We start from the raw sequence: 72,089 nt of genomic DNA on the forward strand, positions 1-72,089 counted from the left end.
TGAGTCAAGTTCCTTAGGGAAAAAAATGATGGGGGTTGGAGGGTCCAGGGGGTTTTTCGAGGAAGTTGGAAGTCTGAATCAGCTGGTGCGGGCAATGGACAGTGAGCTCAGGAGTCGATAAGGATGGAGAATTATCACCGCTGGGTGGAGAGGGCCCTGTTAAAGCAGGTGAGGATGAACTTGAGATGGGCAAAGTCAACTTAGTGACTGGATTTCCACCAGTAGTAGTTCACAGCTCCAACACAAGATTGGAAGAAGCATTCTGTGAAGGTGATTCATGACTGTGGATCAATGGGAAGAGAGAGGGAGAGGGGAGCCAAGGAATTGAATTCAGTGGATAAGGCCCCCTGAGGAGTAAGTAGCCTCCCCTGAATCCTCCACTTAACCTTGCTGCCTTCTCTACAGCTTGTTTGATGTGCAGAGTATTAAAGGACAGGGAGTACAAGTTTTCTTAGAGGGCATTACTGTCGGAGTAGTATGCATTCATAACTCCATTACTAGGAAAGTGCCTGAAGCAGCATGGCATAGTGGATAGAGCACATGCAGTGGATGGTGAAGGGTTCTAATTCCAGCTTTGCCCTGCCTTCTGTGTGACCCTGGGCGAGTCACTTAATTTCTCTGGGCTTCAGTTACCTCATCTGTAAAATGGGGAGTGAGAGCTCCATGTGGGACAGGGACTGTGTCTAACCCAATTTGCTTGTATCCACCCCAGCACTTATGACAGCGCCCGGCACACGGTAAAAGTGCTTAACAAATACCATTATTATTATTCAGGGGCTAAACACATTGAGAATACATTTTATAAAAATAAAATCCCAAGATTCTATTTAAAAAAGTTTTTATTACAACTTATTGGAAATTATGGTTCTCTCTCACACACCTTCCATATATATATATACACACACACACACACACACACACATACAAACGCACATCAAATTAGAAAAACAACAACTGAAATATAACATGACTGGTTAAAGAGAGCAGTGTCATAAGGCACATGTTCAAGTATTAGTGTAACAACTATCCGTGAAACAAATCTTGAAAAATACAATTCTCTATCACAGGTTTGGAGGATGCCTTCAAACTGTAAAAATACAAGGTGTTTCGGAACTAAGAGTTTCCTGGCTGGTGAGCACTGTTCTTTTCAGTCAGTAACTTACAAAGATTTAATTCTAAAGGAATATGAACAACTTTCACATAGTAAATACTGACTACATGGAAGAAAGTCCAACATGCACCCAGTTGCCAGAAGCCAAAAAACTTTCAAGCAGCAACTGTGGCATATAAACAACTACCAAGGGCCTGCTGCCAAGTTGCACTGTGACTGCTCGAGGGGCTCACAGAGACATTTTAAATTAAACCAATTCTCTTTGATCTAATGAACAATGGCTTCTCTCCTCACCCCCTCCTGTTTTAAAAAACAAGTGAAACTAACCTGGGGCTTGGGATACAGTCTGAAACAACACAAGCCACTCCGCTGCGGCCACCACCACTGTCAGCAATGGGCTGAAGGCCTTAAAGTAAGTGGTTTATCTAATTCTTGGCAAGTGTGAGGCACATATGAAATTCATATTTAAAACACAGCAGACCACACCAAAGTGAATTGAAACCATTTCAAAAGTTGACAGAATTTAAGACCCCAGATCATTGAGCCGTGTTTCTTTTCCCTTCCGTGACCCGGAAGACGATGAGGGTCTCAGTTCCGGTGGATTCTCAAATGTTTTCTTGGTGTGGTCGAGACAAACCCGCAGTAGCTCTAGCTCCATCTGAAGCCATATTTTTCTACACCGGATAGATACAGGGCACCCGGTTGCACAAGCAACCGGAACGCACGATTAGACTTGTCCCTGAATATTTTACCTCACCACTGCTATCGAAAACAATTCATGCTTTTCCTGAGGCCTTTGAGAAGACGTGCTAAAGGCCTCCATCTGAGAATCATTACAGTGTCTGTATTAAAAAAAAGTCACTTCTATTCAGTGCTGTTACCCTTATTACAAGTTAATTTATATAAAAAACTGTGAATAAACAGAATTGAGCATCCAGGTTAATTTGCTGACTTTGCACCACAGGTTGAAGTCAATTTTAGAGATCAAAAACTAGATAAACTATATCAAAACCAAAAGCTTCAAAATAAGCCGATTTCATTCGGCCTCCATTTACTGTCGACTTTTGACGCATCACACGAGATTGATTTCAGTGAAGGAAGGTTATATACACATGACCAGCATCTGCAAGAAGCCACTTCCTTTTCCATTCCCCTCCCAAGTATACAGAGGCCATGATTTGAAGGCAAAAATCTACACAAAACTAACTCTACACATTTGAGGCAGAAGAGCTTCAAAGAAGGCAAAGGCTAACACTCTGTTTCTTTACTGTCGACCCGATTCTGGCGCTGTAATTTGAAGGAGGCTGCCTTCTCGCTTCTAGTTACAGGATGGTCTGTGAGATCCTCAAAAGATTTTGCAGCCGAACTGCTATTTGGGAAAGGGTCCTTCTCAAAAGCATCTTCGTCGACGTGAGAGTCAGTACTGGGGTCTTCCTGAATGGTGTCCATCCTCTGGTGGTCTCCCCTGGGCGCCGCGGCCCCTGCCGAGGACACGGCTGGAGTGGATGGCAGAGACTGAGGCCTCCCGGGGGGCTGAGGGGCAGGAAATGGCTTGACGATGCGAACCGACGCCGAATCCATGCTGCTCAGCATCTCGACGTTCTGCGAACCGGTGAGAGGAGGAGAGAGAACTTAAGCTTCAGTTTGGCTTCATGGTTACAACAAAAGGCTTCCATATTCTAAGTCACCCGTACAATATTTCAACTGGAGACAGAAGCCGGCAGACTCTATGTGCTAAGACCTCAACTAATCCGGACTCTTACTGTTCCCTCTTTTTTAGAAAACCCAGGCCGCTGCCAGGAAGACCTCTTCTTAATAGTGTAACTGGAGGCATCCAGCCCGGCATTATCTCCTGACTCATCTTGACATCCAGAACAAGGCGATTTCAATTCCAGGTATACTGGACTGATTTTCAGGTCAAAACACTATCCTCACCACATCCCAGCCACTATGACTTTTCCCAATGGGGTGTTCTACACAATTTTGACAATCCGCCCTTTTTCCTTGTATGCAGCATACTTACACTAGGGTGGAACAAAGATAAAGATTTTGTGTTCTCCTCATATTGTTTATCCAATTTCTTGTCCTAGAAAGTAAAACAAAGCCAAAAGACCTTTATTTTCTCTCATCCTACTACACAAAATTAAGACACCCTTCATATCCTTGATCAATTTTCCTGTTTCTCACATTGAAAAGATAATTTCTAACATAGTCATGAAAATCAGTGTTAAGTTTGGGGGTGAGGGAATTTCAAGGTCAAGCGTGAACAACATCTGTTCCCAGTGGTATGGCATGAGATGTTTGTCCTCTAACAAAGCAGCTTTTGTGAGCCTAGCACAGTCCCCTGCAAGTGGTGCCAAGTGTACCCACAGGAAAGGGGGGGAGGAAATGACCTAATCACGTTTCTTATTTCATGGGCAGAAAAATAACAGTGGCATCTTTTTCTGTCCTTTAACTGATCACGACAAAAGGGCAAAGAGAAACTAGGCAGCCGAATTGGGGGGGGGGGGGGGGCGGGGGGGAAAGGTCTACAGTGAACTCCGTAAAAATTTTCTTCTCACAAATGAGTTTCTCCTGAGACCAAAGGGATGTGGAGGAGAAGGCATCACTATCGCCTGAGGGAAGAGGTGACAGAGTCCTCAGTCGGCTCACTCGCTCCTCAGAGGATGAGGAGGGTGGTTCCACAGCAGGAGGGTGGATCCAGAGCAGCATGCGGCTGCTGACAGATTCTCTGCCACCAGCAAATCAACCCCGCTCCTTAGGACTCCTCCTACTTGCGGCAACTCGAGGGCAAACAGCATAGTGACAGTACAGGGGTCAAGTGGGCAAATGGTCCAAAAGAACGTGGCACAATTTTAATCAAATTTGTTTTCTACTGCCTCAGTGACATAGCTTTAAACCTGGTGACTTTTTTTCTACATGGTATTTAAGCACTAATTAATTAATGATGGCATTTGTTAAGCACTTACTATGTCCCAGGCACTGTTCTAAGTGCTGGGATAGATACAAGGTTAGCGCGTTGTCCCACTTGGAGCTCACAGTCTTAATCCCCATTTTACAGATGAGGTAACTGAGGCACAGAGAAGTTAAGTGACTTGCCCAAAATCACACAGTTGACAGGTGGCAGAGTCGGGATTATAACTATGTTACTATCTGCCAAGGTCTGTACTAAGTGCTGGGGTAGATATAAGATAATCGGGTTAGTCACAGTCCACGTCCCACATGATATGGCTCACACTCTTAATCCTGATTTTAAAGGTGAGGTCACTGAGGCTCAGAGATGTTAAGTAACTTGCCCACACTACTGTAACTTGGTCACACAGTAGACAAGTGGCAGAGATAGGATTAGAACCCAGGTCCTTCTGACTCCTGGGCCCGTGCTCTTTCCACTAGGCACTGTTCTGCTGGGCAGGTATTCTGTACACTAAGCTCTCAATCAATATGACTGTTTAAGGGAGAAAAATACGTATTAAAGTTTCCCACAAAACTACAATGATGGAGTTTAGTACACGTCCACCACAATGCCAGCATCACAGAAGAAGGTGGAAGCAGTAGTTAACAAAGCAAAGCAAACTCTTTAGTTTTGGCACTAAAATACTCATTTGGGTGTATATGAATGTATGGTAGGAGAAAAATGCAAAGCAAAACAACCATCTCTAGATGTTAATTTTCTAGAGAAGAGCTTGTTCAGCAAGGGGAGCTGTCAGACAGTCCACCTTCTGACTCCAGGACCCCAGCGAAGCTTCCACAAACAACATTAATTCTGTAATCATTTATTGTGGAAGTTCAGTAGGGGTGCTGGAGTCAGAAGGAGGACTGACAGCTCCCCTTGCTGAACTCTTTTCCCTTGAAAATAACCACCTAGAAATTTTATTGCTTAACTTTTTTCCCCCTCAAACATTTGTTAAAAATGTTTTTGAATGTGCATTATAGTCTTTCAAAATAAGGTGCTCGAAAGTAAACTATTTAAAATTCTTACAGAAAACTGGATTCACTCAACATTGCTTTTCTTCAAGCTGTGCTTTTCACAAAGAAAACAGAATCATTTAAGGAAGGCAGACCACAGGGTAAACCTGGGCTGGTCGGTCTGCATTGCACCGAGTGACTCTGCCACGGGGAAGTCAGAAGTTCGCCATCTCACGCCTGCGGCAACGTGCAGAGTGAGTAACCTGGAACGTCTTGAGAACCAGCGTGGCTTAGTGAGAAGAGCACGGCCCTGAGAGTTAGGGGACCGCTGTTTTAATCCCACTTCTGACATTTACTTGCTGGTTGGCCTTGGGCAAGTCACTAAACTCCTCTATGCCCCAGTTTCCTCACCAGTAAAACTGGGATTCAATAAAGAGGCCCCTCCCTTTAAATTTTGAGCTACGTATGGGACAGGGATTGGGTATAGCCTGATTTTCTTGCCTCTACCCTACTGCTTGGCCCAAAGTCAGCGCTTAATGAAGACCATTATTATTATTATTATTATTATTCTATCTACCCTGTGCTTAGCAAAGTTCTTGGCACATTTAAATGCTTAACAAATACCACATATTACTATTGCTATTATCAGTGACATGTGTATATCCAATGTGTTCTAAGCAGAGACAACTCTACATGACCCAAAAAGTCTCACTTGAAGCCAAATATTTCAATCCTCTCTCGCCACGCCTTTTATTCATTCATTCATTCAATAGTATTTATTGAGCGCTTACTATGTGCAGAGCACTGTACTAAGCGCTTGGGATGAACAAGTCGGCAACAGATAGAGACAGTCCCTGCCGTTTGACGGGCTTACAGTCTAATCGGGGGAGACAGACAGACAAGAACAATGGCACTAAACAGCGTCAAGGGGAAGAACATCTCGTAAAAACAATGGCAACTAAATAGAATCAAGGCGATGTACAATTCATTAACAAAATAAATAGGGTAACGAAAATATATACAGTTGAGCGGACGGGTACAGTGCTGTGGGGATGGGAAGGGAGAGGTGGAGGAGCAGAGGGAAAAGGGGAAAATGAGGCTTTAGCTGCGGAGAGGTAAAGGGGGGATGGCAGAGGGAGTAGAGGGGGAAGAGGAGCTCAGTCTGGGAAGGCCTCTTGGAGGAGGTGATTTTTAAGTAAGGTTTTGAAGAGGGAAAGAGAATCAGTTTGGCGGAGGTGAGGAGGGAGGGCGTTCCAGGACCGCGGGAGGACGTGACCCAGGGGTCGACGGCGGGATAGGCGAGACCGAGGGATGGCGAGGAGGTGGGCGGCAGAGGAGCGGAGCGTGCGGGGTGGGCGGTAGAAAGAGAGAAGGGAGGAGAGGTAGGAAGGGGCAAGGTGATGGAGAGCCTCGAAGCCTAGAGTGAGGAGTTTTTGTTTGGAGCGGAGGTCGATAGGCAACCACTGGAGTTGTTTAAGAAGGGGAGTGACATGCCCAGATCGTTTCTGCAGGAAGATGAGCCGGGCAGCGGAGTGAAGAATAGACCGGAGCGGGGCGAGAGAGGAGGAAGGGAGGTCAGAGAGAAGGCTGACACAGTAGTCTAGCCGGGATATAACGAGACCTGTGGATCGCTACGGTCCCCTCCTTTACCTTCTCTAAGGATCAGTGAAAGATGAGCAAAACAGGAAGGAACAGAGATCAAGGGCTTGAAAAATTCACTCCTGACTGAATATTTTATGTGCCAAATCAAAGTCATTACATTTTATCAAAAAACTTCCGACATGTGGAAGATTAACTGTACTTACCACACAGTGGACAAGGATACTGAAGGGAATCCAAAATATCAAGGAGAAAACCAGTACCGAACCAACTATGTTGTCCGCTAAGAACTTCCCTGTAAAACAGCCAAACTGATTACCTCGAGCATGCAGATTTTTATCTTAAAGATAGCAGCAACAATATTTATCAGTGATAGCCTTTATTTCTCATGCACTTATTCTGCACAGTGGTCTGCACTATAAACCCGAAACAAACGATGTTGGTTGCATTCCATCCCCGTGGCCATGCTGGAACTAGAGCTTCCCCAAAACCAACAGGACACCCGATCACCTCTCACTTGCCCTTAGAAACAACCATCCTCAAAGCACGTTGTCAACGTGGCTTAGTGGAAAGAGCATGGGCTCGGGAGTCAGAGGACACAGATTCTAATCCTGGCTCTGCCACTTGTCTGCTGTGTGTTCTTGAGCAAGCCCCTTAACTTGTCTGTGCCTCAGTGACCTCATCTGTAAAATGGGGATAAAGACTTTGAGTCCCATGTGGGACAACCTGATTTGTATCTACCCCAGCTCTTAGAACAGTGCTTGGCACATGGTAAGTGCCATAATTATTATTATTATTACTACTGTTAATGCAGCAAAGCGGCCTATCTTCAGGGTGGCCCCAGGAGGCCTGGAGCCAGAGGGTCCGAAGAATCACACTGCCTGGGTTGCTGCAAGCCTAGGGATTGCTTAAGGAAGCCGAGGCTCACCTCCTTCCTGGATGATGGCAGGAATCCTGTCTTCTAATCCTAATGTACTCTTTCCCAAGAGGGTAGTAGTACAGAGCCCTGTCACCAGTGGGCACTCAATAAATATCAATATATAACAAATAACACAACAAAATGATCGCTGGGAACTCCTCTACACGAGTTGCTTGGAAAAAAAAAATCTCCTGACTTATCTTTGTAGTCATCAAACCCACTCTGCCCTGGACCTAATCAGATCCTGGAATCCCAAGTACTTATGATATCACAATCCAGTTTTATACCATTCTCTTCCCTTTCAAAAGAGGAAGCCAGAATTTTAACCTTAAAAGAAACTTTGGATGTACCTTATGAATTTGGAAATCTGGGACTGCAGAAGACTGCTTGCAATACAAAGAATATGTGGTCTATCTGAAGCAACGCACATCCACTTTTAAGAGAAAAGTTTTCCAAGATACAAATTCTTCAACCCCAGAATTCATTTATATAATTGAAAAGCCCAACTTTGACTGAATTATACAGCAAGGGTGCCAGCATTCTATTTGAATTGTGAGAATTATGATATTTGTTAAGCGCTTACTATGTGGCAGGCACTTTACTAAGTGCTGGGGTGGATCCAAGCAAATCGAGTTGGAGACAGTCCCTGTCCCACATGGGGCTCACAGTCTAAATCCCCATTTTACAGATGTGGTAACTGAGGCACAGAGAAGTAAAGTGACTTGCCCAAGGTCACACAGCAGACACGTGGCAGCGCAGGGATTAGAACCCATGATCTTCTGACTCTCAGACCCGTGCTCTATCCATTACGCCAAGCTGCTTCTCAAAAGCAGGGTGAACACAGGGTTAACTTGGGGTAGAATATTTGGGGGCTAGGGTGTTGGGGTGGCGGGGCTTTGCAGGAGACAAGGAAAAGGTGGGAGACGGGAGACAGTAGGGTGACAATATATAATAATAATAATAATGACATTAATAATAATGATGGTATTTGTTAAGCAGCTTACTATGTGCCAAGCACTGTTCTAAGCGCTGGTGAAGATACAAGTTAATCAGGTTGTCCCACATGGGGCCCAGTCTTCATTCCCGTTGAGCTAACTGAGGCACAGAGAATTTAAGTGACTTGCCCAGAGTCACACAGCTGATAAGTGGCAGTGCCAAGATTAGAACCCACAACGTCTGACTCCCAAGTACACGCTCTTTCCACTAAACCACACTGCTGAAGAGATAGGTCAGGAGAGGGATAGATGGGGAATGGGATAGGGAGGGACAGTAAGGCAAAACAATCAACAAAGCCTAGAGGAAAGAGCATGGACTTGGGAGAAACAGAACCCGGCCTGCTGGGCAACCTTAAACAAGTCATTTACCTTCTGCTCTCCCTTCCCATTGAACTGTGATCCCTATCCAGGTAAGGAACTTTGTCTAATCTGAGAAGCAGCGTGGCGCAGTGGAAAGAGCACGGGCTTTGGAGTCAGGGCTCATGAGTTCGAATCCCAGCTCTGCCACTTGTCAGCTGTGTGACTGTGGGCAAGTCACTTAACTTCTCTGTGCCTCAGTTCCTTCATCTGTAAAATGGGGATTAAGACTGTGAGCCCCACGTGGGACAACCTGATTCCCCTGTGTCTACCCCAGCGCTTAGAACAGTGCTCGGCACATAGTAAGCGCTTAACAAATACCAACATTATTATTATTATTAATCGGATTGTATTGTATCTACCCCAACGCTTAGCGGGGGACCTGGCACATAGTAAGAGCTTAGTACATATTACATTTAATACTATTAATGCAAAAAGTCTATTTGCTCTCCCTACGAGGCAGAGACCTCACCCTCTTAAGCTCCAGCCACCACTGCTGCGGCTAGGGCTACCAGCCGAAGCAGGACCATACCGTCACAAGGGTGGTGCAGACTAGTGCCAAGCAGTTTACTTAAATTCTGAATATTTGTCGAGGGCCTTCTCTGCACAGAGCGCCACACAGGAGAGTTTAATAGAGTGAGCAGGCGTGATCCCAGTCCTCGAGGCTTACACAGCTCCTAGAGTAGCTCTGAAGCCCTGACACCTTAATAATGTTAATAATAATGTTGGTATTTGTTAAGCGCTTACTATGTGTAGAGCACTGTTCTAAGCGCTGGGGTAGACACAGGGGAATCAGGTTGTCCCACGTGGGGCTCAAAGTCTTAATCCCCATTTTACAGACAAGGTAACTGAGGCACAGAGAAGTGAAGTGACTTGCCCACAGTCACAGAGCTGACAAGTGGCAGAGCTGGGATTGACCCCAAGTGTGTTCCAGGATGTCTTTGAGGGCTGAAGGAGGTGAAAAAATAGATGGCTCATCCTCACTGGGCTTCAGGGCTGGAGGCTAAGGAGGAGATTTGCTTCCCTCCTGCCCCCGACCCCTCGGTCCGGCCAGTGAGGGTTACAGAAACCCCACAAGGCTCACGGAATTGTGATATTTCTGTAATTTTACATATTAGTATTGATGTCTGTCTCCCCCTCCTCTAGACTGTGAGCTCGTTGTGGGCAGGGAATGCCACCGCTTATTGTTATATTGTATTCCCAAGCGCTTAGCATAGTGCTCTGCACACAGTAATTGCTTAATAAATATGGCTGGCTGACTGAACAAATGAATGTTCCAAATGGGCGGAAGATGTTGGGGCAGTTACCTTGCCTCTACTCTGGGCTTTTCTCTGGCTCCACAGGGTGGTCAGGATAGCTACTGCTGCCCATCTGGCCCAAAAAATTATGGGGACAAAGTGCACGGCATCACTCTTTCGGAGCCAATCCCAAAGGAAAAACGCCCGCTCTGCCACCCAACTTACGTCTTGAGACGAGAAAGGAGCCACTCAAAATAGAGCTAGAAATTCAGCATGCATGGAATACTTTCAAAATCCTTTAAAGAGGCAAAGCACTGATGCAAATGCGGCTGCTTTGAAAAAAACCCGTTAAGAATGCATCTGGGGAAACCACCGTGATTTAGTAAGGTGGCAAAGTTGGCTAATTAGAGTAATATTCTCTCTTCAAACTTTTAAAAAGAGGAAATTCAGCCACCAAAGGTCTGATTCGAGGAAATACCTACCAAATGTATTGATGCTAAGTTGGTCAATAAAATCCCAGAATCGCTCAATCACATCCTGGATTCGCTTCTCACATTTACCCTGCAAGGTAAAAGTTATATTTACTTATAATTTCAATCGATCACATTTATCGAGTACTTACAGGGTGCACAGCATTGTACTGAGCTATCGGGAGAATATAACTGGCAGGCCCGTTCCATGCCCCCTCCGAGCTCACAGTCTCGAGGGTGTGACAGACATTAAAATGAATTATGGCTCGTTAAACAAGTGCTGTGGGACTGAGGGTGGGGTGAACAGAAGGTACAAATCCAAGTGCAAGGGTGACACAGAAGGGAGAGGGAGAAGTGGAAATGAGGGCTTTGTCGCGGAAGGCCTCTAGGAGGAGATGGAATTTTAATAAGGCTTTGAAGATGGGGAGAGTGATGGATGTTGGATTTGAAGGGGAAGGGAGTTCCAGCCAGAGGCAGGATATGGGTGAGCAGCGAGACATTAGATCGAGGTACGGTGAATCAGCTGGTGTTATAGAGAAGCAGTTTGGCTCAGTAGAAAGAGCATAGGCTTGGGAGTGAGAGGTCAAGGGTTCGAATCCCAGCTCTGCCACTTGTCAGCTGTGTGACTGGGCAAGTCACAACTTCTCTGTGCCTCAGTTATCTCATCTATAAAATGGGGATTAAGACTGTGAGCCTCACGTGGGACAACCTGATTACTCTATCTACCCCAGGGCTTAGAACAGCTCTGCACATAGTAGGAGCTTAACAAATACCAATATTATTATTATTATTCATTCATTCAATAGTATCTATTGAGCGCTTACTATGTGCAGAGCATTCTACTAAGCACTTGGAATGTACAATTAGGCAACAGATGGAGACCATCCCTGCCTGATGACGGGCTCACAGTCTAAATGGGGGCATTAGAAGAGCAAAGTGAGAATGCTGGGTTGTAGTTGAAATTAGCAAGGTAGGGTAGGAGAGGGCAAGGTGATTAAGTGTTTTAAAGCCAAGGGTGAGGAGTTTCTGTTTGTGGAGGTGGTGCATGGGCAATCTCTAGAGGTTCCTGAGGAGTGGGGGTAACACAGTTCAACAGGTCTTTAGAGAAATGATCCGATGGGCAGAGTGAAGTATGGACTGGAGTGGGGCGAGAGAGGAGTCGGGGAGGTCAGCAAGGAGGCTGATGCAGTCATCAAGGAGGGATAGGCTAAGTGCTTGAATCAGGGTGGTAGGAGTTTGGAGGGTGGTAGGAGTTTGGATGGAGAGGAAGGAGCAGACGTTAGTGTTGTGAAGGTAGAAATGGCAGGATCTGGTGACAGATTCAATATTTGAGTCGAATGACAGAAAGGAGTCAAGGATAACCCCCAGGTAACTGCAGACCTATGGGACAGGGAGGATAGTGGTGCTGTCTTCAGTGATGGGAAAAGTCAGAGAAGACAGGGTTTGGGTGGAAAGATGAGTATTTCTGTTTTGGACATGTTCATTTTGAGATGTAGGCAGGACATCCAAGTAGAGATGTTCTGAAGGCAAGAGGAAACAAGAGACTGTAGAGAAGGAGAGAGATCAGGGCTGCAGGTGTAGATTTTGGGCTCATCTCCAGAAGGATGGTAATGGCCCTTGGATCTGTGGCCTTTGGGCATTTGGTATTTACCCCACCCTCAGCCCCACAGCACTTATGTACAAGTCTCTAAATTATAAATTATTTACTGATACTACTGTCATCCCTTCTAAGCTCGTTATGGGCAGGGAATGTGTCTACCAACTGTCATACTGTATTCTTCCAAGTGCTTAGAACAGTGCTGGGCACACAGTAAGTCCTGAATATGACTGATACTCTCCCAAGCGCTTAGTACAGTGTTCGGCACATAGTAAGTGCTCAATGAATATTATTAAATGATTGACCGAAGCCATGGGAGGCTTCTTGAGTTCCACAAGGGAGTGGGGGTAGGTAGAGGAAAGGAGACCCAGAACTGAGACTTGAGGGATTTCCAGTTGGGGGTGGGAGGAAGAGCCCACAAAAAAGACTGAAACTGGGCAGCCAAAGAGAGAGGGGGAGAACCAGGAGAGGCCAGTGTCAGTGAAGCCAAGGTTGGATAACTTTTCCTTGAGAAAGGGGTGGTCCACAATGTCAAAGGCAGCTGAGTGGTCTAGGAGGATTAGAATGGCAGACAGACTGTTATTTCTGCCTAAACTTCAAATGAAGATATCAGCATAAACAGCAACCAGCACATAAAGTCCTTACAGGGAAGTGTGAAAGTTGTCTCAAAATCTTTTAAAAGTGCTCATAATCAATCTTGTAGAGCAACCACTCAGTGGACTCTAGTGAATCTGCATAGGAAGCAAGATAAACCCAAACCACCACTTTTAGGCAGAGGCAGGTTTCTTTCTCTTTTGGAAGCAACAACAGCTTTGAGGAAAATACCAATATTCCAGTTTCCCCAAGCAATAGGCTGTTTCAGTAGCTAGACTTTAGGTTCATGTGTGCAGGGAACCTGTCTACCAACTCTGTTATATTGTACTCTCCCACGTGCTTACTAGTGCTCTGCACACAGTAAGCACTCAAAAAATACCATCGCCTGAAGAATGCCGTGGCTTCTGCAGGTTACTTATTGGCAGCTTCGTTCAGCACCTCTGTGTCATCCCCGCTGCACGAGCTCCAGAACGCAAGAGTTTACGGCTCAATGCTCCATCGGCCTGCCCCAAGTCCACCAGTTTCAAAACAATCCACTTTGAAAGTAGAAGAGAACCAATTTCTTCCCTATCCAATCTTGGCTTAGTCCCCTACAGGAGGTCTATGCTTCTGCTCTCTGATAGTCGTTGTTCTTTGTAGTCAAAAAAGAAATCTCAATAAGGTTTCAAAAAAAAAAATCAAAAATCAAAACTTTAGTGCTATTTTTTTCCTCTCCTTGCTGTAGTCTAGTTAACATTCAGAAATAAAAATACCCAAGATGCTTGCCAGGAGAATTGAAGGGATCAATACTTACATTCATGTCACAGAATCCTACAGTACAGGGTTTCCCTTTCCTCAAAAATAGGTTCTTCTGGTCAGCATCAACATAAGGAGCACATTTACCAGAAAGATCCCGGCAGCAGACTTTGCAAGAGTTGTCGGTTTCTAAAACAAAGCACAAAAGCAAAGCACGGTCTGTCCGAAGTTTCATCAAACACAAGGTTCTTTTCTTCTCTGGTGCTTACAATCCTAGTTTTGTCCCCCCATTAAACTTGATCTATTCAGTCCTCAATCCTTCGGGCAACGACACCAGCTCTCTTCTCTCCTCATACGCTTTATGCTGCCTTTCCTCTGCATGCCCCATGACACTGAAAAACTAGTAAAAACAGAAGACCACTTAGTCCTTTGGTTTTCAAATTCTCATCTGAGGAAAAAATGATCTTGGCCAGAACCAAGGTCAGGTTCATTTCTAAAGGGCCAGCCAGCTTTCCCATTTCACACTCACACTCAATTTTCATGGTTGTTATATTATTTCCTTACCGTTGCATGCACAGGATTGGAGATTCTTCTCTCTCTCACAGAAAGGAATGCAAACACCATCTTTGCACTTCCCCAGGTCCAAACATACGGTATCATCTGCGGCATTTCCAGGAGGGGGACATTCACTGCTGTTCCCTGGCCATGGACAACCATTTCAGAATTATACAGTTACTGAGTGCAATAACAGGTCTCTAGGGGGGCAGTAACGGTATTTATTAAGCGATAACTATGTGTTACGAACTGTGCTAAGCCTGGGGTAAGGTTAAGATAAAAAGCAGTGTGGTCTAGTGGAAAGACCAAGGGTCTGGGAGTCAGAAGGACTTAGGTTCTAATGCCAGCTCTGCCACACACCTGCCGTGTGATCTTGGGCAGTTTGGCTCAGTGGAAAGAGCCCGGGCTTGGGAGTCAAAGGTCATGGGTTCGAATCCTGACTCTACCACTTGTCAGCTGTGTGACTGTTGGTAAGTCACTTCACTTCTCTGTGCCTCAGCTACCTCATCTGTAAAATGGGGATTAACTGTGAGCCTCGCATGGGACCACCTGATTACCCTGTATCTACCCCAGCGCTTAGAACAGTGCTCTGCACATAGTAAGCGCTCAACAAATACCAACATTATTATTCTCTGTGCCTCCGTTTCCTCAGAGGTAAAATGTACATTAAGAGTGTGAGCCCCAAGTGGGACAGACACCACGTCCAATCCGATTCGCTTGTATCCACCCCAGAGCTTAGAACAGTGCCTGCCCCAAAGCAAGCACTAACAAATGCCACAGTTATTACTAAGATCATCAGAGCAGATGCCACCCCATCCCACATGGCTCTTCAGTAAAAAGCAAGATCTATTCCTCAAAAGGAAGGAGGGTCAAGAAAGGATCACAGAGACACCCTCCAATAACTACCGCAACCTAGATCGGCAACGGTCGAGACGAATTACTGCAAATCATCCTTCCAGAACATACGTGCTTAAAGGAAGAAAGGTTCAAAGATCCAAGCCCAGGAGAGCAAGGTGGACCAGCCCGCTCAGCTCTACACTTCTACCTCTGGATGGAAATGGGGTCTACAGTAAGCAAGACACCTTGAATAATGAATAACAGGTAAAATAAGTGAAGTGAAACTCATGCAGGATTATAGGGGCGAGCGCAATACTATGTCCAAAAGAATATTTACAGAATGGATGATAGACCTGATCGGATTCTCATTCCACGTACAAAGGAACATTCCTTACACTGTGGGCCATTGGCAACTGTTTGATGGGGAGATTAACTTTTGTAATCCAAGGACTTCTATTCCCTTTCCACTTTTGAACATTAATGACTCTGGCAACCAAGATAGAAGTAGATGTGGAGTAAACCAGTTCTCCTAGAACTCGGGGGTTGCATCCTTGCAGTACCCTGCATTAAGGAAAACTCCCTCTGACGCCGCACCATGGCCATAAATCGTTTCTTCCCACCCCGCGCTTTATCTAGACCCGTTTGCCATGTTGGAAAACCGTTCCCTCATCTCCTACATGGTTTATAGCCAAAAACGCAGAGGGAAAAGCCATCTCCTAGTGCAGTACGGGTGGCCGTGTGATTTTTAAATGAGGCAGGGGGACTCTGTCAAGCACGCGACCACCGCTGCCGGAGGGAGCAGGAACGCCCGGACCTCCGGGTCGTGGAGGAGGCTTCCTCCTCCGCGGGAGAAGAAAACTGCAAGGACAAAAGGCTGCCCCAGCTAGGAGACAAACCAGGGTCTGCCTAACCCTAACCGGGAGCTGTGAAGCTTCAATTCCTTGGGCACAACTGAGATAATGGTGAAGAACTAATGGTCTCTTAGCCGGCTTTAAAGGGCAGAAATTTAGAATAGCTCTAGAAATCGATATTCATTTACTTTTTTCTTGCTCCTTTAAATTGGGAACTGCCAGGGGCAGCAGCCGCACGCCGCACAAATCCCTCTGATATTTTGTTGATGTTGGGGGGCAGTCATACTGCAATGCTGCAATAATGAAAGGAAGTAGTAAGCTACTGTTACTCACCAGTGCAGTAAGACTGTCCTTTGCAGGTCGCATTGATCGCCTCCTGGCATTTTTTCTGGGCAGTCTCAAATTGACAGTTCTTACAACAAGGACTGTTCCGATCACTGGGGGGAAGGTGCAGGACAGAAAAATGAAGCCACAAAGAAAACTTATTTTTGCCATCAAGAAGAAATTACTAGGCTCTCCACTGCTTTTTCTACATTGATTATGGACCAAATAGATCACTGTGAATAAGGAATAATAATTTTTCCATGACTGAGAAGCAACAAAATGAACCTGAGGATATTCAGGACGTTGTGAAAAGAACGAGGTCTGGTGGAAAAATCACGGACCTGGGAGTCAGAGGACCTGGGTTCTAATTCCATTTGCCACCTGCCTGCCTTGTGACATCGGGCAAGTCACTCCTCCTTTACCTGAAAGCAGCGTGGCTCAGTGGAAAGAGCATGGGCTTTGGAGTCAGAGGTCATGAGTTCGAATCCCAGCTCTGCCACTTGTCAGCTGTGTGACTGTGGGCAAGTCACTTAACTTCTCTGGGCCTCAGTTACCTCATCTGTAAAATGGGGATTAAGACTGTGAGCCCCATGTGGGACAACCTGATTCCCCCCGTGTCTCCCCCAGCGCTTAGAACAGTGCTCTGCATATAGTAAGTCTTAACAAATACCAACAAATACCAACATTATTACCTTCAAAGTCTTCCTAAAATCACATCTCTTCCAAGGGGCTTTCCCCGACTAAGAGCTCAATTCCCCTACTAATGCTCCCTTATGAATCACCTATTCATTTGGATCTATACCCTTTAAGCACTTGACATTTACCTTACCCTCAGCCCCACAGCACATGTACCTAGTCGTAATTTCTTTTAATGCCTATATCTCCCCCTAGACAGTACGCTCTGTGGGCAGAGGACATGTCTACGAACTCCAATGGACTGTCTCCTCTCAAGTGCTTAGTACAGTGCCCTGCACACAGTCAGCACTCAGTAAATACAATCGATCGATTGACTGTACCTGCTCTAGCACTTACTACAGTGCTTGGCACATAGTAAGTGCTTAATATGTTATTCTTTATTATTATTTCTAATAATAATAATAATAATGTTGGTATTTGTTAAGTGCTTACTATGTGCACAGCACTGTTCTAAGCACTGGGGGAGATACAGGGTAATCTGTTGTCCCACATGAGGCTCACAGTCTTCATCCTCATTTTACACAAGAGGAAACTGAGGCACTGAGAAGTGAAGTGACTTGCCCACAGTCACACAGGTGACAAGTGGCAGAGCCGGGGTTCAAACCCATTATCTCTGACTCCCATGCCTGTGCTCTTTCCACTGAGCCACGCTGCTTCTCTGAGGTCTTCTGCAGTCAAGTCTTACAATCAAACTCCTGGCTGAATGAATAACTCAGCCAATAAACCCCTGAGAAATGGTTAAAATCAAAGGGATAAAGTTTTCCTGTCTGCTACAGTTATGTGAAAAGGCTGTGGTAACAGCTTTAACATTTGAGCACCCAATGTCTGCAATACACTGTTCCAAACACTTGGTAAATACCAGAGAAGTAAAATGTTCCCCAACAAGGCGCTTGCTCTCAAATGGACCATGAGCCCCCAAAGTCCCCTGCCTTGATGTAAAGAGGAATTCAATCCCATCACTCCTAAACTGCTCTACTGAAATAATGACAATCGAATGTGACGTCAGAAAGTGGAAAGAAATGACAATTCCACTTGCGGCTTCAAAGGAGTGTCCGACGGGCAACTGCACTGTAGTATACTGGATAACTGCCTCGTAACGGATTAGGCTTCAGAAAGCTGAAGTGCAGTTACGTGACCATTAAGCCATTCCACTTCTGTCCTTCCAACAAAATGCCGAAAGACTGTAGAGCTGTCATGCATATAATAACCCTCTCAAGCGACTTAATACTCAAAAAGCATGGAAAGAGCACTGACCCTGGGAGCTGGAGACCATGGGATTCTAAGCCCAGCTCTGCCACTTGCCTGCTGTGGGACCTTGGGCAGGTCACTTCACTTCTCCCTGCTTCAGGTACCTCCTCTCTCCCTTTTGGACCGTGAGCCCAATGTAGGACAGGCACTGTGCCTGTTTTGGTCGTACTGTATCTGCTACAGTGCTTGACACACCTTAATAATGTTAATGGCATTTGTTAAGCACTTACTCTGTACCAAGTAAGCACTTACCAGGCACCAAAATTATTATTATTTTAAAATATACAGCTGTCCTTTGAAAATACCTGCAGTTTAGCTTTGTGTAGTAGAATGATAGGTATCAAGGTTCCCAAAGGATGAGTTATTTGCAGCAAACTAGGTAATGTCCAGGTCCTCGGCTCAGATGCCTGCGTTTCTCCATCGTAATGTAGCATTTATCGAGTGGTGTGTTCACAAACATAGAGACTGAACTGCAAAGTACTAGCAACTAGAAGCAACCTTCCTAAGAGCATCACACAGTTTGTTCATTTCTGACCAACTCTGATTTGAAGAAGAGGAATCTGAGGGATCACGGGGTTACCAGTTCCACAGGTTAGCACCCCTTGCCCATCCAAATCAATGAGCCAGCCCAGTGAGCGCCACGGCCGCCCCTGTGGGCTCTACGGCTAAAACCCCTCTCACCTGCACTGCACTCCTGTTTTCAGCATGCAACTGCTGCTGCAGCAGGGATCGCTGTTGAGGTTCATGATGCCAGGGTCACACTCTTCTCCCTCATCCACCCTAGAGTTCCCACACACCTTGTTGCTGCGCTCTTGGAAACACTCCCGAGCTTTAGTCTCGATGGTCTTGAAGATGGAATCCTTACTGCAGTTTGAAAACATCTATTTAAAAAATCCCACAGAAAACTTGATAAAATTACAACATCCAAAGGGAGAGAGTTCCTGCCTTTAAAACCTCAACGTGTCTGAAGAGAAAGCTTAGATGCAAGATTACCCATTTTAAGGAGAATGAAGGTCATTCCTTAAATCTCCTATTTCTTGGTGGATCACCGTGTATTTTGATGCACACACCGTCTCTAGCCTCTGCTACTGTGCCCAAGGAAAAGCCTCCCTTTACACGTGGGTGGGAGAACCACTCATCTCAGCATCACATACGATGCACCATTTATCAGATCTAGAGGAACGCCACAGCCAATTTAAATCAAGTGACGCCAGATCAGGCTTAATTCACTTACTGCTAACTGGGCTTTGAACACTGGGATACAAGAACATGAGCAATGCTGTGCTGGGCCCACCCATCCCATTTGCTTGTCTTTTACCGTGGCACCAAAGGACGCGTGGAGGAGTAAATGGTGCCCTCCAAGACAATCAGCCTCTCGTTCGCATCCCTGACTTTCTCCTCTAAAACCAAAACTGGTTGAATTATCCAGGAATCTGCCCTCTTAATGCAATTAAGAGGTTGGTTGGATACGAGAAACTCTTGAAGATGCACCCAAAATTTCTGGCAAGTTAATAACCAGTCCCAGAAACTGAAAAAACAACTGAATGACAGGGAGGCTGCTAGAGGAGAAATCTATATGTAAATGTGCCAGGCAGATCTGTCCTCAGCAACTGGCTGCCAGTTCTCAGCTGGGATGCAGCATGGTCTGAGGTTTCGTTTTTACCATGTCCAGACCATGCATGTCCAGCCTCCTTGTTTTCAGTCTCCCAATTCCAGCTCACCAAACAGCAGCTATCTGGTATCCTGCTGTCACCCATTCATTCATTCAATCGTATTTATTGAGCCCTTACTGTGTGCAGAGCACTGTACTAAGCGCTTGGGATGAACAAGTCGGCAACAGATAGAGACAGTCCCTCCCCAGCAACGGGCTCACATTCTCCTCACAAGCTCCACCCAGTAAAGTGAGCACAGCCTCGATGCTAAGAGACCGAACCTAGGAGCCGCTATAGAAGGGCATGGATTTCTGAAAGTAACCACAGGGTCCTAAAGTTTTCTGGCTTTTCCCTTCCTGGAAGAGATGATACCTGGGGGTCTCCACCAAGCGAGACCCAACCACCTACTACTTAAACCGCACTATCACCACCTTCCTGGTGCTCAGATAAGCACCCCAGACACCACAGGGTCAATTCAGGGTCCAGCCAGTCGCCCATCCTCCCTCCCGAGGTTTGCTGCCGACGGTCAGGAGCCTGACCTCCTCCCACTCCGTCTTCCTGCCGCCCCCACACTGCCCCCAGAAGGCAGGAATCACTCCTTGGGACTCCCTTTTCTACCACAAATCCAAATGCAGACATGCAGGTTAGGGCTCTGAGCTTTTATCACAAAAACGGTAAGGGGAGCCCGGAAACACCTCCACTAATTGCAGACTCAGCCCCCTCCAAATTGGGGATTCTGCCAAGAGCCTCATGAAAGCAGCAGCTTGTACAATTTACCCAGCTGACACACTTGTAGAAGTTGACTTCCAAGGTTTTTCTGCAGATGTTCCTGGAACCCTCCCTGCCTCTCCCCACTTCACCTTGTGTTTTTCTACCCACAACCTCAGAGAACATTGTGGGACACAAAGGACACTGATGTAAACTGAGCATTCAGATCATCTAAAGGCATCTGACAAAGAACCGCTCTGAACCCCAAGTCTAACGTTTCCTCAGTGAAACCCTCAACGACTGATGCCACGGTTGTGAGTGGCTCGCTCGGTGGTGAACAAACTTGAGGAGGGCACACGGAGTTCTTCTCTCCATGGTCACAGGCTGCAGATTCAGCCCAAACAACAATCTCACTGTTGGGCGGTTGGCGCAAGGGGGCCGAGCAAGAGTGCGCGGCTGGCTCGGCACAGAACATCGCTACTAGTGAAAAGATCACGCATACGAATGAGGAGAAAACTCAAACCACAGGCTCAGAGGAGTTCTGCGCAAATAGGCAGTTGCCTGGCTGCTGAAGGGAAGCAGCAGCCCATGAAGTAGCACCCTGGATTCCTGAGCAGTCCTAGTTAGGAATGCACTTCTCACTCCAAGTAAGGACATCGGAGACAGAGTCACTAAAAATCGGTTGCCTTATCCAAACTCAACTGGATTTGGAGTGCCAGCTCCTTGCGGAGCACAGGATCAGGTTTACCAACTGTGCTATATTGTACTTTCCCAAGCGCTTAGTGCTGAGCTCTGCACACTGAGCTCAATGACCCCAAGGATTGATTTACTCAATGATATTGGTTCTTTTATTTGAGAATGAACTCAGTGTTTGCTTCCAGGACTAATCTCGGTAGACACCCGACTTGAGACAGGCAGTCTCCTTTTGAACAACTGGGACTGGGAAATAAGCTCCGTTTAGTCATGATCTCTTCCACTTACACCACGACAGGCTTCCTGGACACTTTTCAAGTGCTTCTTTCCGATTTAGGTTTCCACCTTAGGTTTTATCATCTTCACGTAAGTAAATGAAATCAATTTAGAATCTAGTAGTTTGGAGGGACTACTTTGCAAAACTGCAAAAATGGAGAGTGTGTGGAATCATAACTAGATATCTACACATGAAAAACACCAAATTTTAACAGAAAGTTTGACTCCAACACATAGTGCTAAGGATCCAACAACCAACCACCCACACAACTAAAAACCATAAAAGTAATTGACAGGTTCTGTGCTCGTTGTGGGCAGGGAATGCATCTGCTTCTTGTTGTATTCTCCCAAGTGCTTAGTACAGTGCTTTGCACACAGTAAGCGCTCAATAAATACCACTGAATGAAGTGCTGGAAAAGAAGGCAAGATGAACTCCTTAATACTTCTTAAGTATTACATAGTTCTTTGATGACTTGGGAGTTGCATGCTTGGGAAATCCTACATTACACTGTAGCACTCACCATGTCCAATGCCGTGAGCATGAACACAGACTGTTTCTTCTAACCTCACAGAGCACTGTATACAATCGAGTCTTGTTCTGCCTGGTAGACAATACCGAACTGTAAACTCATCCTCTAGACTACAAGCTCCTTGTGGAAAAGGAATGTGTCTGTTTTCTGTTATATTGTACTCTCCCAAGCCCTTAGTACAGTGTTCTGCACACAGTAAGCACTCAATAAATACAACTGAATAAACTAATTCCCTAACCGCACTCTGGCCAAAACACAGTAATGGAACACCCTTCTGTGTCACCCTAATTTGTTCCCTTAATTCATCACTCCTCCAACCCCACAGCACTTATGTGGCTACATAATAAATACCTGTAATTAATTTATATTACTGTCTCTCTCCCCCTCTAGAATTAAATCTTGTTGTGGACAGGGAATGTGTCTGTTTACTGCTTATATTGTTATACTCCCCCAAGCGCTTAGTAAATTGCTTTGCACACAGTAAGCGTTCAGTACATATGATTGAATGAACGAACGAATGAACGGAAGGCATGGCAGAGCATGGCAGAACCACAGAAAGCTGCCACAGGTATGACCCCGTACTCAGCACTCTGGAAATCAACCATCTACAGATGAGACTCCTTCGGGACCAACCCAGAACACTCTGCTCATCCCCTCTGCCCTGACACCCTGGTTAGTGCTCTTCATCGGTTCCAAAAGAACAAGAGTTTTATGTCAAGAAGTCTAGTTGTCCATAGGAAATAATGTACAGTGAGTGCATTAATGCATGCCCAGATCCCCAAAATTGAGGAAAACTATGAATTGTTTTATTTAAAAAAATACATTAATTTTATAAATCTTATAAACAATTTAAATTTTAAAACACTGATAGAGCCAGTAGGGCTACATTCATTCATTAAAAAGTATTTATTGAGCGCTGTATGCAAAGCTCTGTTCTCAGCACTTGGGTCAACAAACAGACCCATTCCCTACCCACAACCAACTACACAGACAGCAATATCAATATGAACCAATACTGAAAGATTACTTTAGATCTAATATGTACCACTAGTGAAACTGCACTAATTTTTTTTTTAGAGGTGACCAATGAAAGGACACACAGCACTTAATTTTCAGAGTGTTACTATGTTTACATCCCAGTCAAGAAAAAGGGACATCATGTTAACAGTTCTGTCATTCCTAAGCTAACTAGAAATGGACTTTATTCATTCCCTCAAGTTAGTCAGTCATAACCCTTCTATGTGTGTGTGAGGCACGATACACCATACCAGGATAACCCTTTTAGCCTTATCTTGCAGTGAGAGTGCTGAAGGATGAGCATTAGCCCAAAAAAGAGCTTCCTAAAAGCTGTGCGCCCGGCAGCAGCTACTAGGATCAACTGCAACCTAACTCCTCCTCCGGACTAATAATCATTCCTGGTGATGGCTACCCACGGTCCCCCCAGGTTCCTGACTCCCCCTCCACACCCTCCGCACCCACCCCCCAGAATCCCTGCAGGGACCAGGTGAGTGGGCCTAAGATGGTGGTGGTATCGAAAGGAAAGGGAAAGGCAGAACGGAGAGGATCGTCTCCTTGGGTCACAGACTCTGACTGGACAATGTGATTGAAAAGTACAAGTTGGTCCTGATTCATCGGTACAGAGGGAGCTATTCTGTCAGTGACTGGTTCCAATTTATGACAAAATCTGATTTTTGAAAATGTCAAGTTGTTCTTGCTGACCCTTTAATTAAGCCACTTCTCGATTTAAAAAAAAAATATCTGCTGGTAGGCAGACCAGACCCTTAGACTTGTAGTGCTCAGCCCAAACCACTATAACAATTACTCTCTAGAAGCCACCTCAAGGCAAAGGAAAAATTTCCAATTTTAACCCCAGGACATCCTGCCCTGATATTTAACCTGATCTATTAGACAGACAAAGATGGCCATAGGAGTAGAGGTCAAACACAACCCTGATTTCCAAATATAAAGCCATGTAGTTAAGGTCTTTGGCAGTACACAGCTACTGAGTGCCTTCTATCAACAATCTAATAAATATTCTTCTTTCCCAACCATGCCCTGAAGAAGTAGCCACTCACCTTATTGTTCTCATGATCTCCGCTTACAGCTATTGGATACATGACATATTTTCCTCCTTGATCTTCATTTGGAACACAATCAGTTCTAATATCAGGATCATGTTCTGCTCCAAAGTTGTGTCCCAATTCATGAGTAGTCACCAAATCAGCTTCCTTAATGAGCAGCAAAAGAAATAACAGTGTTACACAGTAACAAAAGCAAACACTAGTTAAACTCTAGCTCAGGTATTTTCAGCAAAATATTTCAAATGGAAATGATTTCCCTCTAGACCATGAACTTTTAAAAGACACATCAAAAATCTATATTCAGAGTCAACTTTTTTATAGCCAGGTAAATTAAAGCATTAATTCTTCAGATATTTGTTCTGAATTCCAGCTGAACGACTCCACAAACTTTAATAGATCTATTTAAATCGCTGGGAAGAACTTAATACCGAAAACGTAATCTCCTGACCAATCATCAACGCCCCGCAAAATACCAATAAACTAACTGCGGTAATGGTGAAGACCATCTAGTTTCCAAAGATTATACACATATTTTCATGTTTAAAGAGTGAGAGGCCCCAAATTTGCAGCAGTTCAACTGCATCATTTTATCTGCGAAGTTAATGCAAATAAATTATTTTGGCATCAACACATGAGCTCTCTCCCTCCTACCTAACCTCACCAAGCTATTACAATCCATCCCACACACTCATCTCGTCTAATACCAACATACTTGGACTGTGTACCTCAATCTTGTCATCCCCCTTCTCCGTGTTCTCCCTAGGGCCTGGAACTCTTTCCTTGTCACATCTGAGAGTTCGCCACTCTTCCCACCTTCAAATCTCCCAAATTCCATCACCTCCAAGAGGGCTTCCCAGACTAAGTCCCTTATTTTCCTTCTCTGCCCTACCCTCTGTGTCTACTGTGCCCTTGGCTATGTACCCCTTAAGCACTCTGATACTCGCCCACCACCATAGTACTCAGCTACATTAATCTTGTACTCCACTATTTCCCCTATCCAGAATCTCTATTAATGTCTGCCACCCCCACAAACTATAACCTCCCAGTAGACAAGGATTGTGCCTACCAATTCTTCCGTAGTGTACTTTCCCAACCATTTAGTACAGTGCCCTGAACATATTAAGTCCTCAATAAATACCACTGATAGATTCCTCTTCTTAAAAGGAACTATATCAACAGCATGTAAGCAAAGGGAATTACTTGACCATCTGCTAGATATTTTTAAGTCAATGTAAAAGAAAAGTCATGGCCTCAATTTTACCACTGTTGAAAATTAAGTGATTTACAAACTTTAATATCACTGAGAGGAAATCAACAGCTCAGTTATTCATATACCCTCCACTTGTTTCCACTGTGCTTGATTCTGGTTTTTAATTTGAATTCAAACAAAGACTGGTGGCTAGTTAGTACACCCTTAGGGTGTAAAAGTAGATTTAGAACACAAATCAAAAACCAGAACCAAGCATAGTGGGAAGAGAAGTGGAGAGTATACAAATCACTGAAGTGATACTTCCTCTCAGTGATATTAAAGCTTTATTAAAACTTTCAAAGCATTTACGATCCAAGAAACACATTTTTTTAAAGATGTAACTGAAGATACCTTTGTAAGGATGGTTTTGCCATAATTTTTTGTGCTTGTCAAACCGCTGTTCAGATAAATGTGTTTTTTTCCAGATGGGCTATAATAAGCTAGAAGGATAAGAAGAAAAAGAGTCAAATTGCTTATTAAACATAGAGCTCTAGGGAGCTTGTTCTTAAAAGTCAAAATTTCCTCATCTGCTAATGCTATTAATTCTCAAATACTTTTTACATGGTTTTAGTTTGAAACTGCCTTGCACAAAAGTCAATGTCCAAACTCGGAGTCAAATTAAAAATAAAATAATAATAATAATGATGGTATTTATTAAGCGCTTACTATGTGCCAAGCACTGTTCTAAGCACTGGGGTAGATACAAGGTAATCAAGTTGTCCCACGGGGGGCTCACAATCTTCATCCCTATCTTATAGATGAGGGAACTGACACACAGAGAAGTGAAGTGGGCTGACCCAAGGTCACACAGCAGACAAGTTGCGTAGCCGGGATCTCATGCCCTCGGACTCCCAAGCCCGGGCTCTTTCCACTACTCTACGCTGCTTCTCTAATCCCACTTGAGGGATTGTTGTAGGATAAATCCCACCTTATCCTACAACAAGTGTCTCTTGAGAAGAGCGCAGGTTTTAATTAAGTCAAAATGGGTGGACAGAGAACATATCTACCAATGACTTTGTATTGCACTCTCCCAAGCACTTAGTAGAGCACTCAGCACACAGTAAGTGCTCAATACAACTGATTAGGATATAAAGGAGTGCATATACTCTCCTCCAAGTGGGAAAATGGAAGCAAATCCCCATAATCCCAGAACACCGTCAGCCCTCACGTTAGACTTTCCCTTTATCCCTCTTTTGTCCCTTTCCCAGCTCGGGGGACGGTGAGTACTCAGGTGTTTGAGTGACACAGAAGTAGCAGTATTGGAGGAAATAGGGTAAGGAGATCAAAAATTAACCAGAGAAAGCTTCTTGGAAAAGAGGTGATTTCAGAAGTTTTGAAGCAGCGTGGCTTAGTGGAAAAAGCAGGGACTTGGGAGTCAGAGGTCTTGGGTTCAAATCCCGGCCCCACCATTTGTCAGCTGTGTGACCTTGCGTGAGTCACTTCACTTCCCTGTGCCTCAGTTTCCTCATCTGTAAAATGGGGATGAAGACAGTGAGCCCCACGTTGGACAACTTGATTACCTTGTATCTACCCCAGTGCTTAGAACAGTGCTTGGCACATAGTAAGCACTTAAATACCAATATTATTATTAGAATGGCTTAAAAGATGGAGAGAGCAGGAAGTCAGGTGTTTAGGGAGAGAGAGTTCCAGGGAGACAGGCAACTGTGAGCAAGAGGCTGGCGGCGAGAGACGAGAATGAGGCAGAAGGAGAAGGGTGGCTGGACAGGAGAAAAGCATGCGAGCTAGGGTGTCATGGGAGAGGAGTAGGAATAAGTAGTGGGGACAGAGCTGATTGAGTGCTTAAAGCTAACGGTCAGGAGTTTCTGCTTGATGCAGAGGAACAGGCGACTGATGGAGGTTTGGGGGAGTGGGCAAAATGATGCTTTCCTTCTTGTGGGCAGGTTATGTCTCACTTCCAAGATGCCTAGGATAGTGTATGGTACTAAGTGGGTGCTCAACAACTGTTAGTACTAATCTCCCTGGCATAATATGAAGGGACAGATCCCTTTCTATTACAAGGTTAAGCTTCCAATATTCAATACCCCAAGTCTCTGCCCAACTGCTGATATATTATTCCACTTAAACCAAAAGGGAATTTTACCGAAATATTTCCTGTCCTTAACTATGACTACTTTTTCTTTCGATTTCTCTGACGACTTAATATTTAAAAGATTATCTAAAAGATACTTTCAGGTCGAGAGGAGAGCAGTCTGAATAACTGAGGTTGCATTGTGAACATATCAAAATTACTTTCGGTCAGAGCTGAGAAACCTTACCCTTCGGACAAACACCTCCGTGACTGTTTGGCCGCGGAGATCCAACATAAGCTAATCCAAGAGTTCCCATATCAAAGTCTTGGTACGTGAAAAGATGAGCGAGGCAGACTTTAGAAGCTTCCTCGGCTATGTCGAAACTGAATTGCTAAAAAAAAGGATCAAATAATTATTAATTACATTCCAAAATCACACTAAAAGAGATGTGAAGAGTTTCAAGTCAGTGTCCCAAAACAGTTTAATATTATTAGTCACGGTCCAAGTCTCTCCATCACATTCCAGTGCCAATGTGGCCAGACTGCTATCTGGAAGCAGCATGGCCTAGTGGCAAGAACACAGGCTCGGGAGTCAGAGGACGTGAGTTCTGACCCTGGCTCTTCCACTTGTCTGTTGTGACACCTTGTGCAAGTCATTTCGTTTCTCTGTGCCTCAGTTACCTTATCTGTAAAATGGGGATTAAGACTTGAGCCCCATGTGGCACTGGGACTGTGTTCAACCTGATTACCTTCGATCTACCCCAGTGCTTAGAACAGTGCCTGACACACAGTAAGTGCTTAACCAATACCATAATTATTATTATTATTCTTATCCACCTGAGCGTCATCAGGTGGACAAATGAGAAAATGGAAAACCCTGTTGGGTGTTCAGCAGGAAGTTCACAGTAATACAATGGTAGTGTAACAACCTAAATATTAATGTCAAGTACCTGGAAAGGAAGAGGTCTAAAGCCTAGGTGCCCACTCCCTGGGACCACAAGCTCCATTGCCCTGCCAGCTGCTTGAGCTGGTCTCTCAAACCCGCTCATCCCAGGTCTCTGACAATGTCTGACCTGGGAGCTCTTTGAATCCCACCCCCTCTCCAGTCCTCATATCTCCTAGAAGCTCATGGGATCAAAATTAAAAGTAGGCTGGCCTAAAACTATGGCCTAAAGGCAGGAAATTCATCTAATTCTCTAAGGTCACTCTAGTTTTTAAAAGATTTCAGAGTAATTTAGTATCCTTGACCTTCCCTGAAAAAAGTATCCTAATGGCACCTGGTCACTTCCAGGCCCTCCCCTCTTCTAGAAGAGAGATTTGGGAGTCGTACAGTGTGGCCCCACTCCTGGTCCCGGGCCAGAAGTCTGTTCTCGGAATCAGAAGAGCTGGCGTCAGGCCACGATTCTGGCCGGCTGGGGCAGTGCCACCAGTCGTTGAGGTTTCTGCCTGAAGAACCAACCACCTGGGGCCTTCTGCAAGGTGGCCAGACCCAGCAGGAATCCTGAAAAAATGCTGGCAAACGTGGACAATTAAGATTGCAGCAAGCTACCAAGACAACTGCTGTCTTCCCGGTCACTGTGCCATAGCAAATTCTCCACTCCCTGCTACGACTCTGTGCTTTCTTCCACAGAGTAACATTTCTTCCCTTCCCTCAGTTTCTCACGTCCACTGCCCCAATTAGGCCAACTTTTTCATTCTTTTTTGAATCCTCCAAGGCCCCCTCCCCCAATTCTTGCCCCCGAAAAACTTGCCAACTACTACATTTTTTTCTTTAATGGTATTAGCTTTCTTCCACAGAGTAACATTTCTTCCCTTCCCTCAGTTTCTCACGTCCACTGCCCCAATTAGGCCAACTTTTTCATTCTTTTTTGAATCCTCCAAGGCCCCCTCCCCCAATTCTTGCCCCCGAAAAACTTGCCAACTACTACATTTTTTTCTTTAATGGTATTAGTCAAGCACTTAATGTTACTTCTATGAAGACTGGCCTACCTCCAGTAACATCTTCACATCCCAAGCATCCTTCTCTTCACTGGGGTAACTTTTAGCCATATTAAAGTGTTTTTCACCAGGTTTTACCTTTTCAGGCTCCTTCAAAATGCGAATCTATATTTCAAGAAATAATACATTTAGAACACCTTCTGTTAGTCAGTTCATAGTAATACTGAAAGTCCCAAAATATTTTGCAATTATTTCACTTGTCCCAAAAGGGCACTATGCAGAACTAGAAAAGTAGTCTCAGAGGTTTTAATTTAATTTGAACTTAAATTTTATTTCCACAAGAATGGAAATTCCAAATGGGTTTTTACTTTAAGCACATCAAGTGAGAGCTCATTATAAAAATGATATGTTTCCTCTGTACTTGATTTTCAAGTGTCCAGATTTTATTTAGAAAAAACTCAGATAAAAAACTTGGGAGAGAGGTCTTAGGCAAGGCCACTTACTCCAACTAAAATAATTTAGAGAGTCAGAAATATACACTTAAAAAGAACAAAACATTACACCAAACCACCAAAAAAACCAAAACAAAGCAAAAGCCATTCAGCAAACAAGAAAACAGAATGCTTATTCCTTTAAGACAGGCATAGCTATCCTTCGTATTTGAAGGAGACATCACTGACGGTGAATCCCTCTAAGTTAACAGACAATCCCAAAAGTATATCTGGATTGGAAACCAACAAAGGTTTGGATTTCAAACTCCTTCACGTTGAACTCAGGAAAATGTACGTTCCGAAAATAGAGGCCATTTCAAGCAACTACTAGATGGTAAAACTGGACAATCAAACCGGTAAGGTCACACTGAAACATCATCCCTTCAATGTGGATTGCTAAAAAACAACCCTGACAGACCAACCAACAGTATGAGCAATCCAGTCACACTTTTAGAGCAGAGGTCGTTCTTTCTGTTTCTCATTCTATATCTAAAAACTTAAATTAAGCAAATATGCAACACCTAAATCGTGGCTTCAGCTCAATAGTGCAAGCCTTATTTAGAACATGTACCGATGAATACCTGTTCTATCTGGATTCCATAACCTTTAAAACCTGCATTATCCCAGGACGTATTACGGTAGATGTCATCAACTCTGTCAATTAACTCTATCTGTAGGAATAAGGGAAAAACAAAATTCAAGCATTGTACATCTAACCAGAAGAAATCAAAATGCCTGCCCTAAGGCACATGAAAAACATTACAAGATGATGATGTCAAAAATATCAATAAGCTCAACCAACATTTAAATTCACTGACGAGCAATCCACAGTGGATTACTGGAAGAAAAGTAAGGGATGAAGAGGGAGAAAGTTCAGGATGATACACTAGGATGGATGTCAAGAAGGATTATTACAGTGTTCCCCTGTGCATCCTGTTAGCAATGAAGAATGATAATATTAATAATGGTATTTATTAAGCGCTTACTAAGTGCAAAGCACTGTACTAAGTGCTGGGGTAAAAACAATACAATTAGGTCAGACATAGTCCCTGTCCCCTATGGGGTTCACAGTCTAAGGGGGAGGGAGAACAGGCACTGAATCCTCATTTTATAGATGAGGAAACTGGGGCACAGAGCAATGCCCTGCCCAAGGTCACACAACAGACAAGTGACAGAGTTGGGATTAGAACCCAAGGCCTCTACCTTCCAGGCTACTCTCCTACTTTGCCATGCTGATTCCCAGAATATCCCTGGAATCCTGGGTTGGACCACTGTTCTCACTCGGGAATGTTCCAGAGCGTTCCGACAGAGGACGGCTGAACTTTAAACTTTAAGGGAATGGGGCAGGAGGGGGAGTGATTGTGGGAAGTTTTGGGGGAGAAAGTGTAAAAAGTCTGTTTAGTAACTTTCAGAAAATGTACCCAAACTATTAAAATAGATTAGGGAGCAATATATAGAGATATCTTGATATCTCTATATATGCAAACACCTTACTACACATACACACACATGCACACACACACACATAGCCCCCTCCCGCCCGCCCACAAGTGGTACTAAGCCCCTTGGATAAACCACTGTCCTTTGGGTTTCCGTAACAGAGGCTAAGGATCATTTATTTCCTTTTGTGATTTAGAGCATTATTGAGTCTTTACAATGTAAATGAGTTGTTCAGTGATAAACAACCTGAACAATAATAATGATATTGAAGAAAAGTGAGGATGCTTGGCCAATGTTTGCCTCAGAATAAAGGATGACTTGAAATCTATTCCATCCCATGGGTTTCAAAAATAGAACAAATGGAAAGGTTTTACAATGATCTTGTGATCAATTAATTTGAAATTTTTCATCTGGTTATTTGGAAGTGTTTTTGAAAATATATAGCAATAATAAGAATTATGTTCTTCAATTTAACTGAAACAAATATATGTATTAAAAATCTGAAAAGAACATTAGGGATATATTGTTCATTACAGAGAGAGAGGTGCCGGAAAAGCAATCAAAGTAGGCTGAGAGTGCTTTCAGGCAAAAAGGTTTGGAGCCACTCTCTTCCACTACACTGAGTGCTGTTTCCACAATAAAGTCCTAAAATTGACCATCCTCTCCCTTGAGGCTAGGGAATATGTCTATCAACTCGATTACACTGTACCCTCCCAAGCACTTAGTACAGTCCTCTGCGCATAGAAAGAGCAATGGTCTCCAACCGATAATTATTTAGAAGGAGCGAACTGAAACTGCACAAATAATTTCAGACAAGTTTCAATCCCGGCCTAAGATTTGTGTTTAAATAATTTAATGCCAGCTGAGCAACTGAGAAGCACAATTTTAAAATGAGGCCTCTCACTAAACAGACACCTGGAGGAACGGGGAGCAAACAAAGGAGCAGTCCCCTGTGATAAAAAAACAAATAACCCCCACCCTGGAAAAAAGCAAAAAAACCCAAACAAAACAAAAAACCCAGCAACCCTAAGGAGACAGGTGATACGCTTCCTAGTAAAACAGTGACATGATCCAAGAATTTAAGTAACTTGGTATTTCACTACCACGATCCCCATCACCCACATCAGCGATCGATTCACTGGTCATTAAATGAACACTGTAACAATAAGTGGGAGAGAACAGGGAGGGCAATGGAGCAATGACTGTATCCTTGCTGGGCCGAGCCACCAGTAAATGATTAGCATGCTCTGTACATTAAGCTCTCTGAAAAACATTAAAAACTGCAGCTAATGCCAAGTTTACTAGGGTGACTGAAGTCAATTCTAATAAAGTGTCAATGAAAACAAGTCTTGAGAATTTGAAGATTTCCAAGGTGATAAAATGGAAAGGTCATTTAATTTTTAATTACTATATTTAATTTGGCTTCCATATCTATCATCCCCTTACAGTTCAGGTTTCACTGTAGTACCAAACATATTTATTATCTTTAGCTGTATTCCAACTCTATAACATTTTCTCACCCCATCTTTCAATATCATGTCCACTCTGCGAATAAGCAGCCACATTTACATAAATATAGTATAGATGGAAAAAAAATCGTCCCCTCTGTGCCCCTAAAAGTACAATTAGGATGAAAACTGTTCAGACCCCAAAGTAGAGGGGAAACATACGCCATCAGCAGAGTCATCGTCGAACAGTCCTTGCACACAGTTAAGACAATAAGGCAGATGATCTTCAGCTGGTCTGCTGAAAGAAGGCACTGCCTACTGAACTTGAAAAGCACAACAAATTCCGAAATTCAGTTAATTTAATATCATCTTACATTAGAGCGTGGCTAATTATATTTTAAAGGGGTAGAAGCAGGGCTCTCTTTAAAATCGTAAATGCTTCTCGGTGATCGATCCTTTAAGTATTAAAAACAATACAGTTTTCTGTAATAGTTCTTTCATAGCTTTCAGATTACAGCAGCCTCTCTCAGTAATGGAGTTTGTCTGCTTACAAGAATGTTTCTCACAGCCAATTATCTACTGTCGAATACTTACTAAGTAATTTGTAGTTGTGCTCTCTTCCCCTCTACCCATGTACTTGTAAAAACGATGGTCTGCAACTACCAACAACTTGCATGTATTCTTCAGAGGATCCGGAACAGCTCTCTTCTCCCGATGCACATGCACTAATATGAATTTTTAAGCACTATTAAATCAAATGCATTCAGAACAATAAATCCTCGACAATTACATTTTAAATCTGAAATAGACTATTTGTTTTAAAAGCAAGTATTATTTACGCTTAGAGGAACTTAGCTTACTTGTACAGGGAAATAGGAGAGCTGGGATGTAAAACAGTTTCATAAATACTAAACTGTAAGACAATTCGTAAAGAAATGTAAACACACTTTTTTACTCTAGAAAATGATCTGCACAATAACTAGACATGAGGCCCCCATCTTTTTTGAGAACCATTTTGTAAATCAAATGGGCATATTTCAAACCACAGTTCAATCAAACTACGATTAGACAGAATGCCATGATGGGTCACATGAAACACTGTGAAATGTGTTTTACTCTAATGTGGTAACTGGAAAAGGTTTCATTAAGCAAGTGAGGGGACAGGATGGAGGTGGAGTTGGGAGTAGAAGAAAGTAGGGAGGTGAGGTATTTTTTTAATGGAAAACATTGATAGGTTGATTTGTGCTCAGAGCAGGGTAGAGGTGGAGGATACCTACGTCCAGCATCTCACTAGCTCTCCTTTCTCTGCTCTGACCATAAGCTGCCCACTACCATTTTCACAAGAAGAAATTCAGTTCTCAGTACATCTTTGTTGGATATCCCTGCCTTGTAACATTGTAACAACCCCCTTCACCCTCCGCCCCACTCAACACACACACACACTCTTTCTCTTTAAATAAATAAAATAAAAATCACAGTAACTCTCTTTGTGGGCAGGGAACATGTCTACCAACTCGGTTACATTGTACCCTCCCAAGCACTTGGTACAGTCCGCTGCACACAGTAATCCCCAGGGAACCAAAAAGTTCTGCAGGCAGGAAATATCAATATTTTCTAAAATGCTTTGCATTTCCCCCTCTAGAGTGTGAGCTCACTGTGGGCAGGGAATGTGCCTGTTAATTGCTATACTGTACTCCCCTAAGTGCATACAGTAAGCGCTCAATACGATTTAATGAATGAATGAGAGCACTGTACTAAGTACTTGGAAAGTACAATTTGGCAACAAATGGAGACAGTCCCTACCCAACAACGGGCTTACAGTCTAGAAGGGGTCATTAGAGAGAATGCAGCCGCCACCGCCATCACCGACACCATCGCCACAGAGTGGCCTACTGCAAAAAGCATGGGCCTGGGCATCAGAGGACCTGGGTTCCAATCCCAGTCCTGCCAACTGCGTTGCCAAATGCTAGCTGTGTGTTCTTGGGAAAGTCACTTAACTTTTCTGTGCCTGTTTCCTCAATTGTAAAATGGGGATTCAGTACCTGTTCTCCCCCTCCCCCAACTTAAGATTGTGAGCTCCATGAGGGAAAGGGATGGTGACTGACCTACCCCAGCGCTCAGAACAATATTTGACACATAGTAGGCACTCAAGAAGGACCATCAAGCAAACAATCACTACCACCACCACCAGGGTGGATGTCAGAGGCCAACTTCCAAGCATTTCTGGCTGTCCAGAATACAGCCGCTTTGCATCAACGACCACCAGGCAGGCCCAAATAGAGCTCAGGTCCCTACAATGACCTTCAAGAGGGATCTTGGATTGTTTCCGATCATTTTTCCAATGCACTCAGATACAGAAGCTCTTCAAAGGAGTATTAGGAAATAATACTCGAAGGACTTTTCCCACAAAGGGCATGGCCCGACACAGCCCTAATTTGGAAAGAACCCAAGACTTCCGATGGCAAATATAGGGTCCAGGAGTTAACATTAACTGTCAAGAAACTGGTATCGCTACCCTCTTTCACTGAACCTTAAGCAAGACACTTTCTCCAAAATCACATGCTAATAACAATAGTGTTGGTATTTGTTAAGCGCTTACTATGTGCCAAGCACTGTTCTAAGGAATGGGGTAGATATAAGGTAATCACATTGTCCCATGTGGGGCTCACGGTCTTCATCCCCATTTTACAGATGAGGTCAATGAGGCCCAGAGAAGTTAAGTGACACGCCCAAGGTCACAGAGCTGACAAGTGGTGGAGCTGGGATTAGACCCCACGATCACAGATTCTTTCCACTGAGCCACATGATGAGTCTCCTTATCATGTAGAAAGCAATTAATATTAGGCTGACCCAAACACAAAGACCAGATATATATATGCAAATTATTAAGTATTTTTGGCAGGAACTGCATGCACACACCCGTGCGCGCACACACACCCACACACTCTACCCTCATGCGCCACCCCCCCCCCCCCCCCAAAAAAAACACTTTCCATCAGAAATATCTGAAATAACTAACTTAGGACAAAGTCCATTTTGTGCAAGGTACAGGCATCATCTACTGCTATGTAACCTCGACATAATATTATGACCTCAATTGATCACTGATATTGAGTACATACTCTGTGCAGAGCATTGTGCTAAGTGCTCAGGAGAGTTCAATACAGCTGAGTTGGTAGACGTATTCCCTGCCGCAAGGAGCTTACAATCTACAGGGTCATACAGACATCCAAATAAATAACAGATACATATAGAGAAGTGTTATGGGGCTGAGGGTGGGATGGATATCCAGTGCTTAAAGTGTACAGGCCCAATTGCATAGGTGACATAGAAGTCTATTCAACATCTGCAAGACAATTTTCCTTTAAATCTCTTCAGTGTCAAGAGGTCACTCCATAAAAATTTGCAGAAAAAAGAAGACTGCAACAATTTCATTATAATAGAAAAAAGGTTTTCCAACATTTAACTGACTTTACATTCAAAGGGATATTTACAGATTGGAAACACTGATAACTTGAGAAAAATAAGATTTTACCAGTTAAATCAAACTTCTAGCACACTTCTAAAAAGACTGATAACGTGAAAAAATGTCTAAGAACTAGTCCAAAAGGTGAGAATGACAGATGGAAAGCAGATGTCAGAGTTCCCTGAAGAGAATCTACTGCAATTGGAGTCAAGAAACATATGGAAACAGAGCCCCGTGGGCTCCGTGATTAATCAATGGTATTTATCCCAACTGCCAACTTGGAGACACACACACACACACACACACACACACACACACACACACGATATCATCTCTAGTCACCATATAGTCTCTACCCTCACCAACTCTGAAATCCCTCTATACCCAAACACAACCTCCTCACCTGCCTTCTCTCCCACACACCCCCTTTCCCGCAAATCTGGCCTGTTCCTTGAAAGAGAACTCTGATTTTTAGGACCTTCAAGTCATGACGCATTTAATCTTCATACTCAAACTAACTGCCCATGGCGACCAAATTGAGGCCCTCAACATCACCAACTCTCCTGAACTAAACTCACTCGCTCCCCTATCCCTTCATCGATCTCATATCACTAATCCACAGCTATGGATCACTGCCACAGTACACTTTTTCTCTTCTGTGCATGAGCTGTCGAGCGCAGCGGGCGGAAATCCAGGTATCAGGGCAACCTTGTCCGTCTCAAACTCATCCTAGCCTGCTTTAGCTCTGCCCTCTCCTCCACCCAGCAACACTGTTTCTCCATCCTTGACTGCCATGCCCATGTCATTGCCAGTGGTCTCAGACGTTTGACTCTCTCCTCAAACCCCTGGTACTGTACAATGACCTGGCCATGTCCCTTAATCGATAAAACTGAAACGATCAGGGTCATTTCCCTAAAACCTCCCCTGCTCCTCTCTGGTCCCTCCCTTCTACTCCTCGTTCTTCATCTCTTCCATCTTTCCCAGCAGTATCTCAAAATCTTCCTGCCTTCCTCTCAAAATCTGCCCCCTTCATCTGTACCTCTGATGTCATCCCTTCAAGCCTTATCAAAATCCTTGCCCCTCCCTTCTTCCCTGACTACTATCTTCACTCTTTATTTTCTGATGGCTTCTTCCCCCCATTGCTTTTATATATGTCCATGTAAACCCTCTTTCGACCACGTCGCCTTTCAGTTATTGCCCCATCTACCTCCCATTATTCCTCTCCAAACTTCTAATCCGGGCACTGCCACTTGTCTGCTGTGTGACCTTGGGCAAGTCAATTAACTTCTCTGTACCTCAGTTACCTCATCCATAAAATGGGGATTCAGACTGTGAGCCCTAAAGGGGACATGGACTATGTCCAACCTGATTTGCTTGTATCTACCTGGCGCTTGGTACGGAGCCTGGCACATAGTAAGCTCTTTAACAAACACCAGTTAAAAATAATTCTCCCCTTGACCCTCTTCAATCTGGCTTCTGCCCCACCTCACTCCACCAAAACTACCCTCTCAAATGTCAATTATCTCCTCCTTGCCAAATCCAACGGCCTCGAATTCGCAGCCGCGAATAGATACTGTGGACCACCTCCTTTCGCCTGGAACTGGTTTCGCTGACACTGTCCTCTCCTGGTTCTCTCCCTCTCTGGCTGCTCCTTCTCAGTCTCTTTCGCAGGCTCCTTCTCCACCTCCAACCCTGCAACAAGCTCACTATGGGCAGGGAACATGTCTAATAACTCTATAATATTGTGCTCCCCCACGCACTTACTACTACAGCACTCTGCACACAGTAAGCACTCAAACTCAAGTGACTGACTGACTGTGGGAGACTCTCTCTGCACCCACTTCCTTGGAGAACTCATTCCCTCCCATTACTTCAACTACCCCCCACCACCACCACCACACTGGATGACTCCCAAATCTACAGCTCCAGCCCTTATCTTCCTCCTCCTTTGCAGGCTCATATTTCCTCCTGCCTTCAGGACATCTCTACTTAACATGTCCAAAACAGAACTCATCTCCCCACCCAAACCCAGTTCTCCTTGTGACTTTCCCAGGAGTGTAGTTAACACCACCATGATTCCTGTCTCAGAACCCATAATCTTGGCAGCAACTTCGACTCAGCTCCCTGATCTAACCCACACATTCAATCCATCACCAAATCCTGTCGCTTCTACCTTTACCTTCACAACATGACTAAAATCCTCCCCTTCTTTTCATCCAAACTACTACTATCTTGATCCGTGCACTTATTCTATCCACCTTGATTACTGCATCAGCTCCTCGCTGATCTCCCTGCCTCTCCCCATTCCAGTCTGTACTTCACTCCACTGCCCGTTCACTGATTTCTTACCATCCAGCATGCTCACTTCATTCCTGTAACACCAACCTACTCACTGTACCTCGATCTTGTCACCAACCCCTCACCCACATCCTGCCTCTGGCCTGGAATTCCCTCCCCCTTCACATTCAACAGACCATCACTCTCCCCACCTTCAAAACCTATTGAAGGTGCATCTTCTCCAAAAGGTCTTTCATAAGCCCTCTTTTCCTTTTCTTCCACTCCCTTCTGTGTCATCCTGACATCCTTTTATTTATCCCTGCTCCCAGCCCCACAGCATTTATGTTTATAACTGTAATTTTATTTATGTTAATGCCTCTCTCCCTCTCTACACTTTAAGCTCTTTGTGGGCGGGTAACATGTCCATTATAGCGATATACTGTACTCCCCCAAGCTCTTACTACAGTGCTCTGCACCCAGTGAGCACTCAATAAATACGAATGACCGAACGACGACTGCTTTCTGAATTGCTCTTTGCCAAGTATCTTTAAGTGAGTTTATTCAGCTGTTGAGTCCTCAATCAGCTACTTTTCCTTGCTCATCTCCTACCTCCACCCACCGGCAAACGTCGCTCTTCAAACACCAATCTCGTCACTGTATCTCGACCTTGCCTATCTCACTGCCGACCCCTTGCATGCATCCAAGAACTCCCTCTCCCTTCATATCAGATGCTCCACCACTTTCCCCACCTTCCCAGCCAGCCTAAAATCATATCTCCTCCAAAAGGCCTTCCCCCACTAAGCCCTAATTTTCCCTACTCGCTCCCGCTTCGGTGCTGCCTAAGCACTTGAATCTGTACCACTTAAACATAGGATACTGACTCCACCCATAGCCCCACAACATTGATGTACCTAGCTTTATAGACTGCCATTTTTCTTATCTGCATTTACTTCAACATCTATCTCCCTTTCTAGACTACAATCTCTTTCGTGGGCAGGTTCCACCAACTCTATTGTATTGTATTCTCCCAAGCACTTAGTACAGTGTTTGGCACTCCTCTAGACTGTAAGCCTGTTGTGGGTAAGGAATGTATCTGTTTATTGTTACACTGTACTCTCCCAAGTGCTCAGTACAGTGCTCTGCCCACAGTAAGCACTCAAATATGATTGACTGAACACAAAAAGTGCTCAATTAATACCACTGATAGATGGATTAGGTATTTGGTAAACATTTTTCACCAATGATTTTTACTTTTTCTTGCTAACCTCTAAGTCCACTTTATTTTTTCATTTTTACTAGCATTTCCAACATTTCTTATGACAGGCACATGAAATAATTCCGGAACTCTTGACCCCAACTTCTTTTTTTCAGGTCAAGAGAACTCCGCAAAATCTTTTTAAATATCCAAGTCTCAGTGAGTATTCAGAAATACACCTCTCATATTATTCATTTCGATGAACCTGTAATTTCCCCCAAGTACTTAGTACAGTGCTCTGCACACAGTAAGCACTTGAAAAAATATGACTGAATGAATGAATGAAGCTCCAGCTGGCCTCTTTGCCACCTGACCATGGTGGCTTGCAGACCAGGAAACAAGTTACCCTGCCCTCACTCCATCAAAACTTTAATCAATGGTATACATTGAGCGCTTTCTGTGTGCAGAGTACTGTACTAAGTGCTTGGGAGTGTACAATATCACAATCTAACAGACCCAATCCCTGCCCACAGTGAGCTTCCAGTCTAGAGGATAAGACTTACCATCAGTCCATCCTCCAGCTGAAAAAGAGCGAGAATCATCCAGTGAGCGTGACACCTTCTTGACCTTTAGAGCACTGGAAAGGAGCAGCCCAACCGGACCCAGGACTTCACCACATCCTTCCTCATCTCACCCCAAGCAACCTCTACTGTAACTGTGGTGAATTTTGGACTCAAAGTCTCGAGGTGCTTAAAACCACTCTAGCCACAGAACCCTATTGTTCATTTTATATTTAGCTTTGTCCCCATCTTCTACGTTGTTTTGATGTTTTCATGGTTTCCTCTTTCCGTCTATGGCTATTGCAGGCTTCCCCTCCCCTCCGAAGGAGCCCACTTCATGAAGGTGAAGAGCTGGACTTCCTGACTTGTTCTCTGGTGGTCATTCAAGGTAGGTAGAGATAGCGAGGAAGGGAAAAGGAAGGTGGGGTGGCATGTGGGGGGGGGGGGGAGAGAGAGAGAGGAGAGAGAGAATCCACATGTTGTTAGTAGATGAAGAAACTCACTCCTATAGGTCCCCTCCCTGAGGGAAAGCTCCCAAGATGAACTACCAGAGACTTGGCTGGGGAAAATGCCCATTTTGCACGAGTGAGATTTGGGAAGCAGCCTTGGAGGGAGAGGTGGCAGGAGAAGAGTTGTCCCTGCTGAGGTCCAGAGGATAGGATCCCAGAAGAGTGAGGCCCCTACCCACGTGGAGCTGAAGCAGATTTATCCTGACATCAGAAACTTCTAAAGAAAGAATCCAGAGTGTGTCAAGTGAAAACTGGGGATTTCCTGGGGGGCGGGGAGGGGGGAAGAGGAATGGACCAGAAGAGTACGTACAGCACAACATTTACAGGAAAGCAGCAGAAAAGGTACTGGGAAAGGGGAGATGCATTAGAGGAAAGGAACAGCGATTCTGGATCACACATCTTCATTAACTTCATTGAATTAACCTTACTTTCTATTCACCAATCACAATCCCACCAGGAGCGCCAACCTTTGTGTCTGCCCGCAGTACACTCTTGGTAGCTTCAGGTGCCGGGGGGGCAAGGTGGCCCGGGGAGCCGACGGAAGGGAGGGGAGACTGGATTCCTTTGCAGGCAACCTCAGGAAGGAGGACGGCTGACTGGGCCCCCAATGATTCCCTTGCTGCTTGGGGGCCTGAGGGCTTATCTGAGAGACAAGGGGTGGTGGTAGCACCAAGGGGGTACAGAAGTAGGTTCTGCAATGGCAGGGAGCCCCCACCTTGCCTATCCCTGCAAGGAAAAGACTGGATAGCTTTAGGAACCAGTGGCCTTGACTGGGTGTCTCAGGCTTTCCGCAGTGGCTCCAGAGGCTATTTCGTCCAGGATGAAGGGCTGAGTAGAGCCCGACATGCCTCATGCTCACCCCAGGACAAGATCTGAGAATTTCCAGAGCTGAAAAGACCCAGAAGGTTGGCTTTCTAACCTGATAGCTCTTAGAAACCTATCTCTTCCCCGTCTTCATTGCCCCTAAAATCCTCACCCACCTTTCGCCCACAAACTCCTTTTGAAAAGTTGGCTCCTCCGTTCCCTGCACTGTTTCCATCCCTATTTTTTGACTGGGAGACCACTGGGGACCAGAGACCTTATTCGTGTATATTTTTTTCCTCAGAGCTAAGTACAGTGCTTTGAACACAGTAAGGCTTATTAACTATTACTACTATATTACCTTAGATGCAAACACTGAAATATTTAATTTGTGATATGAAAAAAAAAATTCTCACCTCTATTTAGCTCTCGGTCTTCTAGGCCTTTAGGTAGCAGCTCTTCCTCCTCAATATTCAAATAACCACACACTTTTGGAGATTGCAAACGTGAAACATTCTTGATATCTTCAGACCTATAAACCAACATTCTCTTGTCCCAAGTATTATTAATGAATCTCCAAAGTGGCTAAAAACAAAATACAACCCGTAATGTGTAAGTATGGACACTTACATTTATTAAACATAAGAATTCCCTCTAAATTGCATAAAGGGAGTAATAATATATCATGTCCATTCAGTACAAGAAAAACACTGGGTGTGTAAAGGACAGATTTTCATGCCAAGTTTTTGTTATTTATATTAATTTTTATAATCAGTTCTGGTGGGAAAACACACAGTAGGTTCCAGCTCCATGCTCACAGATCAGGCTTTTCAAACCAGGCACTGGCTTTTCATTGCCGGTTCAGTTCAAAAGGAGGGTATCTGATACATCCCAGAGGGCAACTTTGGAAACATTGTCCTGGGATCTGTGTCCCTTTTATGACTATCCATCCCTGTCACACTCCTGTGGCCCTCATACTTTCCTCACTACACGAATAGCAATCTAAAGGAGAACCAGCATTCTGGTTGGAGTTCAGAATCCCTAATGGGAGAGCAGAGAGTAATGTCTGGGTCGAAGTAGCACAGCACAGGGAAAAAAGCATGGGACAAGGAGTCAGGAGACCCAAGTTCTAGTCCCAGCTCTACCATAAGTCCGCTCTGTGACTTTCGGCAAGTCACTCCACCAGAGCTCTGTAGTTTGGAAAGCATCAGACCTCTTCCGGTTTCTACCACGTAGCATGTGTGATGTGGAATCATCCTAGTACTTTATCAGGACGTGGCCATCAGAGAGCAAAGGACTGGAACGGACCTCCATAAAACACCTAGTACATCAAAAACATCTTTCTCCTTCCCACTAGTCCTGCTTGGGGCAGATAGTAGGAAATCCCAGTTGACATGCTTCCTTGGATATAGACGTTCTAGGTTCAAATCAACTCCTACTTGATATTTCTCAATAATTTCTTTTGGGGGGGGATTATTTTATGAATGCTACAACTTCCTCAGAAATTATATACTTACTACAGGTGAAATAAAATGACTTACAAAGTTTGATACTGAAATTTGCATACATTTATGAAGCTAGGCATAATTTACTTCTACTATACAGAATAGTCAATCATTCATTTGAGACTCCTGAATGTGACAACTATGATCTAGGGGAGAGGATCAAAGCAAAACAAAACAAATCAAAGAACTACGATTTTCATCATAAATCTTTGCAGTTCTTTGGGAGTTAAAATATTGAGAAGCAGCATGGCTTAGTGGATAGAGCACAGTCAGGGCTGGCAGTCAGAAGGACCTGGGTTCTAAATTTGGTTCCTCCACTTGTCTGCTGTGTGACCTTGGGCAAGTTACTTAACTTCTCTGTGCCTCTGTTACCTCATCTGTAAAATGAGGATTAAGATTGTGAGCCCTGTGTGGGACAAGGTTGTGTCCCACCCAATTACCTTGTGTCTTCCCCAGAGCTTGGTGCAGCGCTTAACAAACACCACAATTATTATATGCATTTTTTAATCTCTAAAATCAGACACTTAGGTATTTAGCAATTAAACAAGTCATTTATTTTTAAATTAAGATCTAAAAAGATAGACATATTACATAGCGAAATATTAATTATAGAAATTTACCATGATAAACACGCTGGGATTAAAAATGGAAAAAAGGGACAGGCCAAATGTAGAAATCTGAAAATAGGAACTTTAGCCACTTTTGCTATTAACGAGATTATGTGGAGCAACGACTACATTTAGATCATTTCACTTTCCTCCAGGCCAAGAAGCAGGCTGGTCTAGTGAAAAGAACTTGGGACTGGGAGACGGCAGACTTGTGTTTTCGACCTAGTTTTGTCAATTAGCTGTGGAGTGACCTTAAGCAAGTCACAGAACCGCTCCTCTCTAAAATGGGGAGAAAATACCTGCTTTCCCTCCATTAGACTGGGAGTCACGTATGGGACAGAGACTGTATCTAATCTCATTATCCTGTCTCCACTCCAAGATAAACCTAAGTCCTTGGGACATAGTAAGTGCTTAATAAATACTGTGATAATAATTGGGTCAGGGCTCCAGGAAGGGAGGAGGAGGAGAATCTTGATTCTATTTATTGCTATTGTTCTTGTCTGTCCGTCTCCCCCGATTAGACTGTAAGCCCGTCAAAGGGCAGGGACTGTTTCTATCTGTTACCGATTTGTACATTCCAAGCGCTTAGTACAGTGCTCTGCCCATAGTAAGCACTCAATAAATACTACTGGATGAATGAATCCGGGGAAGAGGTGACAGACCCATGAGAGAAAACGATTGGGAACGGGCAGTCAGCCCTTTGAGGCTGGGACCAAAGTATACTGTCTCAGGTTGGAGTGCCAGTTCCAGATGGGCTCCTTGGACCTGGACCACTTGCTAGGCAGAGGGCCAAGTACCGGGCGCTAGCTGTAGGGACCAGCAGGGGTAATTTAAACCCCTGCCCACCCTGGCAGGGGATGAGCAGGTCCCCTTCCTGGCCCTGTGGGCCAATAGGTCCACTTTTGGCTTGCCCATCCTTCCCGCTGCCCCCTGCCCATCTAGCTCCATGAGGCAGGAAGGCTGGTAACAGCAGCCTTTCTTGATCAAAGAGGTATTACCTTTGCCTCCATAATGCTAACCTCACAAGGATAATGGCTCTCCTAGACCCTATGGAGTACCTGTGGTAGCTTATCGGTTTGCAAACAGATTTCAACAAGTTCTTCATAATTCCCAAAATCTTAAAAAGCTAAGCTAAGAAATGTTCCACAAGTCTATATATCAAAGTTTCCTGACACGGTAACCAGAAAGTGATAGCGCAGTGGTTTTTATGCCACTAGACTTAGATGTGCGACTAACTATAGTTCCAGTTTTCTCCACCGAGTCTTCTGTCATTGATCACAACCAATAACACTTTTGCTTCCCTAAAACAAACCATCTGATCTGATCACTTTCTGTCTAATCCAGCATCAGGCCCACAGTGAGCACTTAACAAATGCCGTAATTAACACTTCTCTGTTGTTGAGGTACGTTACAGATTTATCATATATGCCTTGCAACTATAGATCGAGTGTGTGTGCTGGTGCCCACATTTAAGTGCATAAATGGCTGCCAGAACACAGACTTCTTACAGCAGCTAAGCTTCAACAGATCTGACTTTTGGCAATCTTCTCCATTATGAACCTGCTATAGGTGAAGTAAAGGTAGGAAGGAGGGATGAGAAATTCATCTTTTTTTTAACCCCTCCAAGAAGCTGGTGTGGAGAGAAGGAAGGAGGAGAAGAGCAAGGAGGGAAAGGAAAAAAATGGATAGAGCAGGACAGAGAAATGGAGAGAGAAAAGGGGAGTAGGGAGAGAGGAAGAAAAGGAGGAAGGGGCAGAGAAAGGAGACTGAAGGAAGAAGAATGTCATCAAGAGCAGGAAATGGATGTCTGAATTTTGGTGGCAGGAAAAGAGAGGAAAGAAAGAGATGAGGGAGAAAGAGATGGAAGAGACCTCTTTTTCTGTCAAGTTACATCTGATAGCCACATTAGAGCTTATAAAACAGCATATACCTCATACAGGTAAGCCTAGATGTGCACAATACGGTACAAAATGCCCTTGTAAATGATTTCTTTTGCCTTACAATTTTCTGGACAAAGATCCCACTATTATTTTTCAAATATATGACTGGGGTTGGTGGGCACAGAAAAATTGGTATCCATTTTTTATGTGCATTTTTGTTACTGAAATACAGAAAGCACTGCAAAATACAAACACTAGCAACATTTACCTCTATGTTATATTCTTCCCCGTCAGTGTTGATTCTTACTGTGAAGTCACCATCACCTATATGTGCCAGAACCCTGGAATCATGCTCACCTTTGAAATTAAAGACAAAAACAAAATTATATATAAATAATGAACTCTCTTATAGAAAAGACCCAGGTATCATTTTATGTTCTAACAGAAGTTTATTTTTCTACCATAATAGTTTGAAAGCTCTAGCTCTTATGATCTGGGGCATGACAGAAATGACACCTCAGCCTAAACGGGTTTCTCATCTGTAACAGCCTCCTTGCTGACCTCCCTGCCTCCTGTCTCTCCCCACTCTAGTCCATACTTCACTCTACATTTTTCTACAAAAACGCTCAGGCCATGTTTCCCCACTCCTCAAGAAACTCCAGTGGTTGTCCATCTACCTCCACATCAAACAAAAACTCCCCACCACTGGCTTTAAAGTACTCAATAACGTTGCCCCCTCCTACCTCTCCTCGTTACCCTCCTTCTACAATCCAGCTCACACACTTCACTCCTCTAATGCTAACCTTCTCATTGTACCTCGATCTTGTCCATCTCGCCAAAGACCTCTGGCCCGCATCCTGCCACATATTGTGTGTCTGGAATACCCTCCCTCCTCAGATCCTACAGACAATCGCTCTCTCCCCCTTCAGAGCCTTACTGGAGGCCCATCTCCTCCAAGAGGCCTTCCCTAAGCCCTCCTTTCCTCATCTCCCTCTCCCTTGTGCATCACCCTGACTTGCTCCCTTCATTCATCACCGCTCTCAGATCAACGGCACTTACGTACATATCTATAATTTATTTATTTAAATTAATGTCTGCACCCCCCCAGATTGAAAGCTCACTGTGGGTAGAGAATGTGTCTGTTTATTGTTGCATTATAATCTGCAAACAGTAAGCGCTCAATAAATTTGATTGATTGAATGAACATATCAAAAGCTACAGGTGGCCCATGGCTCCTCGGCAAGCTATACAGTAGATTAGAGTGACTTATGAATGGGCACGGGGAGGTGGGGAGGATAACAGGGAGGGTAATACATGAAGTGGGAGGGGGAGAAGGGGCTTGACCACAGCACCAGCAGTACTGAATCTCTATTACACTTAAACCATTATTATGGATTAAACATTAAAGTGTTTTGCATTGTGACCCCGTTTGTAGATGCACAAGAGATGTCTGTAACCCAAATATAATGTTATCCTCTTTGAAAAGAAATTCATTTTAAATAGGATTTTTAATAAAGGGAATTATGGATAGGCAGGTAATCCCTAAGGTTCAGTTAAAAAGCTGTCAATCTAGTATCTCTCTAGGTGCCACATCCACAGAAAATTTAGAAGCAGCATGACAGAGTGGACAGAGCATGGACCTGGGAGCCAGAAGGTCATGGGTTCTAATCCCGGCTCCACCATTCGGCTGCTGTGGGAACTTGGGCAAGTCCCTTCACTCCTCTGTGCCTCAATTACCTCATTTGTAAAATTGGGGACTGGGACTCTGAGTCCCACGTGGGACAGGGACTGTGTCCAACCTAATTTGCTTTTATCCACCCCAGCGCTCAGTACAGTGCCTGGCACACAGTAAGCGCTTAACAAATACCACAATCATTATCGTAAAATATTACTCTCCTCAAATGAAGTGAAGAAATTTCTATAAAACACACCCATAAAGTAGCAAAGTGAATGAACTGAAAAACCCAGATTCAGTTCTCTAAAGCCCTCGGGCGGACTTACTCCATACTAACCAACTACGTGTCCGGTGAAGAAGTCTTGCCTTTTTACAGGATATTCGGTCTCTTTTTCTCCATCCACTACCAACACTTTGAAATTTTGCGAAAAACGTTCAGCATTTGATGTTAGGTATAATTTAAAGTGCCTGAAAAAGAGTTTTGGATAAGTAAGCCAATATTAAGATACGAGCAGAACGCATTCCTTTCCTTTGCCCTTGGCAAGTCCCAGAGCAGGCCCCCTTTCAGAATGGAGCAACACACCAGAGAGCAGGCAGCAGGCCACGCACAGCAGCGGCCTCCAGATAGCCGCCTCCAGGTCCGGCGATGGAGACTCTCCCCCTCCACTGGAACACCATCCTTCCAGCATCTATGGGAGCCTCTCTGCTCACTCTGGATTGTTCTCCATCCAGAACACCCAGGCCTATAACTGACTGCACACCTATTCCACTTCTAGCATTAAAGGAACAGGAAGCCTTATTTTGGTTTCCCAACTTTAAAAGGAGTGGTGTATGTAGGACTTTCTGCCCCCTCAGCTCACTGCCTCCTGTCTCTGAATGTGCTCCTGCTCACCCTCACTGCTGCTGATTTAATCCCTACAGGCTCCTAAAGGGAGGGAGAGGGAAGAAGGGAGGGAGTGGGTGCATGGAGCCTGGACATCTGGGGATGGCAACTGGCAAGAAGGCTGCTGCAGTAGACTAGATGAGAAGCAGCATGGCCTAGTGGAAAGAGCTCAGGCCTGGGAGTCAAAAGACCTGCATTCTAATTCTGGCTCCGCCACCTGTCGGCTGAGTGACCTTGAACAAGTCACTTAACTTCTCTGTCTCAGTGACCTCATCTGTAAAATGGGGCTTAAGACTGTGAGCCCTATGTGGAACAGAGACTATGTCCAATGCAATTATCTTATACCTACCCCAGCACTTAGTAAAGTGTCTGGCATAGTAAGCACTTAAATACCACTTCAAAAAAAAAGATGGGATATTCGCTTATTAAATCAATATTTCTACTACGCTTATAATTCTCAATTCCAATACTCATTTATTTTTTAATTACTTTAGAAGATAAATGAACCAGATGAAAATGCCATTATGAATCTGTGGTGGATTGCAAAATAACCATGCTTAAGAATTAACTTTATCATTGCTGTTTTTGCGATCAATCGTATTTACTGAGCACTTACTACGTACAGAGCACTGTACTAATGCTTGGGAGAGTGTAATACAACAGAATTAGCAGACACATTCCCTACCCATAACAAGCTTATAGTTTGGGGCGGGGAGGGAGGCGGGGAAGAAATGTAAAGCAAAGACACTATTTACTGTTTTGGATTTAATCAGCTTTTTACCTATGCAAGGCTGAAAAACTCAGGAGTCTTTCTCTATGTGACTGTGCCTGTAGATCTCTTTTTCTTAATGAGTGCTGCTGGATGTTTGACAGAGAAAGGATATCATAGTCTGAGAGCATGGAATCAAGTTTATCTAAAAAAAAGAAATGGAAACAAGTTAGCAATTTCAAATACAATGAGAATTTAACATCATCAAACAATGGTATTTATTGAGAGCAAAGCATTCTACTAAGAGCTTGGGAGACTACATCAGAGTTGGTACACACATTCCCTCTCCACAAGAAGCTGACCGTCTAGACGGGCAGAGGGACATTAAAATGAATTACGGATAGGTACACTAGTGCCATAGCTCTTTCCTTGCTCTTGTTCCTTTTTAGAGTTGATCATCTTTAAATAAATAGAATTATAGATATATATACACATCATTAATAAATAGAATAATAAATATGTACACATATACACAAGTGCTGTGGGACGGGGAGGGGGCGTAGATCAGAGGGAGCGAGTCAGGGCGATGGGGAGGGGAGGAGGAGCAGAGGAAAATGGGGGCTTAGTCTGGGAAGGCCTCCTGGAGAAGGTGAGCTTTCAGTAGGGCTTTGAAGGGGGAAGTGGCTAGTTTGGTGGATTTGAGGAGGGAAGGAATTCCAGGCCAGAGGTAGGCCATATTCCCTGTCCATAAGGCGCTTACACCCCCCCACCTCATTCTCTGTCTTTGGACGGCCTTTGAAGTGACAGCATTTGCAATTCTATATTAAACAATGGGTTTACTTTAAGCTGATCACCAATCTCTCCATTCCCTCAATTGAACCCCCTAGCTCACTTCCACCTAATAGGAGGTGAAATTACTGAAAACATTATAGTAAAATGAAACTCCATTACATTATGGCAACTGTCCAAAACTACACCAAGTAACCACAGAACTCTCAACTAACCTCTTAATAAAGCACTTCAAAATGTAATAGGCACTGATACATCAACATTTTGAACCTAGTTGTTATTTATTCTCACATTCTTCTAACTTTTTGTATATTCCCCAGGAAGTATGGGAGATTATACTCTTGAGGACACGGAAATTGCTCAGTACTTACTCTGGCAGTCCTTAACTGCCTACCAAAGTGCACGGTGATGTTGAAGAAGAATTCATAGAGTGACATTTTCAAAAGTACTCTCTCACTCAGTGGTATTTATTGAGCGCTTACTATGTGCAGAGCACTGTACTAAGCCCTTGGAATGGACAATTCGGCAACACACAGAGACAATCCCTGCCCCATAACGGGCTCACAGTCTACACAGGGGAGACAGACGGCAAAGCAAAACAGAACAAAACAAGACAACATCATCAAGACTAAGCGCTAGGAGGGAATACAGAGGTGGGAATTAGACACGGTCCCTGCCTCTCATGGGGCTCACAGTCTAATATTAAGAATGGTATCTCTTAAGCACTTACTAAGTGCCATGCACTGTTTTAAGGAGTGGGGTAGGTACAGGGTAATCAGGTTGTCCCTAAGGGGACTCGCAATATTGAGCCCCATTTTGCAGATGAGGTAACTGAGGCACAGGGAAGTTAAATGACTTGCCTAAGCAGACTCACGGCACAGCAGGGAATAGAACCCGCAACCCCTGACTCCCAGGCCCCTGCTCCTTCCACTAGACCACGATGCTTCTCCGGAAGAAAAATTTCCCGGCAGCGTGTGGTTTGGACACTAATTTCAAATCACTGGAAAAGTAGTTACCCAAAATCTACAGAGGCTTAAGTGAGAAATTTTAAAGTAATCTGATTTTTACAAATTATTTAGATCATTTAGCACAGGCAAGTTTAACTTTCTTTAAAGAGGTTGCATACGAAGTAGCTCTACATTACAGAATTTCACAAGATTTGCACTGCTTAACTTTGTTAGTTTATCCTGATCTCCAGAGTGTAGAGCTTGTTATGGGCAGGGAACGTGTCAGCCAATTCTATTGTATTTTACTCTCCCAAGAGCTTAGTACAGTGCTCTGCACAGTAAGGTATATGGAGGGTAGATTTTCATTTTGACTTTCTTTCTCCCCCAGAGCCCCCTAAAGCAGCTAATGGCTCTTCTTCAGTTTCCATCCCCAGGAAAATCTCCTTGATAACCTGCCTAATCTGACGCATTTAAACCATCAGGCAATATGTGGCCCCCAACACCCACAACAGGCTGAACTAGAAACATTTTTCTGTTAAATTATATCTGTGATACAAAGATACCAACTATGTCAGAAAGGCCAAAATTGGGCAGTTTTTCATGGTATTCTGGATTTAACTTGAATAACCTTCTAGTCAGGTTAATCTCACTACTCTAAGCCAAATACCCAAATATAAATATAGAGGAGCAGCATGGCTCTGTAGAAAGAGCGCAGGCTTGGGAGTCAGAGGTCATGGAAGCGCGGGCTTGGAAGTCAGAGGTCATGGGTTCTAATCCCAGCTCCACGGCTTGCCAGCTGTGTGATTCTGGGCAAGTCACTTAACTTCTCTGTGCCTCAGTTACCTCATCTGTAAAATGGGGATTAAAACTGTGAGCCCCACGTGGGACAACCTGATCACCTTGTATCCCCCCAGGGCTTAGAACAGTGATTTGCACATAGTAAGCACTTAGCAAATACCACCATTATTATTATTATTATTATTATTATTAAGAGTGGAAATTTCAGAGACCAGTATCTAGTCTTTCATTACAGAAGGACTTTCTTTTTACCCACCACAGCCTCATTACTGAAAGCATTACATAAGGAGGAGTTTTGAAATCACAAAGGGAGACCTATACGCCCCAGCAGCTCTGTCAACAAAAGATCATATGACCAAGTTATGACTCATAAAATTTCCTAAATTATGCAACTCAAATGATTAACACATGGGTTTTTTTTTTTCCAATTATTTGATTTTATTGTCTTGTCTTCAGAAAAATGTTGCTTCAATTATCTGAAAGATAATCAATATTCACTACAGTGTCTATGTTACTAAGTCCAAAACATACACAGCTATACACAGGGCCATGAATAATAGTCCTTATGGTATGACTGAACACTCTCTAAGGACAGTACGTGGCCCTGAGTACTATTAATTAAGAATTTTTGAAGAGCAAAGATGATTTCAGCCTTAAGGCAAGAAAGGAGGGTATCCTGAGGAGGCAGGAAAAACACTTCAATATTCTTTTGACCACATCTTCAATGTCAAAGGTGAAGCTGATAGTACTTTCCAAGTGCTTAGTACAGTCCTCTGCACACAGTGAGCACTCAATAAATACTAGTGAATGAATGAATCAGGGGACACTTACCAGCTATTGAGAAATCTACTAAAGAAAGCTATGGAAAAATAGCAAAGCTTCACGTCTGATGGCACAGCCACTGCTGAAGAAGCTACACGAGGCTTCCCTTAACATATGAGGCCTTAAAGAACGGAGATAGAATTTCAGAGATACCAAAACCACCAGATCTCCAAGAAGAGTGGAAAGACCAGACTGCCTTCAGCCACTACCAAGAACCTAACGGTGTTCTTTTGGATCATTTAATCATCCAGTATTTATTGAATGCTTACTGTGTGCAGAGAAAAGAACTAAGCTCTTGGGAGAAAACACGATTCAGTTGGTAGAAAGTCACTTAGGAGTTGTGATATGCTCCTCTCTACAAGTGCACACAAAAAATCATGCTGATGATTTTGAATAAATAATGATAATAATAATAATGGCATTAACAACTATTTTGCAGTATTACTCTAACTTGTGAACTGACAGTAAATTCCAATAAATCCAAGGTAATTTTATCAGCCTACCCCCAGGAAAAACACATAACCAAAATTCTTTAATGGCAATACACAACAGAATGTAAACTCGTTGTGGGCAGGGAATATGTCTACCAACTCTGTTATATAATTGCACTGTAACTGTACTGTACTGTACTCTCCCAAGAGTTTAGTACAACGTTCTGTATATTTTAAGTGCTCAAAAAATACAACTATCATCACAGAATTTGGATATCTAAGCAGCATACTGACCCACAATAAAATGACATGCAAAAAAAGCAAAATTTCCAAGTCTAGAAGCCCAGCATATGCTTTAGGTGACCATCAAGTAGAATGGAACGGCAATGTGGCATTGCAATGAGAAGGAATACGGCCTAGTGGACAGGGCACAGGCCTGGGAGTCAGAAGGACCTGGGTTCTAATTCCGACCCCACAACCTGTAAACTGGGGATGCACACTGGGAGCCCCGTAAGGGACATGGACAACCCCCTACCTGATTAAACCTTGTATCTACCTCAGCGCTCAGTAAAGTGCATACTATATGTCAAGCACTGAACAAATACTATTAGAAAAAAACCAACATAAAACATGACAGCACCATAATGAAGGTTTATGGAGCTGAGATGCTGCCTAAACTTCTAAAAGGCTCTAAGACCCGCACCCATAACTCATGGCACATCAGGCTCCTTGGGCAGTTCACAACATCACTTATGGACCACACTACTCAGCAAGTCATAAGAACACAGCAATAGCAAGATGCTCCATTCACTCAACCCAATTTTGTTGGATTTAACAGGTGAGCAGTGTGGCCTAATACAAAGAGCACAGAACCAGGACCCAGGAGTTCTACATTCTAGCCCCAGCTCTGCCCTCTCCTGCTTGGTGACCTTGGATAGGTTACAACTTCTCTGTGCCTCAGTTTCTTCATCGGTAAAATGGAGATTAAATACCTCCTCCCTGCCCCCTAGACTGTGAGGCCCATGTTGGTCAGGGACTGTGTCCAACCTAATCATCCTGTATCTATCCTGTACTCTAAATGGTACTTAGCACATAGTAAGCGCTTAACAAATACCACAATCATTATTATTATCTAAGCTTCCTGTCATTTGAGCGAGTTGTCTGAACCTCATGCTTTCACTTCCTCTCCTCCAATTCTCTCCTTGACCCTCTCCATGATAACTGCCCTAAGGTCACTGGTGGCCTCCTTCTTGCCAGATCCCACAGCCTTCTACTCCATTCTAATCCTAATCTATTGACCTCAGCTACCTTCAACACTGTGGACACACATACACCCCCCCACCCCCCACCCCCCGCCCCTTTTGGAAACATTATCCAATCTTGGCTTCACTGACACTGTCCTCTACTGCTTCTTCTTTCTCTCTGACTGCTCCTTCTCAGTCTCTTTCCCAGGCTTCTCCTCAGCCTCCCACCCTCTAGCTTTGGAGGGTAGGAGTCCCTCAATCAATCAATCAATCATATCTGAGCGCTCACTCGGTGCAGAGCACTGTACTATGCGTTTGGGAGAGAACACTATAACAGAGTTGGTACACAGACCGTCTACAGGACCATAGGGCTCTTACTGTAAGACTGTAAGCCCTCAAGGGTCACTTCTGGGTCCCCTTCTATTCTCCATCTACACCCACTCCCTAGGAGAACGCACTTGTTTCTACAGCTTCGATGACCATCTCTAGACAGATGATTCCCGAATCTCCCTCTCTCCTCCTCTGCATCCTTGCATTTTCTCCTGCCTTCAGAACATCTCTACATCAATGTTCTGCCGACACCTCAAACTTAACATGTCCCAAACACAACTCATCTCCCCACTCAAACCCTGTTTTCCCCTGCCTTTTCCATCACTGTAGACAACACCACTATCATCCCTGTCTCCCAAGCCCGTAAACGAGGCTATCATCCCTGTCTCCCAAGCCCGTAAACGAGGCGTTAACTTTGGCTCATCTCTCTCACTCGACCCTCACACTTGATCTCACCAAATCTTATTGGCTCTACCTACCTCAGAACATCACTAAAAATCACCCCTTCCCTCTCCATTCATTCATTTAGTATTTATTGAGTGCTTACTATGTGCAGAGCACTGTACTAGGTGCTTGGAATGTTCAATTCGGCAACAGATAGAGACAATCCCTGCCCATTGACGGGTTTACAGGCTAATCGGGGGAGACACACAGACAAAAACAATAGCAATAAATAGAATCAAGGGGATGTACATCTCCTTAACAAAATAAATAGGGTAATAAAAAATATATACAAATGAGCGGATGAGCACAGTGCTGAGGGGAGGGAAAGGGAGAGGGGGAGGAGTAGAGGGAAAGGGTGGGGAAAAGGGGAGGTGAAGGGGGGCAGGGGGCAGCAGAAGGAGCAGAGGGAAAAGGGGAAGCTCAGTCTGGGAGGGCCTCTTGGAGGAGGTGAGCTCTAAGTAGGGCTTTGAAGAGGGGAAGAGAATTAGTTTGTCGGAGGTGAGGAGGGAGGGCATTCCAGGACAGCGGGAGGATGTGGCCCGGGGGTCGACAGTGGGGGACAGTGAGGAGGTGGGCGGCAGAGAAGCGGAGCGTGCGGGGTGGGCAGTAGAAAGAGAGAAGGGAGGAGAGGTAGGAGGGGGCAAGGTGATGGACAGCCTTGTAGCCTAGCGCGAGAAGTTTTTGTTTGTTTGGTATGAAATCCCCATTTTATAGATGGGGAAACTGAAGAACAGAGATGTAAAGTGATTTATCAAAGTCACACAGCAGACATATGGCAGAGCTGGGATATGAACACAGGACCTTCAGACTCCCAGGTCCGGGCTCTATCCACTAAGCCACACTACATCAGTCTTCTCTCGGACCTTCCTGTGCACCCCTCTCGCCCCCCCGCCCCCCCCCCCCCGCCCCGGCCCAATCCTTACTTGGCTCTGCTGCCCAGATCTTTCTTCTGAAAAAAAGGGTCAATCCATATCTATATTTAGGAGCACCTCTACCCTTGATTTACATCTCATGTTGGGACAGACAGGAGGTCCCAGGGTTACATCCCATCCCTCTACTCTTCTCTGCTCTCCCTTAGCCACTGTGTGGGCAATACTTCCTCTACAGTTCGCACTCCTTCCCTCAAACTTCTCCAAATCCCACTTCATTCACACGACCCTCAAAAATCCAACTCTAACAGACTTCCCTCATGGGCCACCTCAAGAAAAATAAGGACTAAGGCAAATTTCAAATAAAGAGGAAGACTATACGATGTCATAGAGACTCCTAAAAGCGACTCAAATTTACAGCTGTGTTTGTATGCTTTGTCTAGTTTTTGACTTTCAAAGCAGTAATAAGGACACGGAGGGCGTGCGATACTAAAGGGCCACCATCACCCACTGAAAATTCTCCAGCCCTCTTCCCTCCGTCCTTTCCCACTCTCAAATCCCATGTCCTCCATTAAGCCTTATCGAATAGGCTCATCCTGGGCCCGGTCCCACCTCTGAGGGTCTGACTGTCCAACTGTGATCCACTATTGTATCAATATTGTATCGATCAATTGTGAGAAGCAGCGTGGCTCAGTGGAAAGAGCCTGGGCTTCGGAGTCAGAGGTCATGAGTTCGACTCCCGGCTCTGCCACTTCTCAGCTGTGTGACCGTGGGCATGTCACTTAACTTCTCTGTGCCTCAGTTCCCCCATCTGTAAAATGGGGATTAAAAGTGTGCGAGCCCCACGTGGGACAACCTGATGACCCTGGATCTCCCCCAGCGCTTAGAACAGTGCTCAGCACCTAGTAAGCGCTTAAATACCAACATTATTATTATTATTACTATTATTGTAGGCAGCAGAATACGAGGGATTCCTGGGTCCCTCCTTTTTTTGGAAAGTAAGTTCCTAGGGAAAGAGGGAGGTTATAACCCACCCAACCGCCCCTTGCCGTTCAATTCATTCAATCGTATGCACTGAGCGCTTACTGTGTGCAGAGCACTATACTAAGCGCTTGGAAAGTGCAATGCGGCAACAATTGTTGCCGTTGTACTGTCGAAGGCAGAACTGTACTGTTGTACTCACACCTCCCAGAAGCACTTCTGTGCACACCTGAGATGGCTCAGTGGCAAGAGCCTGGGCTTGGGACTCAGAGGTCACGGGTTCTAATCCCAGCTCCGCAACTCGTCAGCTGTGTGACTTGGGGCAAGTCGCTTAACTTCTCGGTGCCTCAGTTCCCTCATCTGTAAAACGGGGTTGAAGACTGTGAGCCCCACGTGGGACAACCTGATGATCTCGTATCCACCCCGGCGCTTGAAACAGTGCTTGGCACACAGTAAGCACTTGACCAATACCATCATCATTATTACTTAAGGAGAACCTCACGGGCAAATCTCCCTTCCCTGTTTCCTCCCACCTGCAATGTGTTAGGGGAGCCGTCTCCCCATCTGGATTGTAAGATCCTTCCCGCCAGCGCTGCGTGGCTCAGGGGAAAGAGCACGGGCTTTGGAGTCAGAGGTCATGAGTTTGAATCCCGGCTCTGCCACTTGTCAGCTGTGTGACTGTGGGCACGTCACGTAACTTCTCTGGGCCTCAGTTACCTCATCTGTACAATGGGGATTAAGACTGTGAGCCCCATGTGGGACCACCTGATTCCCCTGTGTCTACCCCGGCGCTTAGAACAGTGCTCTGCACATAGTAAGCGCTTAACAAATACCAACATTATTACACCACTCCGAAGGCAGGTGGTCAACTGCCTACACCAGGCAGGCAGGCAGGCAGGCAGGCAGGCAGGTCCTCCTGCAGGTACGACCTCAACACAATGCGGGCATTCGTGGCTTAGTGGAAAGCACACGGGCTTGGGAGTCCAAAGTCATGGGTTCTATTCCCAGATCCGCTGCTTGTCAGCTGTGTGTCTTTGGGCAAGTCACGTAACTTCTCTGGTCCTCAGTCCCCTCCTCTGTGAAGGGGGACACCTGATGGCCTTGTATCCCCCCGCCCTCCGCACTTGGAACAAAGCACTTAGTGCTTTGCGTAGAGTAAGCGCTTAATAAAAGCCATCATTACTATTCATCAGGTCTAAAGCAAGGAGAAAGTTTCAAGCAAGCGCTTGGAGTCCCCGAGAAGCGGCGCGGCTCAGGGGAAAGAGCCCGGGCTTGGGAGTCGGAGGTCACGGGTTCGAAGCCCGACTGTGCCGCTTGTCAGCTGGGTGACTTCACTCCTCCGTGCCTCAGTTCCCTCCTCTGTAAAATGGGGATGAAGCCTGGATGAGGCCCCTGGATCTGCCCCCGCGCTTAGAACACAGTAAGCGCTCAGCCGCTACCCCCATTATTGTTATCGTTACCAGGGCCGGGCACAGAGTAAGCAACAGTCTAACTCTGAGCCTCGCCAGGGCGGAGGTTGGTGTTCTGCCCCGGCGCGGCCCCCCTGGCCCGTCCGTCGGTCGGTCGGTCGGTCGGTCGGTCGGTCGGTGGGTCGGTGGGTCCGTGGGTCCGTCGGTCGGTGGGTGGGTCCGTGGGTCCGTGGGTCCGTGGGTCCGTGGGGGGGTCCCTGGCCGCCCGTCCGCCTGGGGGTCGGGGGTGGGGCTCACCGTGCGGGGGTCGGGGTCGCTGGGGCGGCAGGCGGGCCGGGACCCGCGGCAGCGAGCAGGCCACCGCCAGGACGACCAAGACGGGGAGGCGGGGACGGGACACGGCCCCGCTCGGCCGGTGGCGGCCCCGCATGGCCGCCGCTCGGCTTCCCTGGGCTCCGCGCCCGGCGGGCGGGGGGGCTGACGAAGGGAGGACCCCCAAACCGGGCAGAAATGAAATGAAATGAAATGAGCGAGGCCCGCCGCCCTCCGCCGCTTCCCTCAGGCCTCCTCCTCCTCCTCCTCCTGCTCCTGCTCCTGCTCCTCCTCCTCCGCCGCCGCCTCCCGGAAAGCGGGGCTGGCGCGCGGCATGCCGGGAACCCGCCCCCTCCCACGGCCGCCATCTTGGGCCCGGCCTGCCTTCCGCCCGCCGTAGCCCCAGCGATGAACCCCCTCGATTAGTTATGATGTCAATAACAGTAGATGGTGTTCGTTAAGGGCTGACTAAGCAGCGTGGCTCCGTGGAAAAAGCCCGGGCTGGGGAGTCGGAGGTCATGGGTTCGAATCCCGCCGCCGCCGCTTATCAGCTGGGCGACTTTGGGCAAGTCACTTCACTTCTCGGGGCCTCAGTCACCTCATCTGGAAAATGGGGATGAAGACCGGGAGCCCCACGTGGGACCACCTGATTCCCCAGTGTCTCCCCCAGCGCTCAGACCAGTGCTTGGCACATAGGAAGCGCTTAACAAAAACCAACGTTATTATGATTATGGCTTCGAATCCCGTCCCTGCCCCTTGTCAGCTGCGTGACTGTGGGCGAGTCACTTCACTTCTCTGGGCCTCAGTTTCCTCCTCTGTCAAATGGGGATGAAGACTGTGAGCCCCTCGTGGGACCACCTGATGACCCTGGATCTCCCCCAGCGCTTAGAACAGTGCTCGGCACCTAGTAAGCGCTTAACAAATACCATCATTATGGCTTCGAATCCCAGCTCTGCCCTTTGTCAGCTGGCCAGTCATTCATTCATTCATTCATTCAATAGTATTTATTGAGCGCTTACTCTGTGCAGAGCACTGTACTAAGCGCTTGGAATGGACAAATCGGTAACAGAGACAGTCCCTGCCCTTTGACGGGTTCACAGTCTAATCGGGGGAGACACGCTGACAAAAACAATAGCAATAAATAGAATCAAGGACCTGTGTCCACTGTGACTGTGTCTGTGTGGCTGTGGACAAGTCACTTCACTTCTCTGTGCCTCAGTTACCTCATCTGTAAAATGGGGATTAACTGTGAGCCTCACGTGGGACAACCTGACTACCCTGTATCTACCGCAGCCCTTAGAACAGTGCTCTGCCCATAGTAAGCACTTAACAAATACCAACATTTTTATTATTATTAGTGGAGAGAGCACGGGCTTGGGAGTCAGAGGTCGTGGGGGGCCTAACTCCGACTCTGCCACTCGTCTGCTGTGTGGCCTTGGGAGAGTCACTTCACTTCGCTGTGCTTCAGTTACCTCATCTGTAAAAATGGGGATTAAAACATAATAATAATAATAATGTTGGTATTTGTTAAGCGCTTACTATGTACAAACCACTGTTCTAAGCATTGGGGGGATACAAAGTGATCAGGTTGTCCCTCATGGGGCTCACCGTCTTCATTCCCATTTTACAGATGAGGTAACTGAGGCCCAGAGAAGTGAAGTGACTTGCCCACAGTCACACAGCTGACAAGTGGCGGAGCGGGGACTAGAACCCATGACCTCTGACTCCCAAGCCCGTGCTCTTTCCACTGAGCCACGCTGCTCCTCTACTTCTCTACAGTCGTTCAATAGTATTTATTGAGCGCTTACTATGCGCAGAGCACTGTACTAAGCGCTTGGAATGGACAATTCGGCAACAGATAGAGACCATCCCTGCCCCATGACGGGCTCACAGTCTAAACGTGAGCGCCACGTGGGACAATCTGATTACCCCAGCTCTTGACACATAGTATGCGCTTAACGAATACCAGCATTATTTTGTTTAGACTGTGAGCCTGTTATTGGACCGGGATTGTCTCTCTCTGTAGCCGAACTGTACACTCCGAGCGCTTAGTACAGTGCTCTGCACATACTAAGTGCTCAGTAAATACTATTGCATGAATGAATCACATTTTCTGAGCACATACTGTGTGCAGAATACCGTACTCAGTGCTTGGGAGAGGACGACAGAACAGTATAGCCGACGCATGCTAGCTTACAATTTAGAAGCAGAGAGCGCTAAAGAGTAAATAGATATGAGCCCTGGCCACAAGGAGTTAAAATCTAACTGGGGAAACGGATACCGAAATAATTTACAGACAGGAGGAAGACGGTCAAGTCCTATGCACATAAGTGCTTAAGTAATATGGTGTATAATATATGTATAGAAATGCTTTGGGAAGTTGTGAACGTCCCAGTGGTTAGTTGGCTGAGTAGAGCTGAAGTGGCAGTTCAAGAGATATAAAGAGGGGAGATAGGAACTTACTCGGGGAAGGTTTTTTAAAGGGCTTTTAAGGGAGGGGAAGCTGTAGTGAGGAGGTTTTTAAGTGGGAGGGAGTTCCAGGCAAGGGGGTAGACGTAAGCAAGAGGAAAGACATGGTGAATAGATGATCATTAGCAATAATATTTATAATTGTGATAGTTGTTAATTATTACTCAGTGCCAAGCCCCCAACTGAGCCTGAAGTGATAGATACAAGATAGGTTGGACACCATCCCTGTCCCCAAAATGGGGCTCACAGTCTCAGTAGGAGAGGGAAGAGGAATTAATCCCCATTTTACAGTTGAAGAAATTTGAGACACAGAAAAGTTAAGTGACTTGCCTGAGGTCACACAGCAGGCTGGTGACTGAGCTTGACAGTAATGGGTGTCAGATCCTAAAATGAGTCAGAGGGAAAGGAAAACAGACAAGAGGAAGTAACTGTCTTTAAAGAGATGCATCTAAGGGCAAGAGGGCGGGGGGGAGTGGAGCAGGGGATTGTGTGGGAGCACCAAGTGCTTATATGACAAGTTTCAGGAGATCCAGAAATAAGGTCAGGAGATAAGTGATCTAGTAAGGTCTGGAATCACATCTCCTGACTTCATAAGGAGAAGTCCTTCCTACCTCGCCTCCCTTCTCTCTTTCTACTGGCCACCCCGTACCCTCCACTCCTCTGCCGCTCACCTCCTCATAATAATGTAATAATAATGTTGGTATTTGTTAAGCGCTTACTATGTGCAGAGCACTGTTCTAAGCGCTGGGGTAGACATAGGGGAATCAGGTTGTCCCACGTGGCGCTCACAGTCTTTATCCCCATTTTACAGATGAGGGAACTGAGGCACAGAGAAGTTAAGTGACTTGCCCACAGTCACACAGCCTGACAAGTGGCAGAGCTGGGATTCGAACCCATGACCTCTGACTCCAAAGCCCGGGCTCTTTCCACTGAGCCACGCTGCTTCTCATGCTCCCCCCGTTCACTCCTATCCCGCCATCGACCCCTGGCCCACGTCCTCCCGCTGTCATGGAATGCCCTCCCTCCTCACCTCTACCAAACTACTTCTCTTCTCCTCTTCAAAGCCCTACTGAGAGCTCACGTCCTCCAGGAGGCCTTCCCAGACTGAGCCCCCCTTTCCCTCTGCTCCTCCTTCCTTCCCCTCCTCCCCCTCCCCAGCCCTCTGCTCTTCCCCCTTCCCCTCCCCACTGTGCATATTTGTATATATTATTTATTACCCTATTTATTTTGTTAATGAGGTGTATATCTCCAAGATTGTATTTATCTTGGTGATGTCGTTTTGTTCTGTTTTGCTTTGCTGACTGTCCCCCCCCCCCCACCCCATTTAGACTCTGAGCCCATCATTGGCAGGGATTGTCTCTATCTGTTGCCGAATTGTACATTCCAAGCGCTTAGTACAGTGCTCTGCACATAGTAAGCGCTCAATACATTCTATTGAATGAATGAATAAGGGCCTTGAAAAGAAGGAGAGGAGGGGAGTGTTTTGTCAATTTATCAATCAATCAATTCTATTTACTGAGTACTTGTCTGCAGAACACTTTACTAAGCACTTGGTAAAATACAACAGAGTTGTTAGATACATTTCCTGCCCACAAGGATCTTATAGTCTACAGGGGAGTCAGGCATTAAAAGGAATTATGGATATGTACATAAGTAAGTGCTGAGAGTGGGGCGACTATCAAGTGCTTAAGGCGAACAGAACCAAGTCCATAGGCGACGCAGAAGGGAGAGAATAGGGGAAATGAGGGCTTAGTTGGGAAAGGCGCCTTGGAGAAGATGTGATTTTAATAAGGCTTTGAAAGTGGGATGGGTGCTGGTCTGTGGAATGTGAAAGGGGAAGGACTTCCAGGCCAGAGGGACGATGTGGGCAAAGGGAAGGCAGCAAATTAGATGAGATCAAGGTACAGTGACTAGGTCAGCGTCAGCGAAACAAAACCTGTGGGCTGGGTTGTTTTAGAAAATCAGCAAGATAAGGTAGGACTGGGTGAGCTGATTGTATCCTTTACAGCTGGAGATAAGGAGTTTCTGTTCGATGTGGAGATGGATGAGCAATCACTGGAGGTTCCTGAGGAGTGGGGAGATGTGGATAGAACATTTTTTTAGAAAACTGATCTGGGCAGCAGAGTGAAGTATTGCCATTGTTCTTGTCTGTCCGTCTCCCCCGATTAGACTGTAAGCCCGTCAAATGGCAGGGACTGTCTCTATCTGTTGCTGACTTGTTCATCCCAAGCGCTTAGTACAGTGCTCTGCACATAGTAAGCGCTCAATAAATACTATTGAATGAATGAATGAATGACTACAGTGGGGAGGGACAGGAGGCAGGGAGGTCAATTATATTTGTCAACTGTAGCAGATCCAGATGTCAAAGCCTCAAATTAGGTTCATAAGCACCTCTAGCCTTAGGTTTCCAATAGGAAGGCGTGCCTTATAGCGATCCAACTCTATATGAAAAAACTGTCAAAAGGTAGTCAGCTTCCTCAGTTTGCCTTATTTACTTCCTACAAATGCTTCAAAACTATCATTCTTGAAATATAGCCTGTTGTGGAGATGCTCAGCATTTCCTGAGCAAGCAAACAAATATGAAGTCAAGTTCTGGGACTGTGTGGCAAAAAATTTTCTTTAGTAAATATTTAACTTAAAGTTTAATTACCAAATTATATAATAATCGTAATTTTAGTATTAGGTAAGCATTTACTATGTGACAGGCACTGTACTAAGCACTGGGGTAGATACAAGATAATTGGGTTAAACCCACATAAGACTCACCGACTTAATCACCATTTTACAGATGAGGCACAGAGAAGTTAAATGACTTACCCAAGGTCACATAATAGACAAGTGGTCACACAGCAGACTAGTGGCAGAACTGGGATTAGAACCCAGGTCTTTCTCACTCCCAGGTCTGTGCTCTATTCACTAGGCCATGTTGCTTCTCAACAAATATTTTAGGTACGTTTTTAAACAACATACTGTGATTCTGACACATCTTTGTGAATCATCCCTCTATCTCCTAGTGCAGTTCATTTGGGTTCTCTAATTGTATAACTCAAAGGTTAACCAAATATAAAATTTGAATCATAAATTGTGAACCCCCTCGATGGATAGGGACCGTGTCTAATTCCCACCTGTGTATTTTCTTCCAGTACATTGTACAGTGCTCTGCACATAGTAAGTGCTTATTAAATATCATTACTACTACTGAGTGCTTGCTGTGTACATAGCACTGTATTAAGCACTTGGGAAATTACAATAGAGTGCGCAGATGTGATCCCTGCCCAGAAGAAGCTTAGAGTCTACAGGGGGTAGGCAGACATTAAAATAAACTACAAACAGGGGAAATCGTGGAGCATAAGGATATGAACAAAAGTCCCTAAGTGCTGCGTGGCTGGGGTGAGTGACCAAGTTGTCAACTTTACTTCCATTAGACTAACAAAACTGTACGAGTTCAAAAAAAGAAAAAGCCCTTATTTTTCAGTGTCCCACCAAAACCTCAAACTTCACATCTCCAAAATAGAACTCCTCTTCTTACCACTCAAACCCATCCTCCCTGATTTTCCTATCATGGTGTACAGCACCACGCCCCTCGTTGTTTCGCAAGTCCATAACTTAGTCCATTCTTGACTCATCTCATTCAACCCCCACATTTATTTTGTCACCAAATCTTACCTGTTCTTCCTTTTTAAGATCACTCACATCCATCCCCTCCTCTTCATCCAGACTATCATGCTGATCCAAGCACTTATATCCAGTGCTGAGAACAGTGCTTGACACACAGTAATGGTTCAATAAATAATAATGTTGGTATTTGTTAAGCGCTTACTTGGCGCCGAGCACTGTTCTAAGCACTGGGGTAGACACAGGGGAATCAGGTTGTCCCACGTGGGGCTCACAGTCTTAACCCCCATTTTCCAGATGAGGTAACTGAGGCACCGAGAAGTTAAGTGACTTGCCCAAAGTCACACAGCTGCCAACTGGCTGAGCCAGGATTCGAACCCATGACCTCTGACTCCAAAGCCCGTGCTCTTTCCACTGAGCCACGCTGCTTCTCACTATCATACCATCATACCATCATCATCATATCCCAGTTCGACTACTGCATCAGCATCCTCACTGAAACTCCTTGCATCCTCTCTCCACTCCAGTCCATTCTGTACTCTGCTGCCCATATCACTTTTCTGAAAAACCATTCCTTCCTATCTCCCCACTTCTCAAAAACCTCCAGTGATTGCCCATCCACCTCCACATCAAACAGAAACTCCTTAATATCAGCTTCAAGGCACTCAAACAACACTCTCTGTCCTACCTAATTTTGTTGAACTTTTACTACAACCCACTTGACACCTCCATTCCCGCCAGACTACTTGTTTTGTTTTCTGTCTCCCCCAGTTTAGACTGTGAGCCCGTCATTGGGCAGGGATTGTCTCTATCTCTTGCTGAACTCTACATTCCAAGTGCTTACTACACTGCTCTGCACATAGTAAGCGCTCAATACGATCAAATGGGTGAGTGAATGAATGAATGAATAATGCCAACCTAGTGTCCAACCTCCACCTTGTTTATTCTGCCACTGACCCTTGGCCCATATTCTCCCTCAGGCTTGAAACCCCCTTCCCCTTGATATCTGATGGTCTACCACTTTCCCACCTTCAAAACCTTTCTAAAATCAAGAGGCCCTCCCAGACCGAGCCCTTCATTTCCCCTATCTGCCCTCCCCTCTGTGTTGCCTATGAACTTGGCCGTTTACCTCTTAAGCACCTTGAAACTCAACCCAGCCTCACAACACTTAAGCAAATATTCTTCTACTCTACTAATTTCTCTTATCTATAATCCATTTTACCGTCTTCCCTTGTAAACCGTAGGCTCTGGCAGGTGGGCAGCTATCACATCTACCAACTCTTTCCCAGTTGCTTAGTACGGTGCTCTGCACACAGTTGAGTGCATAATACCATTAATTGATCGAGCCCCCATTTTCTATTTGGCCACCCTTTAATAATCCTTTTATATGGATCCACAGGAATCATTGTTTTATTCCTCTGCTTCGCCTGGGGTGTTGAATCAGTGGTTCTTGAGGATGTAGAGACATGCAAATGCAAATCGTTAATGAGAAACAGCGTGGCTCAGCAGAAAGAGCATGGGCTTTGGAGTCGGAGGTCTGGGTTCGAATCCTCGCTCTGCCACTTGTCAGCTGTGTGACTGTGGGTAAGTCACTTAACTTCTCTGTGCCTCAATTCTCTCATCTGTAAAATGGGGATTAAGACTGTGAGCCCTACGTGGGACAACCTGATTCCCCTGTGTCTACCCCAGCGCTTAGAACAGTGCTCTGCACATAGTAAGCGCTTAACAAATACCAACATTATTATTATTATTAATGGTTCTAATTTAGCTGGCTCCCAGCTTACTTGGTGTAGCCAGCATTTGCTATGTAAAGATTGTTCATGTTGTTTTATTTATAGTTTGTAGAATTTAATGTTTGCAAGTAAGCTGCTTATTGCTCACCAGAGTCCACCAAACCTTGTGTTGGAATAATTGTCACTAATACTACAGCAACTTTTGCCCTGTGTCATTGCTGTCTTTAACAAAGCTTGTTCAATCCGAGTTGCAGTTTTTATAATTTCATATAATAATGGGACAGAAGAAGTGGGTATGGGAGAATGAGAAACACAATTTCCAAAATGTTGAAACTTTTTATACTCAAGAAAACTATTTCCAGATGTTGATATTACAAATAACAGCCCCAGAATGAAATCTGTAGTTTTGGCACTGCTGGTAGCCACTTTGAATTTCTGGTAAATCATCAAATGAAAAAAGCTCCTAACATCAGCTTTTACATAGTTTTTTGCATGTGAAACTGGAAAAACGATCACCGGCGGCCGTCAGCATTAAAATACTTCAGTCATCTGATAGAACTCAACGCTTTGCCAATAATGCCCTTTAACAAAACTCGTAATCTGTGTCATTACTACTGTCATTGCTCTTCAGCACTCTGCACGTCAAAGAGGCTGTTTAGCATTCTCCTCTTCCTCCAGAAGACTCTGTTCGGGGTTTAACTCTGATACGTCGCGCCAGCAAGGAAGGATCAAAGGCAGGGTAGCCAATTTCTTCTCCAGAAGGGGCCAAAGTAGGGATGCCAGAAATTCACTGCCCTTTGCTGATAAGTGCAGCCCATCAGACAAGTAGGAAGTAAAGTCCTGTAATGAAAAAACAAACCCTGCTGTTGGTCTTCTGAGGAAATTCAAAGATTAGAGGCTAGAGCTGCTCTGGTTAACAGGCCCAGTGGAACAATTAGGCATGAGATTTGCACTATGACCTTTACTGACTTCATAATAAAATCACAAACCTGGAGTGTTGAATTGGTGACTCTTGAAGACAATTTCATTTATAGAGACAGACCAGCACAAGTTCTAATACCTGTACCTATTCTCACATAAACAAATACCATTATTAGGATCCTTTTCTCCTACTCATATCCTTTAAGTAACCAAAGTCAAGAGTGGTTGGATGAAATGCAAATGGAGCAGAAATCTTTTTTTTTTTTTCTAAATGGGGGTGAGTGGAAGAATGGGATTTCACCTAAAAGCTGTCTCTTGTTTTTTACTAGCCTACCTCTGACCTACTGCTCACATTTCTCCTGCCTAGATTGAATGCCCCCTACCCTCTGGTCATCAATCCACATTCTTCTTCCTCTTCCCCCTTCTCCCACATTCTCTCCCTCTGCCACCTACACACACACACACACACACACACACACACACACACACACACACACACACACACACACACACACACACACACACACCCACCCCCACCCCCAATCATCTCATGAATTAATCCCTGTTAATATGTTTCTGATTATGGTTTTTTTGGCACATTTCTGTACTTACAGCTAAACCCTCCCTTTTAATTACTGATTATTTACCAATCAAGGGCTGCTGTCTCCCCCACTAAATCGAAAGGTATAACTTATCATCTACTGCCTTCCAGAATCCATTTTTTTCCTCTGCTTCCTTTGACTTCCATCAGTCAGCTCCACTGATGCTTGGACTGTTCAACATCTATGGTGAAAACCCACTCTCACATCTGAACACTACACAGCTTTGCTGGCCTTCAGCTCCAGCAAACATCGGCCACTCATCAATGTGGGCATAACCTGACCATATATTACTCAGTCTCTCTCCCTTCTAAATCTGCAAACCACATACCCTCCCCATCTTTAAAAGTCAACCTCTCCTAAAGACATTCCTTGACTAATCCTCCTTCCTGGGTCATGGCTCCTCATGGGCTCTCTTAGTACTCATATGGATCCACTTATTTGTCATTCATTTTATCATTCAATTACTTTTTGGTTTTTTATCACTGGGATATATGCTCTTTTTTACCTGGCTATTTGTTTCACCCATGAGACCAAAAGCTCCTTGTCGGCAAGGGCTGCATCTTTTGTATCTATCGAACAGCTCCAATTAACTTATCATACCCAACCTCGGCATTCATTTCCACTCAATGAGAAGCAGCGTGTCTTAGATGAAAGAGCACGGACTTGGGAGCTAGCGGTCGTGGGTTCTAATCCCGGCTCCACCACTGTGTGACTTTGGGCAAGTCACTTCTCTGTACCTCAGTTACCTCATCTGTAAAATGGGATTAAGACTGTGAGCTTAAGACTGTGAACCTCATGTGGGACAACCTGATTACCTTGTATCTACCCCAGCGCTCAGAAGAGTGTTTGGCACGTAGTAAGCACTTAAATACCATCATTATTATTATTTTTCTCCAATCATTTATTTTGTCCACTTTAATCGAAAATATTTTTATGTTTTTCCAGCTAGAGAGTAAACTGGAAGGCTTGGAATGTGTCATTTATTTTTTCTACTACATTTCAAGTACCTAGCACCGTGCTCAATAAATACTACTGCTAGGATACCATAGGTACTTTGCAATCCCTCTATCTGACCGTTTACAACCTCCTCACCTGCCTTCTCTCCCTGACACCCCTTACACATCTGTCCTGTTGCCCCATAGAGATTTCCAATATTTTGCCCCACACCAATCTTCTCAAGTCATCATGCCCCATCATACCTCAACTACCTTCACGTTAACAACTAAGTTGATGCCCTCAACACCACCCTCTTTGGCTGAACTCAACTCACTGGCTCCCCTATTCCCTCACCGATCTCATGTCAGAGCCTCGGCCCTGCATCACCTCCGGAGTATGCTTCCATCGCTCCTGTACACAAGCTGGGGAGTGCTGCTGGTGGAAATCTGGATATCAAGCCAATCTCATCCACCTCAAACTCATCCTTGCCTGCTTTGGCTCTGCCCTCTCCACTGCCTAGCAACATTATTTCTCTATCCTTATTGACTCCCATGCCCACTGCCCTCACCAGTGATTCCAGATGTTTGACTTCCTCTTCAAGCCCCTTGCCTCATCTCTTGCCCCTAATGACCATGTACTTTATTGATAAAATTGAACCCATCACGCATAATCACCCTAAAATTACCCCTGCTCTCCTGCCCCTTCTTCGACTCTTCGATCTTTCCCAGCAATATCTCAAGAGATTTCCCGCCTCCTCTCAAAATCTCTCCCCTTCGCTTGTGCCTCTGACCTCATCTTTTCACACCTTTTCAAATCACTTGCTTCCTCCCTTCTTCCCTTTCTGACCATCATCTTCAACTGTTCACCCTCTAATGGCTTCTACCCCACTGCTTTCAAGCATGCTCATGTCTCCCTCCCCCTAAAAAAACCCTCCCTCAATCCCACAACCCCCTCGAGTTACCACCAGTCCTCTCCAGACTCTTTAAGTAAGTAGTCTACACCCTCTAATTTTCTCTTTGACCTCCTCCAACCTGGCTTCCGCCCCTTCACTCCACAGAAACTGCCCTCTTGAAAGTCACCAATGATCTCCTTCTTGCCAAATCCAACAGACTCTATTCCATCCTAATCTTCCTCTCCCTCTTAGTTGCCTTCGACACTGTGGACTACCTCCTTCTCCTGGAAACATTATCCAACTTTAGCTTCACTGACAGTGTCCTCTCCTCGTCTCCTCCTCTCGCTCTCTCTGGTCGCTCTTTTGCAGGCTCCTCCTTTGCATCCCACTCCACAATTGTGGGAATCCCTCAAGGCTCAGTTCTGGGTCCCCTTCTATTCTCCATCTACACCCACGCTCTTGGAGAACTCATTTGCTCCCATGGCTTCAACTCCCATCTCTTTAGGGATGATTCCCAACTCTACAGCTCCAGCCCTAATCTTTCTTTTTAATAATAATAATGTTGGTATTTATTAAGCGCTTACTATGTGCAGAGCACTGTTCTAAGCACTGGGGTAGACACAGGGGAATCAGGTTGTCCCACGTGGGGCTCACAGTCTTAATCCCCATTTTACAGATGAGGTAACTGAGGCACAGAGAAGTTAAGTGACTTACCCACAGGCACACAGCTGACAAGTGGCAGAGCTGGGATTTGAACTCATGACCTCTGACTCCAAAGCCCGTGCTCTTTCCACTGAGCCACGCTGCTTTAGCCTGCCAACACCTCAAATTTAACATGTCCAAAAGAGAACTCCTCATCTTTCCATCTAAACCCTGTCCTTCCACTGACTTTCTCACCACTGCAGACAGCACCAGCATTCTCCCTGTCTCGCGAACCCATAATCTTGACATCAACCTCGACTCAGCTCTCTCATTCAACTCACATATTCAATCTGTCACCAAGTCTTGTTGGTTCTGCCTTTTCCTCTCCATCCAAATTGCCAGTATGCTGATCCAAGCACTGATCTTATCCCACCTTGACTACTGCATCAGCCTTCTTGCCTTTCTCTCCCCACTCTCCAGTCCATATTTCACTCTGCTGTCCAGATCGTTCTTCTAAAAAATAATTCAGTCCTTGTTTCCCCAGTCCTTGAGCATTTGCCCACACACCTCTGCATCAAATGGAAACTCCTTACAATGGGCTTGAAAGCACTCAATCTCCTTGCCCCCATCTTACCTTGCTGATTTTCTACTACAACCCAGCACACTCACTTGACTCCTCTAAAGGCCAATTTAGTCACTGTACCTCTATCTCATGTATCTCGCTGCTGTCCCCTTGCCCATGCCTTACCCTCCAGCTTGGAACTTCCTCCCCCTTCATAACTAGCAGGCGATCACACTCCCCACCTTCAGAGCCTTCCTAAAAGCACATCTCCTCCAACGAGCCTTCCCAGACTAGGCCCTCATTTCCCCTACTCCCTCTCCCTTCTGAATAGCCCTTGCACTTGGATTTGTACCCTTTATTCACCGCACACTCAGTCCCACAGCATTTATGTACAGATAATTTATTTTAGCATCTTTCTCCCCATCTAGACTGTAAGTTCCTTGAGGGGAGGAAACATGTCTATCAGTTCTATTATATTGGACCCTTCCAAGCACTTAGTACACTGCTCTGCATCCATTTAGGGCTCAACGATTATGACTCATTGCTCAACAAATACCAACTACTGCGATAATAAGGACAGCTGCTTCTTGGCAGCTACTGTAGTCCCTGACTCCCAATTCCAGAAGAGGGTTGTAGGAAGAAATGCCCTTCTCTCTACCCTCTTACCCAAATGGAAGAAATCAAAGGCAACGAATTCCCTTTAGAAACAAAGTCTCAGGGTCAGTTGTAATTCTTCCCTCATTTTTGCACCCGTTTAAGGGTCAGATTGCTGTCCATAGCTATTAGTTCTGTAAACCAAAATGGAAGGATCAGAGACAGTATGCTCCTTGAAGGCAGGAATCATGTTCGCCACATACTCTCCCAAGTGCTTAGTACAGTACTCTGCATATAGTGAGCACTTAATTCAAGCTGGTTAGGTCAGACACAGTCCTGGTCCCTCGTGAGGCTCATAGTCTTAATCCCCATTTTACAGATGAGGTAACAGGCACAGAGAAGTTATGTGACTTGCCCAAGATCACACAGCAGTCAGTCAATCATATATTTACTGAGGGCTTAGTGTGTGCGGAGCACTGTGCTAAGCATTTGGAAGAGTACAGTATAAAAATATAACAGATACATTCCCTGCCCACAACAAGCCTACAGCCTAGACAAGTGGCAGAGCCAGAATTAGAACCCAGGTCTTCCCGACTCCCAGGTCTGTGCTCTATCCACTAGGTCATGCTGGCTCTCTCTTGATTCCATCCCACTCATTTTCATTAATACAGCTTTGGCAACCCCATCATTATAAAAACAAACATTTTCCCCAGAGAACTAGGAATTCATGTACATTTCCCAATTTTCCCTGTATTAGTTTCTTTCATCCTAATTGTCTGTCACACCTTGATTTCACAGAACTTCGCTTAAGTCATTTCTTGAGCCTTCTTAATTTTGATGGAGAAAATACTGACCATGTACAAACCACCCTACCTGATTGTCCTTCTGCATCAGTGTCCACAGGTCAAGCACCTCAGTCCCACACTCCTTGGCCACCTGCACGCAGGCTTTTGCATATTCACCAGCAACCATATTAAGCCGGTTTAATTTGCAACCTATGGAGGGAGAAGAAGATTTGAGTTTCAGTTGCAAATTCCAACCTAGGATCAAGGATAATCCTGGGCCACGGGCTCTGTGGAGAAGAATGAGACCACGTGATTCCCATAACCTTG

At 45.0% G+C, this 72,089-nt stretch overlaps 2 protein-coding genes across 2 annotated transcripts in view; both read right to left on the reverse strand.

Annotated features, from left to right (window-relative positions):
* Positions 1–821: 821 nt before the first annotated feature.
* On the reverse strand, positions 822–58,250 carry ADAM17 (ADAM metallopeptidase domain 17). The gene is made up of 19 exons (XM_029050613.1): positions 57,997–58,250; positions 48,708–48,840; positions 47,381–47,511; positions 45,637–45,725; positions 41,792–41,960; positions 33,162–33,292; positions 30,261–30,350; positions 29,240–29,353; positions 27,498–27,642; positions 25,573–25,661; positions 23,967–24,119; positions 18,714–18,913; positions 16,098–16,201; positions 14,086–14,220; positions 13,580–13,710; positions 10,608–10,686; positions 6,823–6,911; positions 3,135–3,197; positions 822–2,713 (listed from the first exon to the last, which is right to left on the reverse strand). The coding sequence occupies exons 1-19, from the start codon at positions 58,127–58,129 to the stop codon at positions 2,360–2,362; spliced, it is 2,532 nt and encodes an 843-aa protein (XP_028906446.1). The 5' UTR covers positions 58,130–58,250; the 3' UTR covers positions 822–2,359.
* A 7,894-nt stretch (positions 58,251–66,144) lies between these two features.
* Positions 66,145–72,089, reverse strand: part of IAH1 (isoamyl acetate hydrolyzing esterase 1 (putative)) — a 19,086-nt gene continuing 13,141 nt past the window's right edge. The window contains exons 5-6 of the mRNA XM_029051854.2: positions 71,851–71,972; positions 66,145–66,668 (exon numbers count right to left, since the gene is read on the reverse strand). Coding sequence (XP_028907687.1) covers positions 66,471–66,668; positions 71,851–71,972 — 320 coding nt within the window. The 3' untranslated portion in view covers positions 66,145–66,470. The remainder of the gene's footprint in view (positions 66,669–71,850; positions 71,973–72,089) is intronic.

The sequence above is a fragment of the Ornithorhynchus anatinus genome, chromosome X1 (genome assembly GCF_004115215.2).
Source record: "Ornithorhynchus anatinus isolate Pmale09 chromosome X1, mOrnAna1.pri.v4, whole genome shotgun sequence".
Taxonomy (NCBI): domain Eukaryota; kingdom Metazoa; phylum Chordata; class Mammalia; order Monotremata; family Ornithorhynchidae; genus Ornithorhynchus; species Ornithorhynchus anatinus.

Bases quoted from the DNA above. Each gene is read 5' to 3' on its own strand.
- ADAM17 (XM_029050613.1), bottom strand. From the start codon at position 58,129: ATGCGGGGCCGCCACCGGCCGAGCGGGGCCGTGTCCCGTCCCCGCCTC. The intron at 27,643-29,239 runs GTAGGCCAGTCT...CCTTTTTTTTAG, and splicing joins ATGTGAAGATGTTACTGGAG to CAATTCAGTTTCGACATAGC. The intron at 24,120-25,572 runs GTATCTTCAGTT...CTGCTCATTAAG, and splicing joins GCAAAACCATCCTTACAAAG to GAAGCTGATTTGGTGACTAC.